Genomic DNA, 72089 nt, shown 5'->3' with positions numbered 1-72089 from the left:
CGTACGTATTTATTAACTTGAAGACACGGCGTCAAAATATTGGTAACAATTTCGATGAATCTTCAAAAAGGTGTTTCATACAATCTTCTGTACTTTAAGCCATTCTGGTGGTGGTTAAGGGTGGTTTTTTTTTCAACGAAACGGCGCATTTTTTGAAAAAAATATACTTTCCTTACGCCAGAGAGAGAGAGAGAAATAACATTTATTAGCACCCGTCAAAAGGATGATGGGTATCCGAGGCGCCGCTCGGTCCCAGCCATGTCCTCCCCCTCAGCCGTCGACCGGGATCTCTTGGATCTCAGCAGCGGCAAGGGCGAGACGGATGACTTCACGTTGTTTAGTTTCGTCCTCGTTGTGAAGCAGTGCCTCCCAGGACTCATCTGTTCGGTCAAGTTGTCCAAAGCTCGGACATGTCCATACCATATGGATCATGTCCGCTATGCCGTCGCAACGTTTGCACCTGGGGCTGAAAATCTCAGGGTGCCACTTGCTATAAAGCTGGGGGTTAGGGAATACTCCGGTTTGGAGCTTGCGCCACGCAACCTCTTCGTTTTTGGTTAGCTGATTACTTGCTTTTGGAAGTACCGCTCGGCCTAATTTGTAATGGTTTAGGATTTCCTGATACGTGTTAAGGTCGTCTTCGAACTGTAGGAGCTCCTCATCGCGCGAGGGGGAAGGGGTTGTGCACAAGACGCCACTGGGATCCCGGAAAGTAGCTAATCCTCGGGCCAGTGCGTGCGCTTTCTCGTTTCCCCTCAACCCTTGGTGCGCGGGTGTCCAGATTAAGTCTGAGGCGATACGAGTGGATCGTTTTCCGGATGCAACGGGTCACACTTTTTAGATTCCTCCTTTCTTTGTGCCTTTCCTTCCTCACAGTGTTCCTTTTTCTTCTTTCCTTCTTTCTCTCCGCTCTTTCTTGCATTCTCTCCTGCTCTGTCCTTCCTTTTCAAAACACAGGTGAAATATTGAAGCACGCGGTATACTCGTACGCTTGATGGCGGTACAAGCAAAGCGCTGAATCTTTGTCATCAGGGCCGCTCTTGCTTGCAGACTCCCCACGCACCTCTGTGCCTGCCGGCACGGCGCCCAGAAACGCGCTGGAGTTTGTGGGAGACGCCCGCGTAATCTGCCGGCGCATAACAGCGTCACCGCCAACGCTTCTTTCTCGGGCCCTCTTCCCGACGCCGCCCGACCACGTCAATGAGCGCGCGGGGATCCCAGGCAGAAGCGCACCAAGAAATCGACTCCCTCCCCCTTGAAAAGACCGCTGCCCCTAGCCGCGCCGACTGACGCAGTGGCGAGAGCAGCCGCAGCCCGAATGTCCCGGCGGGCAGCGTCGTTTGGGTGTCGTTGACGCCTTCATCACCCGCTCCTAGCCGGCGCCGCTTTCACTACTGTCATCACCATCGTCTGCCGTCGTGTGAGGAAAACGTGCAGCTGGCTTTCTGAAGACCGGTTTAGTTCAGCTTGGTCGCCTCTGGCGCGGCGCTCATCACTCACGGTAGTCAGTTATTTCCTTTTCTCAGCTATTCGTCTTTTAAGTTTATACCGCACTCGTCGCTTCGTGGCGCACCCGTTGTAAAAGTTAACTTACGACCAACTTCAATTCGGCGCTTCTTTAGGCTCCCCGCCGCGGTGGCTCAGTGGTTAGGGCGCTCGACTACTGATCCGGAGTTCCCGGGTTCGAACCCGACCACGGCGGCTGCGTTTTTATGGAGGAAAAACGCTAAGGCGCACATTGTGCTGTGCGATGTCAGTGCACGTTAAAGATCCCCAGGTGGTCGAAATTATTCCGGAGCCCTCCACTACGGCACCTCTTCTTCTTCCTTTCTTCTGTGATGACCCCCCATAATGCGCAGGTCCACACGGGACGGAGAGGCAAAGAGACACCGTATGGCTCAGGTTAAACAAACAGATATATTCAATAATTATACATGATTAAGATTCAGAGGCTGGGGCGTCCGAGCTTACGTGCCGACGACTTCATGGGGACGATGGAGGGGCTCCGGAGTTGAGCTCGAGCGGTTGCTGGCAGAAGCTGCACGCCGTCGGGCTTCGGCGCTGAAGGCCCTCTTGGCGAACGATGTCGTCCTGAGCGTCCTTCTTCCGTACTGCTTGTCGATTTTTATATCCTCTTCTCCCCACACTCCCTAGGGTGAGGACGCCCACGCCGGAGGGGAAGGAGGGGGGCTAGGGCTTTCACTTGGACGCACAAACATACCACCGCACTTATGGTCTCGCCCCCCTCACGTGTTGAGTCCGAGGGAAAGAAGGTTGTCTTCGAGGTAGCGCATAGCGTCGGCTGTGGTAAGGCGCGCTCTGGCCCGCTGACAGTTCCCGCGGGTCACCGGCCTCCGTTCTCCATCAAATGACACTCGCCCCTCAAGGTAAGGCGCGCTCTGGCCCGCTGACAGTTCCCGCGGGTCACCGGCCTCCGTTCTCCATCAAATGACACTCGCTCCTCAAGGTAAGGCGCGCTCTGGCCCGCTGACAGTTCCCGCGGGTCACCGGCCTCCGTTCTCCATCAAATGACACTCGCCCCTCAAGGCCGGAACGCGAGGTCACTAAAAGGCCGGGAAAGTGGTCCCTTGTCCTGGGATGTGCTCGGGAGGGTTGATTGATGAGGCCCGCCGTCTTGCCACGGGGCCAGGCCCGCCGAAACAAGGCCGCCCTGGAACGGCCACGCCAATTGGGGAAGATAAAGCCCGTTTCCCCGCGGCGGCGGCGGCGTTCGACTCGTGCCGACACTATGGAAAGGGGGTCCGGTTGGGCTTAAACCCCTTCGTTCTGGTCGTCACTCTCAAAGAGCATGGCTGGGTAATTGATGATGCCGCTGTCATCTGGGTCTCCGTCTACGCCGCGCCGTCGAACGCGGAACCTCGTAACACACACAAGGAACGTCACACTTCTTTCACTCCCACCTTTATCCCTTCCCTTACGGCGCGGTTCAGGTGTCCAACGATATATGAGACAGATACTGCGCCATTTCCTTTCCCCAAAACCAATTATTATTATTATTATTCTTTAGGCAGGAGTAGAAGCGCAGCTTGTCAAGCGTTCGTCTAATGTCGTTTTCTGAATAAACTCTACTGCCTCTGACGCTCCTAATCCCCCCGCGGTGGATGTCTAAGGATGTCTAAGCAATTAATCCAGTGAACAATCAAACGGGGATGAAAGGCTATGTAAAAAATAAATAAAAACACAAAAATTGCGTATCAATTAATATTATGGTTCAGTTCTAAAGTAACTCGGGGTTAAGTCATTACATACTGCGTACCTTTCTGTTGATAAAAAAGGGCCAAGCAACAAATGCTTTGCGGTTTTGTTCTACATAAGGATTCGGCTTTATATTCTGTATATTTATATTTATTTCTTTATATTCTAATCCGATTGATTCTCATATCATACCGCCTATAAGGTCGCCCGCCAAGCGATTGCAATTGATGGCAGCTCGAATGCGAGCCTTCGAAGGTTGGAGGCTTCAAGCCAGTATCGGCTCTTAGCAACAAAGCCGTCCCGCAGATTTACAGTATCGTCTGTGTCAGCGCCTCATCCAGCAGCTTCTGTCAATGTGGTGCGATTTGCTAAACAGATTTTTCTAAAAGGTACACTCATGGACTGGTCTATCCGCTTCGTTTTTTTTTTTCCTTGGCGCAGCAAGCTTTCGACACCATGCTCCATGATCTCATTACCTCCCCAGGTTGGCTTCTGGAGAGACTGTAACCAAACGAGATTTTTAACCCACGTCGTGTAGGATTTGAGGAGATGACTATCCGGAGGCTACTTCTAGCACATTTCAGTGTTGCTCCCCACGAAACTTCTTTGCCACTACGTCGCTATGAGTGCTGACAGAAATACCCACCATAGATACCACAGCCATCAAGTGGCAGTCTTCAGGAAGCACTATGTGAACAAGAATAAAAGAAAAAGTATTTCGGTGTCAAAGTTCGGCCGTGTGTGCTTCTAAATCATCTGAATAAAATTGTTTCGAGTATCTTTCCAATGCTTTCAATATTTCCGGGAAAAAATCTTGTTTTTCTCCTCGTTTTTTTTTTCCTAGGGATTCAATAATAATAATTGGTTTTGGGGGAAAGGAAATGGCGCAGTATCTGTCTCATATACCGTTGGTCACCTGAACCGCGCCGTAAGGTAAGGGACAAGGGAGGGAGTGAAAGAACAAGGGAAGAAGGAGGTGCCGTAGTGCAGGGCTCCGAAATAATTTCGACCACCTGGGGATCTTTAACGTGCACCGACATCGCACAGCATACGGGCGCCTTAGCGTTTTTCTTCCATAAAAACGTAGCCGCCGCGGTCGGATTCGAACCCGGGAACTCCGGATCAGTAGTCGAGCGCCCTAACCACTGAGCCACCGCGGCGGGTCTTCAAAATTTCCGGGATTCAAAATTTCCGGAAATTTTACATATCTACCCTTGTACCGCTGTCGATTCTTCATCGAGCCTGTTCTTTTTTTTTTTTTGGCTTTCCAGTCCGCCAATGTAGGAGTTCCTGGCCACGTGCCAGCAACCGCGCTCGTGATCCCATGTTGGGCGGAGCAGTCAGGCTCCAGTCATGCGGCCTTCGCGATGGATTCTTATGGCGAGCACATTTAGAGCATACACAAATGACGAGTCGCCTTATGCTCGCAGCATACTAAGAAGGCCCGAAATAGCTGCTCGGAAGCGCGAAGACTCCGATGTGCTCGACGGCAAGGCGCCCGCGGGCGGCTCATCAACCCTAGCTCTCATCAGGTTTTTATCCACCCCCTTGCATGCCTACACTATGTAAAGAAACATGCTACGGCGGTGGTACCCCAAGCAGCACAGATCATCGGTCCGATATTGGAAATGTGTTGGCAAGTACCGGTTCTAGAAATGACCAGCCTTTGCCAGCACATTTTCAATATTGGGCCCGGGCCCTGTGCTGCGGGAGAGGGGCTCAGGGGCTAGAATAAGCTGGGTAACTTGGTCCCAGTGTGAAAAAAAAAACAACGTAGATCTATGCTTACCGACTGAGCGCATTAATCAGCGAAATCTCTTGGTCTATAGCCATAGAATCTACTTTGTCAGGCCTAGGAGAAAGCCTAGCCGTGCTGATGCGAATGAACGGAACCTGTTCTGGCCACCCCAGGTCAGGTGGCCCAGGCAGGTGGCCGCCACCTTACACGGTTGGCAGGTTCAAATTGAATTTAACCGGGGTAATTTAAATTAAATAATCTCCATTCCCTTGGTTAAATTAAATTAGTTCGATACGTTATTGAGGTCCCATGGTTGACGCTATGTATTCGACGATGGAACGCAGCGCTATATGCCTAAACCAAAGCTATTACAGCTTTCGACGTAAAATAACGATGTTCACGTTTTCAATAAACTTGTTGGGGGGCAGTGCATGTGCCGTGTGTTGTATGCGCCTCTTGGTTGAAAGGCTGCTCTGAAAAACATAGCAAGGATGATACAGAAGTGTAGTTAGTGCATCACACTGCAGGCATTCTCCTCTTTATGCACCCACTTCGCTATAGCAGACAAAAGTTGACAAAATAAACGTAAATTCAAACACTGGAGTCCGCAATGAGGAAAGTCAAGCCCCAGTGAAAAGAAGCGCATGTCGAACAAAATAAAGTTTTTGCTGATTTATGACTGTCGTAGTGGAAGTTGTAAGGCCGTTATAACGACGCGTTTACTGATGTCAACAGAAGAATTACCAGGCATTGAGAAAACGCCAATGGCTAGAGATAATTGAAGGGCAAAAGAGAGCAGCCCTTTACTCCACTGATGGCTTTTGATGCAGAAATGAACTGTGGCGATATTTTGCGCGAGATTATATGTTTATCAACTCCCTTCTGTCTGCGCGCGGCATTCACAGTGGCCCGCTTAGAACCAGCCCATTCGAAAACCCAACAGAAAAACTTCTGTTGTCGCACCGATTGTCTGTCATGTTTTTGATCAAAAGCTTCTAGTGACAACAGAAATACTTGTAGGAACATATCTTTATGTACTTACTGCAGAAAACTGCTTAATAAAAGCAACTGTACTGCAAAAAACAAGACAAAACAACAAAAATTTTTGTTACGACAAAAGTACAAGGATTTTGTCGAATTCCTGACACAGTTCAGCAGTTTTCTTAGACTGGGAGTTGACAGGCCTGAGCACTTTCAAAATCCTCCCTTCGATAACAGCAGCACAGACTCAGCTCGCGTCCGCGCAAAAGGCCTCAGCGCACCGAACTTCCACCATCCATACCTGCACCTAAAAGACGTGTGTTCGAATTCCACTCAAAGCCGGTTGAAAACCGGGTGTAAGGGGGGTGGGTAAGGAGGGAGTGAAAGAAGAAAGGAAGAAGAGGTGCCGTAGTGGAGGGCTCCGGAATAATCTCGACCACCTGGGGATCTTTAACCTGCACTGACATCGGCCCCGCCGCGGTGGCTCAGTGGTTAGGGCGCTCGACTACTGATCCGGAGTTCCCGGGTTCGATCCCGACCGCGGCGGCTGCGTTTTTATGGAGGAAAAACGCTAAGGCGCCCGTGTGCTGTGCGATGTCAGTGCACGTTAAAGATCCCCAGGTGGTCGAAATTATTCCGGAGCCCTCCACTACGGCATCTCTCTCTTCCTTTCTTATTTCCCTCCCGCCTTTATCCCTTCCCTTACGGCGCGGTTCAGGTGTCCAACGATATATGAGACAGATACTGCGCCATTTCCTTTCCCCCCAAAACCAATTATAATTATATACACTGACATCGCACAGCACACGGGCGCCTTAGCGTTTTTCCTCCGCGCCGTAAGGGAATGGATAAAGGAGGGAGTGAAAGAAGAAAGAAATAAAGAGGTGCTGTAGTGGAGGTCTCCGGAATAATTTCGACCACCTGGGGATCTTTAACGTGCATAAAAACGCTAAGGCGCCCGTGTGCTGTGCGATGTCAGTGCACGTTAAAGATCCCCAGGTGGTCGAAGTATGAATTTCAGCATTTAGCAAAGGAAGCACTCTCGCTTTTTTCCTTTAATTTTTTGTTTAAAAAAGGGAGCTCTCTCGAACCCGCCGCGGTGGTTCAATGGTTAAGGCGCGCGTCTACTGAGCCAGATTACCCGGGTTCGAGCCCGACTGCGGCGGCAGCATTTCGACGGGGGCGAAACGCTAAGCCGCCCGTGTGCTGTGCGATGTCAGTGCACGTTTAATATTCCCAGGTGGTTAAATTTATTCCGGAGCCCTGCACTACGGCACCTCTTTATTTCTTACTTCCTTTGTATCTTTCTTTTCTTTGTTTCTTTCTTATTTTCTTCTCTCTATTATTTATTTGTTTCTTTCTTTCTTTCTCACTTTCTCTTTCTTTCTTTATTTAATTATTTCACTCCCTCCTTTATCCCTTCTCTTACGGCGTGGTTTTGGTGTCCACCGTGATATGTGATAGAAATAAAGCGTCATTTCCTATCCTCAAAAAGCAATTTTAATTTTTTTCAGCTTTTTCGAGGCGGAGGATGAAATGTTTAAGGCCGTGGGGTGGCAAAGCAAGTACCTGAGGCATTATGCGGACTGCTTGTCGCTTGTTCGACACCCTTGGTTTATAGTTCACAGCCTGGCGACAGTGCTTCTGCGGGAACCATTAATCATTTAAACCACTGGTTGGAAATTTATATAAACAGTAGTGAAGAGCACTTGATATCTACGCCCGTCGTTAGATCTTACTCTTTGCATTAAAGAGCACATCCAGTCTTGTCTCCGTCATTTTGAAAAAAGAAACATATAACGACTTCGAACCTAGCTTAATTCATTTCACTTACGGGAGTTATTGTGATTTTATTTCAAAGCCTTTTTTTGTTGTTGTTGGCCAGACGAAAATCCGTCGAATTCTCGCCGACACAGGCCAAGGGGGACGCAAAATTCCGCCATACTACGCGTACCATATACCCCCCGCGCCGAGCCAGCTAGGAAAATGCGGTTCAGCCTTTCCGTGGCTCTGACGCAGTTGTGTTTGTTTTTGCACCGGAGCGTCTCCAGAGCGGGCTTCCACTCCTCGTTTCCTGTCTTAGAGCGCATCTGGGGTTCCTGACAGGAACTCGAACAGCACCGAACCCCTGTTCGAGCGCCGCGCTCCCTCCCCTTTTAGCCCGGTCACTAAACCTGTTCGACATAGTGGGAACCGAACGCAGGCAGCGGAAGGCGATCTCCTAATTTGTGGTTAAAGGCACGTTTTTGTAAAAGAAATCTGGTGACAACTGCGTCAACACGCCTTCACTGTCATTGCTGGAGAATGAAATGGCTTTTTGTATGAATGTGATTAGGCTTTACCTCATGATAAGTGAATGTGTTTTAACGTCGTGGACCGAAAAGGACACCGTGATCGCCGCGTGGAAATGAATGACAGTGCCGACTAGACTCGGAGATCGGCGATTGGACGGCATTTGCTCCATCCCAGTTTCCTTGTGAAAACAGCCGGTGGCCTCTACGCTCGCACTTCATTTTTTTTTCATTATCAAGCTCTTAAAAGCTCCATTTTCAATGGCAGCAACCTCTTTGTCATTCGAATGCGATACGTGCCGACTTAAACTTGAGCACTGTGTCACTTTAATAGTGAATAGACTTACGCAGAGTACGCATACGCAGAGTATAATAGAAGTAGGCTTGTATACATGCAGAGTGTTCGTTTATAAAAACTATATGCTCTTCACTTGTATCAACGTAAGCCTAGACCTAGGTTGTGATCAAAGTGAACCAAAATGTGGGGGCTATTTTCTATTCTATTGGTTTTTGGGGAAAGACAATGGCGCAGTATCTGTCTCATATATCGTTGGACACCTGAACCGCGCCGTAAGGGAAGGGAGAAAGGAGGGAGTGAAAGAAGAAAGGAAGAAGGAGGTGCCGTAGTGGAGGGCTCCGGAATCATTTCGACCACCTGGGGATGTTTAACATGCACTGACATCGCACAGCACACGGGCGCCTTAGCGTTTTTCCTCCATAAAAACGCAGAAGGAATAGGTGCCGTAGTGGAGGGCTCCGGAATAATTTCGACCACCTGGGGACTTTAACGTGCACTGACATCGCTCAGCACACGGGCGCCTTTGCGCTTCGCCTCCATCGATACGGGGCCACCGCGGCCGGGTTCGAACCCGGGAACTCCGGATCAGTAGCTGGCCGCTGTAACCACTGAGCCACCGCAGAGGGTGTGCAGGCTTAAATTTGCATGGCAAAGCTTTATTGAAAAACAAATGTAAAAGTTAACTAATGGTCTGCAATTGTGGGAGTTTGTCTTTTTAATGATGGACTCATCTTGTTAGACAAAACCCGTTACATGCATTCTCCGTACACTGAACATAACTGTGAATCCGCGGCGTGTCCAGAACGTAGCATTAAGAAGAAGGCCGCTTAAACCCGGAGGCTAACTACAACCCAATATTAAGAATAAAGAGCCTCTGTAGCAAGCGACTAATCTTCCTTACATTAAGGCACGTCTAGTGGTGTCAGACTTCCCCTCATTTATCACGTCAGTCGCATACATGAGCAGCAGTGCATCCACATTTGATGCAGACCAGCGTGCCATGTCTAAGACGCTATACTACACCGCTTGTGACACGCCCTAACGCAGCTTGCAGTCTATGAGGGAATGAATGCGCTACTGCAAGTGCCCGCGGAAACACTCCTGTTCCGTGCGGTCATTGCGGGATTATTGCTGCGAGGCATGTTTATTCTGGCTCCGCTAAGGAGGCCACGACTGGCGCGTTCCAAATGCAATTTCCTCCAAGATCAGCCCGGAGGACATACACACCGATGCTACGCAGCGCTAAAACCGTTCAGCACTGTGCAAGCTATATGGCAGCTAGCTTAGCTGTCCAGGGCCCTGAGAATACAGCGATTATGAGTGAAACCTCGTTATAACGAAACGGTTTATAACCATATAATGGATATAACGAAGGAATTACGATTTCTCTGGTAAGCTTGGTCAACAGGGGCTATAACTAAACTACGGCTATAACGAAGTAATCGCCGGGCTGCTCCTTCAGCCTCGTTATAATGAGGTTCAACTTTATTCCCCTTCGAATATAGCTTTAATCTATTCCATTAATAATTACAAGATCCATTTAGCTACTTCTTATCTACCATTTATCAATCTATTTATCTATAACGAAGCTATGGATATAACGAAGTGATTGGCGGGCTCCACAAAATTCGTTATAACGAGATTCAACCGTATTCCAATTCGAATTAAGTTTAAATTTATTCTATTTATAATTATACGATCCACTTCTCTATCATTTATAAATCTATTTATCTATAACGAAACTACGGTTGTAACAAATTAATCGGCAAGCTCCTTCAACTTCGTTATAACGAGATTCAACTCTTTTTCAATTCCAATTAAGTTTTAATCCACACCATTAATAATTATAAAATCCATTTATCTACAGTTTATCTACCATTTATCAATCCATTTATCTATAACGAAGCTACGGCTGTAACGAAGTAATCGCCGTTCTCCTTCAACTTCGTTATAATGAGAATGAACTGTATTCCAATTACAATTAATTTAAATGTAATCCATCAATAATTGTACAATCCATTTATCTACAGTACTTGCATACGGGGCTTAAACTCGGAGGCTCCCTCAAAGCTGTGACAATGAAATGTGAACAGCGCAGTGGACATTGTAAAGGAAAACAGTGCATCTGTAGAGAGGGACAGACGTGGATTGGGAATCGAAGGCGGCCTAAAGGTATTCCAGCGGAAGTCAAGGGGAGGAAATGGACGTTGAGTAGATATATGTATAGTGTGGGAAACAGATAATCGATACGTACTTAAGTTAAGGGAATGGATTTCAAAACAGGGCAAAGTTTTTTGGCACCTTAGAGCCCAGTGGCGAGATGAGAAGCTAGGGCATCAGCGCGGATAAGGTGGCTTCGGCTTACATAGGACAGGGTTAATTGGGAGTTCAAGGAAAAGGGGCCCTTGGCCTGTTCTGACCACAACCTGGCCGATGGTCATGACAATGGCAGTTTGTTTATCGTAATTTTAATGATGTGTTTTCATGGTCCCGGCATGGATGGGTAATTGTTATAACCACTCGCACATGTATATGACCGATTTATGTTTATTCCTTGTCCTGGCTGCCGGCAACACCATTCAATTGCGTGGACTATAGATGCGTTGCTGCCGCCACTCATAACAGACTGTCAAAGACGAGTAGTGTTTCGACGACAGTAACCACTTGACGTCCGCACTGACAGGGACAGAGTCAAGGAAATCAGGTAAAGAGAGAGAGGAGGGGGCTCCGAGAGATTTTCCACGCGCGAACCACACTCACCTGTAGTTCTTTTTTCGACGAATGAAGCTCAAATAAAGTAATGCGTAAAAAGAAAGCCTAAATCCCCGCTTAAACCGTTTCCCCAAGTGTTGCCCCGTAACTTCATCCCTCGCCACAATCAACCATTCTGGACAAAAACATTTTCGAAGGGGAAACCGTTTATGAACGCATTTTTTTTTTCGTATAATGTAAGATTTCACAACACTCAATATACACGCGCAGTCACGCGACGGCAGTCTTGTATTTTTGTTTTCGTTCTAACGTTTTTGCTATCCTCAAATCATTCCCTATTGTTTTTTTTATGGCAGTCTTATCTGTTTGATGCGATTGATGGAAACACTTTAAAAGAAAGATTTTGCTACATACGGGAAGAATGGGCTATTACCTACAATACTTCTGTAACAGTATCTTAGAATTTTCTGATATTCGAAATTTTTGCCCGCGAATATTGGACATGGCTCCGCACTGCTGCACAGTTTTTCGTGATACGCGGCAACAGGTGCAGGTAGACTAATAACCGCTTGCACAGGCGCGTTATACACGCGCGCGGTTAATTTGCGTTCCGCATCGTGCGAGGAATCGTTCAATCAACGACGCACCCGTGGCAGGCTGCCACCGGTCGCCGCTTAACGCGCTGGCCGGCGTACGGCGCTGGGGAGTCATTACTATTCAATTGCTAGCACGTGCCAGCGGCTGGTTCCCAGAGCGGGATCGGGCCAACAACGAGGCCATCCGAGCGATGAGCCCGGGGTCAGTGCGCAGACCTTGAGCTGGCGTTGCCTTCGTGAGCTTCAGCTACGGCGTTATTATTTAAACGTGCTCACGTTGGACAACACAGGTATGCGTTGCGGGCCAAGAAGGCTGCGGTCCGAAGCGTGCTTCCAGGAGGAAAATGCAGCCATGTTTCTCCCTAGCCTCAGCTCGTTCATTACGAAATCAGAAGCAAGACCAGCGTGAAAAAAAAAATGCAAATACACCCGCAAAACACCTGGTACAGATCAAATCAGTACCAGTGGCCAATGCAGGTGTCCCACCATGCATTGGCCCATGAATAAAGTGCACATGGTGTATTGTTGAAAAAAAAAACAATTGTTTTGAAACATGGCGGCTTTTCATTGTTACTGAGGTGAGTTTTGCTTGGAATTCATTTTCTAACGGTCCATTTCATCGGGTGCTCCGCCACTGGTCGCCGCTTCCAGTGACGTAGGGTGTGGGAGGTGACGTCACACGGGTCGTGGCAGAAAGACCCCAATGCTGTTAATTACTCGCATGAACGTGCCCCTGTCGCACTGGCGAACCACCGTCGACGCCTACGAATGACGGAGCGAGAAGACTGCTTTTGTGGTGGTCGACGTCACCGCCCAATGAAAGGGAAAATTTAAAGGGTCACTACAAGATGCGGTCCCAGGTAAGTTGGGCCTAACGGTAACACTTAATGGTTAGTTGGGGTGGTTCGGCCTTCCAAGTGAGAAATTTTTGCGTGTGAAAAGTCATACTGAGCCAATTTTTCCACACTTTTTTTTCAGGAAAGCAATCGAAGCATGACATAAAAGGGGACATGTAAAAGCCTCCTACAGGCGAGCATGATAAAGAAGGGATGGCAAGCGTGGTAGATAAATGAATAAAAGACGGCCATGGCTTCTTTTCATAATTGTTTCTTTTTTGTTGTTTTTTTTCACCTTGTCAGTTTGATTACTTTTACTATAATTCTGTACAAGACTGTCCTATCAGTCACCGGCTGCTTGACCACCTTTCGTACACATCACATTCAGTAGTCATCCTGGAAGCCACCAATAAAATTGTGATTCTGAGGACTAGCGGCGACATGAATATAGAAGCAGCAACGCAACTTGGCCTGCCGCGCCCCTTCCCAACAGCGCCGCAATGACACGGCGACAAGACCACCTCGCCTGGCGCCCGCTTCGAAAAACCACAACCGCGCGGCGACTTCCAGGAAACCCGGCACGCAACGCGACAGGCGCACGACAAGCGCAGTTGACGACGCAGGTGTTGGCGACCGCTCGCTGCTCCGTCGCACGTCACGCCGCGAGAGCAGCGGCCAAGGTTGCTCGCCCTTCAAGCTCTCTACGCCGGCGCGTACGACAGACTGCGTGGCTCCCCGGCGCGCGCACGCGGTTGTCGCAGACCGCTCTCCTGTTTCGCGGCCCCGACAGTCGCGGAGTGCGTGGATGACGAAAGTGAGGGAGGAGGCGGTCTCCCGCTAGAGAGATGCCCGCGAAGCGAAGCGCGATAACGCCTTGAGGGAGAGGGGAAGTCCCGGCGATGGCCCCTCTGCGATCCAAACATAGCCCCCTCCTTCGTGCTTGGCTGCGGGCGTACGGATGCTGCTAATCTTGTAACGGCTGCCGTCCTCACGCGGAGACTGGAACGTCGGTGCAGATTTGCGCCTACTGTGCCGAGGCTGGGGCGACGTTGAATACCATATTTCGAAGGTCCTTGAAGGGCCCCTGAAACAACCTTCAATAATGTTGCGGTATTCCTGGGAGGTTAAATGGCACCGTTTCCCGAGTATCCTTTGACAAGAACTTTTTCAATCCCCTTTGTCGAACCATGTCTGGTACCACTATTCAAGATCGGCTACTTGTTATCGACGTTACTCACATTCGAAAAATTATTTTCGCCTCTTGTATCTCGGCTGGGATGCCACCAAAGTTGCTTTGGCTATTCACTTTGTTGTGCCTTAGAGTAGCACCTAGCAGTTTAGAATTTCCTTTGCATCCTTCGCTGCGTCGCGACCCTGGTGCTACACCCTGCCCTAAGTGCTTAAATATGTTCGCATGGTGAGAACGAAGCCTCGAGGCTAGCGTGGTCAATGTGCACTGAATCGATACTGAAGCCCCTGGGAATCTTCTGTGGCTACGAACTGCAGCATCAACGTGTCCAGGGTAGGAAAACAGCGTTGGTCAAATCTTCACGGGAAGCCCCCAAGGTGGCGTAAATTTGTAATGAGTAAATTTGTAATAGCGCAGCGCTTTAGACGGTGCACACTCGGCCTCAGCCGCAAAGAGGCAATGCACGCCAGTCAGGGACAGAGAATCAAGAGCGATCTTGAGAGCTTGCGCACCCACCTGCGCGCTCTGCGGGTGGTCTCGTCTCCGCTTCGTCGGAATGGGACCCCCAAAGGGGCCGTCGCAACCTTCACCGTGCTAGCTCATAGATACAGCCCCAAGACAGCACTCGCACTCATTCTCCGTATTTCGCACGGGGACAGCTGGCCTTCTGCGATTTCTGAGAAAGTGTTCCTGGGTGGCCTCGATATCTCGTCTATAAAGAGGCTTTAAACATAACTGTGTTTTCTGCCAGGCTGCAGCCAAAATTAACATTTTTTAAGCTTATTTTTTTAAACTGTTTTGAGCCTTTGCAGATCCGTAGTATGTATCGCGGGCTAACATCTGTTACGAACAGCTTCAATGGACCAGTAATCCCTCATATGTCAAGAAGCGACGCCGCGTACACCCGCCGTTCAAAAGCTTGTAAACGGGACGTTGGCAAAGGAATATTATTTCTCTGCAAGCATAGCACATCGTTGAAATTTAATAGTGGAGTGTGTGATTCGGAAACTGAAATTTAGGTTGTATACATTCGTAGCCGGCAGCGGTGGCCAGATAAATTTTTTTTTTTGCCAGTGTTGCGTTATCTTTCAATACGCTGGCAGACAAATACGGCAAAAAATATTTAGCATAAAATAGCATCATCATCATCGTCGTTGTCGTTGTCAGCATCATCATCATTTATTTACCTTTAAAGGCCCCAATGGGGCATTACACAGAAAGTAACATACACAAATACAACACGAAGCCTTCCAACACAAAGCTAAAATTAGTACACAGCGTTGCATGTTGTAAAAAAAAAACATATTTCACGACATATCACATAAAAAGATAACATGTGAAGAACAGAAAAAAAGGAAAATATCGCAGGTTCGTGCGCTAGGTAAACAGGAATTTCATCACTTCCCTTTCATGTTGCCGCACGCTCTGTTCACAGCGCGTGATGATGTCATTAACGCGAGGACAAGCAAAATCACTTCCCAGCTTTATACAAGAGTTTGGTGTCACTTGATGTTACCTTGCTTCCCCTAAACCTGGTAAAGTGTGTGTGTGTGTGTTGGGTTTTATGGCACATAGGCAGCTAAGGCCATCATGCGCCAAACTCAAGGTGTAGAATTGGCTTTCTGTAGAATGTTTACGAATATCAAAAAATGCCGATGGCGTAGATGACCTAAAAACATTGTGCTGCCTAGTAAAAGAAGAGAAGAAATTTGGAAATCGCTAATGGTAAAAGCCTTAAAGTAGGTCAGGCAGCCTTAGCGGCTATCCTTGGCTAGGCAAGGATCCTGAGGCTCCCAACCAATCAAATAAAAAGCCTCAGCCTACTTCTCAGGAATGAGATAAACCTGGTAAAGTCGCAACCTTGCATACCTTGACGCACCTTTGCGCAAGCATGCGCAGCTGTATTCTTAGTTGACATACTTGCGTCACCGCGGTCACCGCAGTCCATGGTCGCTCCTACGAGCAGTGGGCAGAGGGAAGCTTACAGCTGTTCAGAGGCGAGCGGATACAGTGTCACAATATCTGAGTAATTTAATCCCACAGAGTGCCCCTTGGGCCACACATTTTTGCAGCGGCAAAATAAACGACTAATCACTCAGAGCCCAACTGTCGCAACTTGCGGCAGCAGCCACTATAGGGGCTGGGGCTGTACTGCTATCGCTGGCACTAGTCCTTTTTGCGCACAAGAAATGGCGACCGCTAGAGACCGGATGCCTGCAAAAAAAAAAAAAAATCAGCCAGCTAAACGATAACCTCGTTTTGAAACCCATTAGAGAACACTATACTGAGTTTTCGCCTCAATGATAACTTCTCGAATTGCAATTTTTCTTTACTTGAGCTGCAATACCCGCCCTCTGGTAACCCAGCTTTGGTGTGAAATGCAAAGAAAGACCTATTAACATTTTTTTAATGGTATGGTTCTTATACGCGTCACGTGAAATTCCTCTGTGGGGTATATAGTTTTGTGAGCATGTGATGCGCTATGTCCTCGTCTCGGAAAGATCATCAGATGTATTAGCAGACCAACACCTCCAGTGGTCATTAAAAAGAGCCCCCCCCCCCCCCCCCTCCCGCCTTCTTCAAAGCCATGGTTTCGTCTGGGCGTATGTTTTGTGCGCTTTCGAGCTGCTTCAGGTGAGGCTATGCTAAAGTTTAGACCGAGTGAGCACGCTTGAACGGTAACAATACAGCAACAAGGTTCTTCGGCGGCTGCGATCATGACTTGCCGTCGTGTCAATGCATGCTGGAATAACGTAATTCCAAACAACGTTAACTCAGCAGCTCTGCATAAAGCCGCCCGCTAAAGTAGTAGCCAAGCAATTTGGCTGCACAAGCCTTTGGCAGCCCGTCCTCCAAACCGAACCAGTAGATTATTATTAACATTAATGATCATCTTTCTCAAAATCCATATTATCCCTTGGCGCATAAATTTCGGACTGATCAGTTGATTCACAAAATACAATGAGCTACTGATACTCTGTGGGTCCATGGCACACAGTTGTAAAAGTGCTGATTCCGACGACTTGGGGTTCTTTAAACTGAATTTAAATCAGAGTGCCGGGCCTTTTTGAATTTTGCCCCGATCAAAATGCAGTTCTTTCTTTTCGAATGCATAAAAATTAATTTAGGATCGTCGTATTCAGCTTGAGTGAAGATGAAGATGATTTTGTTGTTTTTTAATTACAGCTTATGTAATTATACACTTCCTTTTTCCTTTTCTTTTGATCCGTCATTTATGTAGTTAATTGTTTCAAAGCTACGCTGTGGCCTGCACACGGGAGACAGTGGAGTAGAGACCTGCGGATTGATTTCGACAACCGTGTTCGATTAATTGCCATTCTAGGAATTCTACGCGCACTGTGTTTCTTTCGTGAAAATGCTCCCGCACCAGCTAAAAGTACCGACGGCATGACAAGGTGTTACAGCAGCAACACACGACTGACGTCAGTCGTCATGGCGGCTTCGTGGGTTTCTTTTTTTTTTGCTTCTTTGTTTCTGCTGCTAAATGCTTCAGTTATTGGTTCTGCCCTTCAAAGCAACTTAATTTCTATGATTTCATTTTCCTCCACCGACTGCGCTGAGCAGGTTGACCTCGCACTGCCGAGTGCTGTCGCCAACATAAGAGTGCTTTTTGGGCCAATGCGACGTGCCGTTGTACCCTGCCTTCCGTTCCGCACAGCTGCAGCTCGCCACCGTTGACGCTGCAGCGTGTTGCTGCCTTTGTGTTTTTATGCCAGCAGTGTGGAATTTGCTGACGTGCTGAATCCGGCCAATGCAGTACGCGGGGCCTAAATTGCCTTGGATACAGACTATATTTGGGGCCTTCAATGCTCTAGTGTTACATCCCGCATGAAATGCTTAGAGGTGCAGTTGGCACCAAACTTGTGCAGCACGCTCGAGCGGAGCACCGGGTTGAAAACAAAGGGATGCCTTGGTGCAGCTGCGCATACCCAGCAATTCTGGACGAAAGCATTTTTGAGCCGCAAACCTTTTATGAACGCAATTTTCTTCATATAATGCAATACTTCACTATAACAATCAATAGATCCTAAGATAACCCGACGGCAGTCTTGAATGTTATGTGTATTAACGTTTTTGCTTTCGTCAAAAGCATTCCCCAATGGTTATTTATGGGAGCATTAACTGTTCGGTGCGATCGAAAGAAGCACTTAAAAGAAATATTTTGGTACGTACCTGAACAATGGGCCAGTATCTTCAACGTTTCCGTAAATATATCTTATGATTTTCCAATTTTGAAAATTTTGCCCTAAATTGTCGGACGTGTTATAAAGACAATGCATGCGCTATGCCTGTCGACCGGCATTTCTACACAACAGCTTGTAAGAGAAGAATAAATTACATATTCTAAAATGCATCAAGCCTCCTGATATGAGAGGTACTCGTAACATGAAGTCGAATGCTGGACGAAAACTCGTCGGTCGGAGACAATCATATTAAAATTTTAAAATGTGTATGACGACCATAACATAATGAAGAACAAAAACAAGACGCTGGGAGCCGAAAAATGGGGGCGATTCACTGGTGTGGCCAGGCCAGACATGGCAAGGCTAGACTGACGAACTGTGAAGCCTTCGGGAAATTCAGGGCACAGTCCGCAGACGCTGAAATCACGGACATTGAAAGCTGGGTCGCAAGGATAACGACAGGCTGGTAAAAATTAACCCGAGAGGTCGCCCTTACTACCAGCATGCCCGATGTGGATAAACATCTCTTACACCTTTGGGACACCAGACGAAGGCTGCTAAGAAGATGGAAAAGACAAAAACATAACAGGCAGCTCAAGCTTAAGATCGCCGAGGTCACCAGACAAGCCGAGTAATATGCGACGGAGCTCTCGAAGCGCGACTGGGACCAAAAATGCAACTAGCTGCAGGGGACACTAGGTTGGGCCAAGACATGGGCCAAGGCAAAATCCGAAGCTTGTAGGACGACCCAAAGGATCGCGCACCAATTCCAAGGAACTGACCAGGAAATGCGAGAGAACATCAAGCAGCGCTGTATAGGCAATGCGACACACGCCGACAGCAGTTTGGCATACACGGGCGAAGCAAATCCCGCTCTGTACGAACGCTTTACCATAGAAGAAGTTTGGTTTATGGTTTATGGGGGTTTAACGTCCCAAAGCGACTCAGGCTATGAGAGACGCCGTAGTGAAGGGCTCCGGAAATTTCGACCACATGGGGTTCTTTAACGTGCACTGACATCGCACAGTACACGGGCCTCTAGAATTTCGCCTTCATCGAAATTCGACCGCCGCGGCCGGGATCGAACCCGCGTCGTTCGGGCCAGCAGCCGAGCGCCATAACCACTCAGCCACCGCGGCAGCTCTCATAGAAGTCAGTCACGCTGTGATGTCCGCCAAAAAGAATACAACACCAGGGAAGGATGGCATCACCGATGCCATGATAAGGAACCTAGATGACAATTCAATCAAAAGATTCACGGAATTTGTCAACAAAAACTGGGAACAGGGGCCATCCCGAATGACTGGAGACATGCGGAAATAGTAATGATTCCGAAATCCGGGAAGACTGCAAACCTGGAAAATCTTAGACCCACTTCGTTAACTTCATGCTTGGGAAAAGTATATGAGAGAGTTGTGCATCAGAGGCTGCAGACCCACCTAGAAGACAACGAACTCATCCGCACACCATGTTTGGATTCCGAAAATACCTATCAGCACAACACGTTCTCCTGCAGATCAAGAAGGAGGTGCTCAATACTGTCTCAAAATATAGAGAAAACTTCTTGATCGCTCTCGATATTAAAGCGGCCTTCGACAATGTCCGTCACAGGGCTGTGCTGGAGGGGCTCAGCAACCTGGTTTACGGGCAGAGAATGCACAACTATGTAAGAGCCTTCCTCAGCAAGAGGACCGCTACCATTGGAATAGGTGGCATCAGGATTGACACCTTCATCAACCCCAAAAGAAGAACACCGCAAGGTTCTGTAATATCCCCTATGCTTTTTAGCATTGTTATGATTGGCTTAATAGGGAAGCTCGAAGAAATTGCAGGAATCAGGCATGCCATCTACGCAGACGACATCACAGCCTGTGTGACAAGGGGATACTTAGAAGAAAAACAAGACCTTCTTTTGCGAGCAGCAGACACGGTCAACGCATACGCCCAACACTGCGGACTTGTATGCTCTCCTGGAGAATCCGAGGTGCTCAGAGTCTACAGAAAACGGTATCATCTGCGAAACTACATTGACATCTACATAGGGGAAACGAAGATTCCAGAAGTATCGAAAGTTAAGATTCTTGGCATCTAGATACAGAATAACCGTCCTATACATCACACAATCAGACTGCTAGCAAATACCACAGCACAGATCACATGGATAATTGCACGAATTTCCAACAGAAAAAGAGGTATGGAGGAGGAGGACACATGTAGGCTAGTACAGGCCCTCGTGGTCAGTAGGATATTATTACAGCGCCCGTACCGAACACCGCTCGATCAAGAAAAAGAACAATCAGAGACAATTCTTAGGAGAGCATACAAATGCGCTCTCGCAATCCCGGTCAACGCTTGGTCGGAGAAATTTCTTAAACTGGGCATAAACAAAACAGTAGAAGAACATATCGGGGCCCACTTTCTCGCGCAGAAAACTAGGTTTATGCTGTCCCGAAAAGGTATAAACACGCTGAGTTTACTGGGCATAAGGGATGCTTTGAAAGAAATCAGTGCAATCAGGGGGATCATTGAGGTCAGCCCGATTCCGAGAATCATCACAAGGCGAGAAGAAAGGCAAGATCGGAATCCCACGAAAAAAGCGTCGCCGAAAAAAAGTCGTCGTATGCGTTGACGCAACCACATACAGAGAACGATACGGCTCGATACCCAGCGTGGTGGATCACCAGTTCAGGGAAATGAATTGCGCTTCAATCAAAACCAACAACATCCTCGAGGCTTAGGAAGCAGCATCGCACTCGTCATCACTCGGCCACTAGGGCGAGGAGAATTACAGACTCGCAAGAAGAGTTCAGAAGGTACAACATGCAGTGGACGCATATCCACTGCGGCCATCCACATACTGAAGGCAAGAATAATCACCTTTACGAGATGTTTCGTCACGTGGACACCAGTCCATGAGGCTGTCAAAGTGGACGAACGTGCGAACGCCACTGTCCAGCATACGCCCACCGGGAGGCGCTCACCGAAGGGGAACTGGACGCAGTCACTAGGCGGTATGCGGAGCCATCTTGGCACTCCAACGAGTCCTGAGGAGGATCTACCCCCCTCCCCCCAAAAACCTTAGTAGAGAGCAGTCGGTTGCCTGGAGACAACTGAAGACTAACTGCAGACTAAACTGAGATACCCATACCTTACTAAGCAAAGTCTATCCTTCAAGATATGACAGCAAATGCCGGCTCTGCGGTGAACACTCTATGCTTTATCACGTTACATGGACCTGTCAGAAACCGCAGGTAGTGCCAATAAACTACACACCAACAGTGGAGCAGTGGGAAGCTGCGCTGTCCTGCTCGAAGCCTGAAGAACAGCTCAAGCAGATCGAAAGGGCACGCAAGACTGCAGAGGCCACTGGGGCCCTGGACTGAGGGACGCACCTACGCCGCGAGAATCATGCTTAAAAATAAAGTTTTTCATTCATTCATTCACTGGTGTGCGCGAGCTTCTGCGAGAAAAAGACACGGTAAGATGGAGCGAAAGCTGTTAGGTTGAGCAAACTGCTAGGTTAAGTAACTGTTGGGTTGAGCAGAACTGTTTGGTTGAGTATAGAAATGATTACAGTAATGACTAAGGTAGAGAGACAGTGCACGTGGAAAAAATGAAAATTTTCATTCTTGGCAATAAGAAAAACTGTGATGATAATCAGTACTTTAACTGCTAACAGCAGTCTAACTGTAGTCTAACGTAATTTGAAAGTTTTCGCTTTCGTTCTGAGAGAATAAGAACAATATTTTTCTTTGCTACTTTCATGGTATCTTGCTATCCAATCTAAATAACCGGGTAGGGTAGGGAAACCTATCTGCTAGGTAAGGTCATGTATATTTTATCTTCCGTGCAAGCATAAACCGCTTTATGCGCAGCTTAATATAGGCAGGTTAAGCCTTAAGTGACCAGCTTGAAATTGGGTCGGAATGTACTGGGAATGAGCGCGATCGAGTGCCATTCTGGTTGTACTTTCCTGCCGCATAATACTTTATTATATATAGTCGGATACAACTTAAGTCTGCAATAAAGCTTCGCCCACATTCAGGACCACAGCACAGAATTCCTACCCCGGAAAAATGTAGTCCGTTGTTAAAACTTTCCTTGTTATCTATGCATGAAGCTAATCACAAGAAACAAATTATAAGCTTTAGAATTTTGATACCTGGATTGGGTAATAGTCGAACATTAAAAAGTCAATTTCATTTTCTGTTGTGATTGGCGAGTGGAGTAAAACATGATGCCGCGGACCGTGGCCCAGTGTTAACTGCGGTTTTTTTAAAGTTGTATCTTGCTATAATTTCTGTACTGCCAACAGTTGGGTCCCCTTACGTGGCTTTGAAAATTACAGTCAGTCCAGATTCTTCACATCACCGTTTTACAAATATGGAAGCTATAGGAGGGAGGAAAACTGCACCACGCGATTGTCGCACCTACTAAGGAGGGTAACTGGCGGCCTTTCGTGCAGCTGAAGTGCGAAGCATTCTTTCCATGTCGTGTCATTGTGCTAGACCGTGAGCTTCATGCCAGCGAGCGCGATAGCAAGCCTCCGCGCAGCCGATGCTTGTTGTCAGGACCAGCGCAGATGCACCGTCGCGTTGTAGGCCCATGTTTGGATGGAAACGCGAACTCTCCGCGTCAGTGCGAGGCGTAGCGTTTCACGGACGCCCGGGAAACGTGTTTGTGCCCTGAGACTCACGTGACGCTGGTCACGTGACGCGGAGTTGGCCGTCTGAACAATGAGGCGTGCTTGCCTATTTTGCCACTCTGGACTTACTGCGTGCCTGAGCCGTTGAACGGGGGGCCGTTTGGACTCCGGCTCTCTCTCTCTCTGGGCATGCCACTGTTTCAACGTTACGCTGTAGTGTACTGACAGTGCCCCCTCTATGCTTTCTGGTACCGAACAGTTTGTTTTTTTACTTGCGCATGTTTTGGGAGTCAGCTCTCGCAGAAGAATGGTGAGTTGGACGAGTTGGATGTAGTTCATTTTGGCGGTAAAATTCCGCGCGAAAGGACGAACGACACAGAAAGGGGACAAAAAACAGCGCTTGTTTTGTCCCCTTTCCGTGTCCTTCGTCCGTTCGCGCTGAATTTTACCGCCAAAATGAGCCAGCTCTCGATGAGATTGCGTCGACGGGTTATGCGGGGCGCTGGAATTTGCAGATTGCTTATGCCTGGAAAGACGCATAATGGATGAAGAATGAAATCCGCAGGTTAAAATGGAAGGGCGGAAATACTAAACACCGGTGATAAAGGCAAAGTGTTTTAAAGGGCCCAGCTGATGGCGATTATCTTGGTTGGTATTGTGCGTAAACGCGACCGTTAAGAAAATAAGCGCGGTCAGAAACAAACCCCTTGCTTGATCGGCCCAGTCACGAGCTCAGATGCTGGCGCAGGGGAAGTACGACAAATCAGTAGAAGTAAGAACAGAAGGAATCAATGCGCTTCGTCTTATACGCCTATCACACAGTCATCTCGAAGGCCCTCCAACCCGATAACTCTTGACAGCGATCGAGTTTGCTGTACAGCAGCTGCACAATTCCTTCGAGTTTTTACAGCGACTGAGAATCTCCAAGGCTCGTTACTCGACATCATTTGAAAGTGCCCGTGTGAGAGAGGTATTACTCCTCTCACAAAGAAGCAGTGTTCCAGAATGAATTTTGTCTAGCGGTGTTTTTAACACCCATGACCATCACCTTTAATTATATTACTTCAATGGTTGGCTAAAGTTCATGAGAGGTTGAAAACTTGCATCCAGAAAGTGGGATGTTTTGAAACATGTTTCGTGCAGCAGTTTAACTGTAAAGGTATTTTTCCGATATCAGATTACACTTCAGAAGGCATTACAGATTTCGGGAGCTGTGACAAGCCACAGTTACTCGACAGCAGGAGGAATCATGTCATAAATTCGCGCTCGCTACAAGTTTTTAGACAGTTGGTATCATCGTGCCTTTATATATCTTCCTTTCTTGCTATTTTGTACCCTATCACCTTTTGCACCACTTCTACGTTCACAGCCGAAGGGCCAGCATACATTCAAAAATAAATAAACGAAAAGTTCAAACCCTTGACCCTTTTGAGAACCAATAAAACATGGCGCATAATATGCTACTGTGTTGAACATTGTGTTCTAATTGTGTATTCCAGTCGTCGATCAGGAGCACAGCCCTGAGCCCACAAACAATCCGTCTCAGCACATAAAAACTTAAGACCTGAATCTAAATAGCCCATTGAAGCACGATTTTCTGTTCACCGAGCAAGAAAACGTGCTGCGGACTGTCGATTGAAATACGCCGTTGATTGTGGTCGCGCTACAGTGTAGGCTCCACGTTCGGGAACCCGCACTGATATCTCCTCGCCATGTTATCTTTATGTTTCAGCTCAGGATGTCCTCGCGATGTCTGCTTACTTGCTCATCGAGGTACGGCTAGCGAGTTCTCGAGCCCGGAACCCCCCTCCCTCACTTTGCTTTCCGATCATACCGCAATGCATAACACCACGTCCACAAAAATAGGACGAAAGTTGTTTTTTTTCTTCCAGCGTCCTCCGGTTGGCCTTGTCTATAGATGTTCTTAGCATACCCGAGACATATTAGCGACGACGTGTAGCGGTTTACCGAACGCCGGCTGCGCACCCGGCTGCGCACGGGTGAGGCCAGGCCCCGCCTAGCTGCACCCGTGCCACAGTGCGGGCACAGGAGGCGCCCATTAAACAGGTACACGCCTACGCTCATATGTCTCCGGTATACTGAAAGTCTGTAATAGACGTTTTTAGCATACCGGGGACGTATTAGCGAAGACATATACCGACTTACCGAACGCTGGCTGCGCACGTCTATTTGGAGGCATCCGGTAAGCTGGTATGGGTCTCCGCTAGTACGGCCCCGCTACACGTTACGCCTCTAATGTGTGGCCATCAAAATTACGCGCCATCGACTTTCGAAGGTTTGTCCAATTAAGCAGTTAATTTCCAAGTTCCACATGATTCGACTGTCCGCGTGTTGTCGCCTGAACAGTATCGTTCTTCTCTTGGGTTTTTGCCGAATGACGTGACCAGCAATGATGTGAGGAGTCAGTCTAACTCTTGGGAACATTTTACTGCCATAGCTGTGTGTTTATTTGATTGTACATAATATTGCTCACTATTATTCGAACATTGAGAGCTCTAGCACATTAAGTATTCGCGTGGAGTAGCTAACAAAAAATCACGGTATGCGTTTACGCAGAAAAAAAGTAATTCAGCGCTCCCGAGCTGAGAAGACGCTTTGAACTGATGCCAACGGAGAAACCATACATGTCCTTGTGTACTTCCAGGTGTCTCAGGCGACTGGCTTTGATGAAAACGGCGAAAGAATTTTTCTTCAGCACCTCCTCATCCCGTAAGCTTTTGATTAAATCTGTATATAATAACTTATACGGTATATAAGAAAGGTAGTTAAAAGAATACAAATATGAACAGAAATTAAGTGGACCGATGAAAACAGCAGGTCACTTCTCAATACAACTCGAAACTGGCGACAGTAGCTGAGTGGAGTGATTGAAAAATAGAGTAAAAAGGAGTACAAACTCGGGGGAAGAAAATAGGAAAGAAGAAGAGAACACAAAAGTAGGAAAAATAAATTCCAAATAAAAGAATATGCAACCTCTGTAATAAATTTACAGCCAAGGTGGTTTGCTCCTAAGCCGTGGAGCGGTGTGATACGACAGCCCCCGTGAGAGTCCTATCTTTCATAGGGGTTGCTCTCGGAAGGTTTAATAAATTCGGAATGCTGGCGATGCATTATGAGCCGCAAGACGTGGCCCGAAATCGAAATGTTTCGGGATCTTCAGTGTTCACAGAGTGTACATCTTTTGTCAAAAGTTGAGAGCCCAGGAGAGTTTGCATCTGGATCTTGTGCGGCTCGTACGCATCGCCAGCATCCAAATCTCCTGAGCCTTCAGAGAAAAACACTGGCCCTCTGGAACACTGGGGAGGAACGCTTCCACCACGGATACTAGAAAAGCACAGCTACGCAGCTTGGAAGCAAGGTCCTCGGGGTGTTTTATTGTTGGCAGAGGCTGGACATGCAAGTTGCCCTGAAGTCAACAGCGCTGCCATTGGCTTCGACGTTGGTGCCGTAGTAGTTTAAAATCGAAAATGCTTGCTTACTGGCCAGTCAAAATGCTGGGCAGCCAAAAATGCTTACTGGGCAGTCAAAATGCTTTCCAGGCGGACCGCACAGGGGAGAGGGAAGGGGGAGAGGGGCATGCTTCCGGTGGTGTGCTCTGCGGGGCCACGTGATGCTAGAGAGCATTGTTCATGAGGGGCGCAGAATAGCCGTCGTTTTTATCGTCATAGCGTTAAAGGCCCCGTGCGCCAGGAAACCTGACGTCGGCGTTGGCGTAGAGAGCAGCCTAGGAGGCAGGTGGGCCACCTAGGTCACATGACCTTGCGGCGTCATCACAACCTGTCCACCGGATAGTGAGCAAACTGCGCACCGTGGCAGGTGGGAGTGTAATTAATGACTGGTCGCTCGCGTAAAGGCTCACCGGTGGCAGCACCTGCCATTGCAGGGCGGTGGCGCATCGCATAACCGCTGCACCACTGCGCCAGGAGGGGTATGAAGGGGTATGAGGACTTCCAGGGATCTATGAATGTGAAGTATAGAGAATGTCTTTTTGCATATACGAGAATTAACCCATTACGCTATCGCGTCATACCGTTAAGGCAGAGCCTTAAGTGTCCTCTCCAATTTTTATTTCTTTGTCTCAGAAGCTCTGGAACGCGAACAGGCTAAAGTTAAGTCCTTTTTTTTCTACATAAGTCAGCAGGCTACTTATGGATGGCAGACAGCGGTATCTTTTCAGGTAAGTTGTGCTGTAACGTTGCTTAATGTCGCGCAGATTTTTGTAACGTTATGTAAGAAAAACCGTGCAGAGGCAATCAAAGGGACTAAATTGTTAAAAGCAGTAAAATTTTGCTGAATTATTGTGCACATAGCATGTGCTATGAGAAGTGCATAAACAACAACGAGAAACCATTTACACGTGCCTTCTCCTGTAGACGGGACAAAAAAATAAGGGTTGTAGCGCTAGCAGTGAGCGGAATCCATCACTTGCTCTATGCATGAAATGAGTGAAACGAGCAGGACAGTAAGCTTTGATCGCGAGATTAGTTGCCGTATCGATGAAACTTTTAGCTACTGTTAATTTCATTGGTTTCTTTCTCAATGACTTGCCTTGGGTTGGCCGCCACGAGAACAAAATACAAGGGAGCGAGTTCAGTACATTCGTGCAGCACGTAAACAGGAAAAAAAAAAGCGTTGTTATTTTTTGCAGTCACAGTGGGCGTGCGCTATTTGGCTGATCTGTTTCTTATACAAACATGACGCTTGCTACGCATTACTGTGTATAGAGATGAGAGAGTTATGCGCAACGGATAATTAGGGTGAGTGGCCTTCAGATGGCGCATACGTAGCGGCAAATACTGACAGGGACACTTAGTGTGACCCATAGAGCCACATTTGCTTTTAATTCCTTGTCAAGCTTCAGAATGCATTAATGGACTGTGGGGGCATAGGAAAACTACCTGAAAGGAAAAACAAAATAGTGTTCTCCTCACACATCACCGGAGAGCTCTCGCTGGCTGCGGGCTAGCAAAACCTTTTCTTTCACACTACGTTGATTCGTGTTTGTTTCGAGAGCTCTCAGAAACTTGAGGGCGAGACTGACATTTTATACATTTTCAGCGTAAACAATAATTGGATGAGGAGTTCTCTGAGATGCCTCTGCGCCGCGTGGAATATATTTTAGACCACATGCCCCCAGTATAAGCCATCAATCATTGAATACATTTGGTTCAGCCCATGCTTTCCCGACCTTACACCCGAAATAATGCATTTTCTGTATCTTTCAAGATTCGAGCGTTAGATACGGCGCCTTCAACTTTCGCCTGTCGCGGCCATCGGAATCAACCTGGCTGCTCCTAAAAATAAAATGTGTCAACTAATGAGCGGACATGTCTCCACAAATTTCGTCACAACACGAACCTCGTTGCCACGATTGATCAGCACGCACCTGACAACTTAACAAAATAAAGACTATTCTGGCCCGCAGAGCAACGCAAAAGTATTCGCAGGCGGGCTAGCCACCACGCAGGGGAAAAAGTAACTCGTTTCTTTCGCCACCAAAGAAGCGTTACTGCTTTTCGTCTACTCTGGGAGCAAGGTTCGACTCAATCTTGAGCAGTTTATCCAAGTCGCAAAAAATACAATCCCGCCACTACCAACTGTGTCATAAATGCAGTTGACCCGCTGTACAGGAAAAGGTGGCCCAGACACTGAACTTTGCAGTGGTCATCCATTACTGAGTAACTGGACAAAGACTTGTCTGTCTAGCCCTACTTCGATTGCTGACTCTCTCACAGCAGTAACTTTGAGCGTAACGTCCTAATAAACTTGATTGCATGACTGAAAGTAATACCTACAGCTAGATGGCATTTGCTCTCAAGCCTTAGATATACTGGCAGCAACGTGCCCATCCTGTCGCGTGCCCTTCAGCGTTCTCTACAGAGTAAAAAAAAAAAAATTCACAGCTTCATGGGTGCTAAAAGGATGCTACTGCAATTTACACCTAATAAAGTACCTTTCTAGCACCATAATTTTTTATATATACAGCCTTCATTACTGTCTACAAGGGTGCTATTGCTCGAAACACCCTTCATTTTGTGTCTCCAGGGTGTAGAAAGGGTGCAAAAGGGCCGCTTAGCTGCGACCAGACTTTGCCTTTCAAGGATAATCGTCACCTGGTCCAAAGCTAAAGGAGCCCGCAGCCACGGCTGAAGAACCGTCAGTAAACATCCGTTGGAACAGATGCCTATTTCATCAAATATAAATGAAAGATTTTTCTTGCACTGCAAAGCTAAATAGGATGTTTGCCGCATGCAGTTTTTAAGACCACTTGGCATGCATGCGTACTCTAAATATGTCAGCTTAACTACACTCAGCGAAGGATATGTGACAACTTGCACTTTATTAAATCTTTTCCTTTTAGTGCGATAATTATCAACATGTATCGAAGTGTCTTGAATTTACTCTCTCCCATCAATATAAAAATATTACATGCTTTCTGACTATGGACTTCGCGTTTAAAAGGGTTTTCGCATTTGGTGATCAAACTGAGATTTGGTTTATCCAGTAAGACACACAGCATTAAGGAAATATATTTCGATGAAAATTATTTTATTCGCTAGAAAACTATGGCATAAAAAGTCAAGACAAGAGCGATATGATGATACACACATCACACATACCCAAACGGCCTCCATTTAGAGACAATGATATGAAAAGCGGAAGCATCTCTCATGTGGCGCTTAAGAGGTCTCTGTATATAGCCTCCACGTAATGCGTTACTGTCCATATAGCTTTTCGTCTAAATTAATGGGGCATTTGCACGCATATCCGTAAACTGTTTCTAGCCCTCAACTATTTTTTTTCACCCCAAAAGATGTGAATATTTGGATTTCCTTTCTTGAAAACAGAATTGGCAGATTTTCTAAACGATAAAGGACATCAGCGTGCTGAGGCCCGCATTATAGCGCCGTCCGAATCATGCTTTCTCAGAAACGGAGGAAAATGTGGCAAAAAATCCCGCCCTTCTTCCATGCCTATAAGAGGAGGCGCAATGTGCGAAAACCATTAAAATGGCGCTAATCTTGCATGTATTTTCAGATTTGGAAGGTAATATGTATACTTAGTGTGCATTGCGACGTTTATGACTGCGCTAACAACAATAGAACCTTACAGTGTTACTCGTCCCGACCTTACAACACCTAACGCCTGCAGTTGTGTTTATAACAGAATGTGCTCAAGCTAGAATGCTTCTGTCCCTTCTTTTATTTCCTACGTCTCAAAATCACGTCAAGCACCCTTGGCAAGCCATGAAAACAAATTTTCACGTACACTGAAAGACACCGTATAGAACGAGGACGAATCGAAGAAAGCTGGTAATGAATTTCTATAGCGCCGAGGCGTCATGAAAATATGGCTTCCGATTAAGCAATGTGGAGAGAGATGGACAATGTGCGGCGAGGAAGAGCGCTTGAGGGGCGCCAAGGATGTCGCACGGATCTTGTCGCTTCAAAGCCTGTACACATGAATGGCGGTTTGTACACGAGGAAAGCTTGCGGGTTTCGCCATAAGTGCCTATCAGTTGGCTTATGTACATCATTGTAACCGACTCTGGAGTGGGAGCTGGAGGGTTGGCAGGGAAGAATGGGGAAAAAAATGCCGAGACTGGGGCATGAAGGTTGCAAAAAAAATTAGGTTTGTTCGTTTGAAGAGCAGATATAATGTACATAGTTCAGTGTACATGTATTCATGGACTATCGCAGCATCGGATGCTGAGTGGAAATGAGGATTATCGGGCTAGAAAGAACGGCAGAACGGAGAAGGACCTCCCGATAACATGGTAATGGTAGCAAATTAGAGCGAAAATTAAATGAGTTAGAATGTGTTGAAAAAGCCGCCTCTGGAAAAAAAGAAGGTGTTGGAAGAATTACTGCTGTCCACGCGAGGTACCCTGCGCTAGTGCCTAGAGCGGAATTTGTACCCGCAGTACAATGAGTAATTGTGAATATTTGAGATCTTAAAAATTGCTGTGTTCGTTGCGACATCGCAACATATATCAGCTCGAAGAACCAATTGCGACGATCTATATCGGCCGTTACTAAGTAACGGCCGATATAAATTAAGAGCACAGACAATGTTAATGAACTGCATATAAGCTCTCTGGTTAAAAAGACATAATGAAAATTGAGTTTATTTCAGTGATGCCTTTTTTTAGCAATGTCTGGCCCCTGCTTTTTTGCGCTATGAAACCTCATGTGAATTACCCACTGGCCTGAACAATCACCCTTTGAAGTCTTTAAGAAAGTACTCGGTGTTTCAGATTTAAAAAAAATTGTCCAGCTAGTTTGCGACAAAGCACCACGTACTTGTATGATCTCTTAGTTCTCATTCGCTGCTCAACAGTACGTCTACCTTCATGTAATCGCACGATTCTTTTTACATCTCGCGTTGCGGTCGTGGCACGAACCCTCAAAGTCACGTGCTGCGCCTGCTGAAAGCAACATCAACTGATGGCTTGTCCACGATGGCTGCACGTGTAGCAGACAATGTAGCCGTGCCTGTCACTCAAGCCGCCAAAGTGTCGATTGCGTTCCAGATGCGACCGCTGCCATCATTGTCTTCCATTGCGATCGTGTCACGTATGCGGCAGGATTAGAACACGAGGCCCTTTATAGCGACCACCACCTGCTACTGATATTTTTCCCCCGGCATTCGTGCTACATTTGTACTGTGCGAAATAAAGCTGTGCCTTGTTAGGTACGCAACACATGCAGCAGATGGCCTCAGTGTATCAGGACGCAGGCAACGAAGGTGATCACGTTGTTGTAGAAGAGATAGAACATCGGGTTGCCACTTTTAAGTGAGGACGATAACAGAAAAGAACACATGAAGTCCAGAGGAGCGCTGGCTAACATACTTTGGACTTTGTTAACAAGTGGAACAACGTGAGGACAATGGAACGACGCAATTCAACCAATTAGTGCAATCCTTGTCAATTCGGGTCGATATAAGACGGGCAGTCCCTGCTCCCTTTTTGTTCACTTTGACTTCACGATAATTTGAAGTCGGAGGCATTTCTTCGCACAGGAGTGCAAGGGCCGGGTAGGACACGTGAAAGACCCGGCACACTCGAGACATCCTGTGTGTGTCCTATACTGGCCATTTACATCGTTCCACTAAGCTTCAGAGGAGCCAATTCGCCGACAGTAGCCCTTCGACCTGAAGTCGGATCTAGAACTCCACAGCCACTGCACGGTTATAGATGAGGCAGTACATAGTAAAGACAATTGGAGTGACAAGAGCGTGCCTCTTCCCGCTGGGAGAGAAGATTGAAGAGTCGTTTTTCCCGCTCACGGAACAGGAGACTGCCGCGGCTGCAGCCCGCCGGAGAGCGTATGGTAAGAGCTGAGGGATCCGCGTACCGGCAGACGACAGCGTGAAGGAATTGGAAACGAAACGGAGGAGAAGGAAAGGCTTGTGTGTGTGTGCCTGGCGAGGTGGAGGGGACGGGTGTCAACGTACGCTCCGCGTGCCTGCCAGTCAGCAAACTCGGTCGGGTACACGGCGACCGGTGCTGACTGGATTTAGGCGGTTCTGCCCCGCGCTGCTCTGCAGAGTGGGGAGCCTGGACAGCGGAGTAAGATGGCGAGCGAATACGCTGCCACCGGCCCTTCGGCAGCGGTGAAGAGTTGACGCACCTGGTATATTTTTTGATTGGAAGGCGCGCAAAGCGATACCCTATACCCCGTCTGACTATGCAATGTGGCAGGGTCATGTATGCTTCAACGCAACTGATGTTTTCGAGAGTAGGAATAAAAAGCAGGAAAGAAAAGCAGGGACATTAACCAGGCATAACATCCGGTTGGCTACCATACCTTTAGTTAGGGGGAGAGAGCTAAAAACGTGCGAGTAGCAAAATGAAGCCAATCGTGTCTCTAAACGGGCGTCGGGTAAACTAGAAATAATAAACACCAATCCTGCGTAGTGGCAGTGACCAGAGGTGGGAAACCTCATGAGGTCAACTTCAACCTCAAAATGACCTCAACCTCACGTTGTGAGGTGAGGTCGGCGACGGCTGGAAATTTTGTGAGTGAGGTCCGAAAATCAGACCTCAACCTGAACCTCACTCGTGAGTTGGAGGTTGAGTGAGGTCATCAGACAGTGAGGTCGAAATTTTGAGGTCGAGACTTTCTGCAGTTCCGACGAGCGCCGCTTCCGAAGCGGATTTGGAGCGCACCGCCGCAGTATTCATGTAATGACGCTTGGTGTTCGGTTTGCCGTTTCGACACCCGCATGACGCAATCCGCTGCTCTTAGCTTTTTGTGCTGAGCCGTAATGTCCGTTCAGCCCGAGCCGACAGGAAGGCGCACCCGTCTGGTCTTCCTGGAAGGTGTGCTGCTGTCAGGGCACGCCACCGTCCCTCCCCCTTCCGCCGCTGGCGTAACCGCCGAGCTGCCTGCCGGCCGGCTCAAACTCCCGGGTGCGCGCAAAGCACATAACTCACTTTGACCCGCGGTAGCTTTGTCTGATGCCGCAAAGGAATAAGTTCAGTCCAACAAGAACGCAATAAATTCGTCGCAGTGCAGATGGCCCAAAGCAAGACTGCTTCGTGTTCATGCTCGTTGCCGGCGCTGATGTCACGGCCCTTGCCTTGCAGTCGTGTAAAGGGGATCCTGCTGTACAATACACGGTGACTTAACAGAAGCTGGAGCACTTGGCAAAGGCAAGAGAATGTGATTAAAGCGGTTCCTAACAAGGACACCTGCTGATTTGATGAAAAAAGCCCGAAACCAGAAAAACCTGCATAATACCGTCGAAGCTTATGTTTGGTGTCTTCCCCATTTGAATCTCGCACTACTCCTGTATACTCCCGTTCTTTAGTGAAAGCAGATGATGATATAATTTAACTTTAATATTCTTCAGAATAACCTCTTTTGTGTCCTGTTCCTTGGTCCTTCTCGAAAATCCACATATTATGCCGAAACACTGCATCACGGGGCGAACGTACCAACATAGCAGTATTATGGCGGTAAAAAATGGAAAAGTATAATTAATGTATGATTATGTGGCAGCTAATTCCTTTTTCCTATTTTTAATGCAGATGTGTGAAAAAAATATGATTACGTGCTCGCGCTGTGCTGCTGAGTCGCTGTTTCAAACCTTCTAATATGACGTTTAATGGCGCACATTGTTGTTCGCCTCTGTTTTTAGAGTGCGATTTCAGTTTGTAACTATGTAATCATTCTCTTTGCTTTTTTCTTTTCTCACATATGGTATCCGTTAGGTTGGCGGCCTGCTTTGCAGGCGACCAGGCTTTACCCACATCGTTATTTTTCCTTTAACTATTTTGCAGAATCGCATTGTTCATATTAAGCGGCTTCGCGGAATGCTCGCACTGTGCTCGCGGGTAAAAAAAACATCGAGGATGGCAGCGTGCCATCGATTAGTTCAGATTGAAGGAAAGCAAATGATTGACTCAAAGCAGGTTGTCTCTGGAACCCAGAATTCTGTTCAGGCGTATGGAAATTTAGGTGGCGTTTTTCTTTCTGTCCCCGGGGGGGGGGGGGGGGGGGGGGGGGGGGGGCTTGTAAAAGATTTCGCTGCGGTGAAATGTGAGCGGAGCCGTGGTGCTCTTGACAGAGAGAATGGTTCACGCTGCCCACTGTAGACCAGTTGTTTTGACCCGTGTGATTCCAATAGTCGGCAAAGTGTTCGAAGACGTAATCTAGCCCGTTCTTGCCGAGTCATCGGAGAATTCCCAGGATTTCGAAACCATTACCATTGGCACCTGGAGGGAAGTGGCAGAAACGAGGAATGGTCTTGACCTCCCAAGAACATCATCATTCTTAATTATTAGCTGCACGTATTGCTATTTTCCCGCAGAAGTATTGCCTGCGGTTGCTGGGCAATGTACAATATTTACAAGACTGTAGGAACTTTTAACTTGGTAGTGGTATATCAGACTTCCCCGGGCTCGATAAGATACACTATAATCATCACCAGTATCATCATCATCATCATCGGCAATATCTCGAGGGTCAAAGGGTCAAAGGCATGTGTCGTTGCATGATCGTTGCAGTATGTCATACATGAGAACTGGCGCGTTTATCTGCTGGACAATCCGAATGTCATTAATGTGGACCTGGTTGTGGGAACTCTGTTATGCGTCATGCGCATGTGTAGTAATGTGAGATCCCTACGGACCTTGAAATGGGGGTCGGTGGCGACCTAGTATGACGTGAGATTACTTCGTTGTCACGTGATTTGGTATGACGTCACACTCGTATGATACCATCATTATAACAATTAGTCCTAGTGTCATCTAATTACATTCATTTGTTTTAATTGCGTATGTAATTTGTGGTTATTAGCATTTATTAATGATGTGATGTCATCATGTTCGTCGCGTGACTCGTCGGCTCGTGACTTTACATAGCGCCGTTGCTTGCGGGCACTTTTTTGCGCATAAAAAAGAATCCGCTCGCTTCTACATAGAGCTAGAAAATCGAAACATATTGATATGCGTCTGCGTGGCCGTAACATTGGAAAGTACATCGGAGACCAGTTTGTTTACATTCGGTAACTATTCTGAGATCTAAGAAGAGTATCGTGAACACCCCCCTCCCTCTCCCGCCTTTATAATTTCTGGTAGATGGTGTAGAACGTATGTGTTTGTAAAATTGCCTGTTCGTGAGTGAACGAGCGAGAGGCTTCCAATACGAAGTATACGCGAAGCAGGTTACCGAATATTGACACTGATAAGCTTACAAATAGTTAATGAAGCAAACTTATGAAAAGAGTACTCTCCGGCATACTGGTGGTAACCACGTAAGGGACACCCCTGTCCGCAGTCCATAAACTCTCCAAGGGCTCATCCCAAGTTACAAGCTTTTCCTATTGCGTGCACACCAGTAATGGCTGTACACACCTTATTGAACAATTACAGACCGCTTAGTGCCGCTATTGTTATAACAAGCCATCGCAATGGTACCATCATCATTTTGGCTTTCCTGTCTCACAGGGTTCTCAGAACTGTTTTTAAACTATGAACTTCCTAATCACTTTTTGTTCCTTTTTGTTTGTTTTCTGAGGTCGAGAAGCCGACCTCAAACTCAAAATTTGAGGTTGAGGTGAGGTTGAGGAGGTCGCCAGTGGCCTCAGGGAAAGTGAGAGGAGGGCGTCTCAGGAGACTTCAACCTAAACTGATGTTGAGTGAGGCTGAGTGGGGACGGCAAACTTTATTTGAGGTTCAGGTGACGTCGAGATTTTTGAGGTCAAATGCCCACCTCTGGCAGTGACCGCAGTCCGCACATTTCTCATAGTAAAGTAAACCTTTGTTGGCTTCTGAATCCATAAAGAGTCAGATGAAGATCCCGTAATGCTGGTGTTCATGTAACACCGATAACTCAGCTAGAACAGGTTAGATTGAGGGCTAGCTCGGTGAGCCTCAGATTGAGAATGACGGCATATAATGTGCTTGTTTATTAGAACACCTGCAAATAATGTTTCTTTATTGCCATATCGGCCCATAAAGAATCGAGCACAGGTTCGAACTTATTCGCCTTCGGGTTACCGCGTATGTGCAGGGACATCAGATTACCCTCCAGGACGCTCAGTGTGCATTGAAGACTGGACAATGGCTGATTAGATACTTGGGTTTTGCATCACCCACCCGGCCTCCACCTCGCTGGCCTTCCGGGACTAAAAGGGTCAAGAGTAAATTCCAGTATCTCTGCCTCTGCGTAAGCACGAGAGTCAAAGAGAACAGGTTATTCGCGACGGACACTCGGCAAACCTTGAAGCTGGGATAATGACAAGGTAGGCGCTTGTTGCATCACCTGCAGTGACTGCGAGTTGGAAGGTCGGCCATTTTGGGGCCAAAAGAGCACGCACTAACAAAGACTTGTAACGCAGGAGAGGATGACTGGTAACCAATGAAAGAGGCTTTCGGGCTGCAGTGGCCTTAAGCGGACTGGCTGCTACTGCTTGTGGTTGTGGGGAATGCAGTTCGCAGAAATATGTTACGTAGCAATGCTGCGTTGCAGGGGTAGAGCCCTAAAGTTAGCTGGATTAGCTAAGAAGGATCAAGGCTGCGTAGAAGACGATTCGAGTTCTCAGCGGCGTCTCTGCCGCGTAGTGTTATGTTGCATAAAAGTACACGAAGTTCGTTTACAGCGTGTAAACATTGTTCGCGGCAATTACTTTGAAAGACAGGTCTCTGGTCTGCTGACGCCAACATTGTAGTTTCTGCAGCACTGCCACACTTCAGCGAAACGGATTTACACTTGAGCTTAAGGAAGAAACTTCGGCCCGATATTTGTGATAGGCAACCAAAAATTGCAATGTAAGGAAGTGATAAGAAATACGTGTGCCAAAATGAAACACAGTAAAAGGCCCGTGGGACTTAGGAGGTTGAGTAGGGATGTTAGGAAGGCCGCAAAGTGTGCAAGCAGTTGGCGCCAAAGATAACACTTGGAGATCGTTTAAAAGCAGTCCGTTTTCGGCTGATAATGAACGCACCGCAAAAGAAAGGCGGTAGCACTCCGGGGATATCCTTCAGTCTTGTGTGTCCAGAGTGGTATTGCTGAATTGGCGCACAGAGTAGGGAAAGCTGGTACAACTGTATCATTAAGATAACATGGTCACAGACGCGGACGGGCAGAACTAGCGCGGGGACACGAAAGCACAGCCCACGACAAAACAGCGTGCGTCAAAAGAACAGACAAAAACAGCACAGCTTAAAAATAGCACGGCGAGAGAAGAGTGCAGCGCAATACGGTGCAGAGCTGCTGGAGGGGTGAATAATAATAGTCATAACCACAAACCGTAAAGCACAGCACATGCGCCGCGACCTTTGGAGTTAGCATGTGCTCGTCTCGCGGATTGATTAAGGAATAGATAGGATAATAGTGAGAAGGAAAGAAAATTCTTTTTTTCTGTTTTTTTCGCGATGTCAAATTTCCGCCTTTTCCTGGCAGTTAATGGAATGACTAACGCTGAAGAAGTTGTTCTGGAAGCTTCGATTTAGCGCGTTGACCATCATGGTGCTGAATTCTAGCAAATACGACTGATATCATTTTTTAAAATAAAAATTCAGGGGGCACTTAGTTGACGTAAACTGCGGTGGGGCGAAAGCCTTAAGCGCGGTGTTGCTGCTTGTGTCCCTGATTAATGGTTAAGATGTTAATTAAGTATACAATTGTTTGTGAATCTTAAATACTGGAGACACTGGAGGGTATTCCGGAGGCATCCATCTGATTCGACGCCTTTCTGCAAACACTCTCCAGCGTCCTGGACAAGGAGAACTACATAGGCGTTGGCCGGAAGTAGCGTAGTCGTTAGCACACTCGGCTGCGGAACGGAAGGATGGTGGTTCGAATCCCATCGTGCACAAGAATGTTTTTGCTTATCGAGTTTAAGAGTGTCACGGACGGACGGACACCACGACTATGAGCCATTAAAGGCTTAAATTTACGTTAATAATATTATTTTATTCAAAGCAAAGACACAATGCAGGGAGCAGACACGCCAAAGCCACAATTGAGCTTGTAAGGCGCCGTCTGGCAGCAGGGACAGCCTATGTTTCTGTCGCACGTAGCGGCGTGGCTCCAACAAGAGCCCGTCTTGTGATTGAGTGTTGCTCGCCTTAGGCGTTGTTAAGCGCGGAGATTTTGTTTGGAAGCAAGACAGCCGCGTTATGAAGATAATCAGTGCCGAAAAACTCCTTAAGGTTTTGATTACCCAGAAGGTGATCGCTCTCATCCTGCGATTCGGCTTTGCCCCTTTATATAGCGATCATATCTTATTTATGCGGCGTAAATACACTCCTGTTTATGTTTATGTTTAAGGGGGTTTAACGTCCCGAAGCAACTCAGGCAATGAGGGACGCCGTAGTGAAGGGCTCCGGAAATTTCGACCAACTGAGGTTCTTTAACGTGCACTGACATCGCACAGTACACGGGCCCCTAGTACTTCACCTCCATCGAAATTCGACCGCCGCGGCCGGGATCGAACCCGCGTTTTTCGGGCCGGCAGCCGAGCGCTATAACCACTCAGCCACCGCGGCGGCCGTAAATAGACTCCATGGCGGCAAAAATATAGTCTCCAGGCGGCGGCTTACTATGGCTACAGTGGTCTTGGGGGTTAACAAAGGTTTTCTAAGTAAAATGTCAGCTGCAATTTACACTAAATAGGCACGTGATAGGTGTAGGAACTTGCAGTGATAGGTGCCTACGTATTTAGACATCAACGCAGAAAGAAACAAGACAATAATTTAGCGTGTGAGCTATGCTGGCGTCGATTGCTCTTTGACACTTAGCCCATCGCAGATAGTTAACCTCCCGAAAGAACAGTATTCGCTAGGATTTTATCATCGCAGGGGCTACGCGTCGGTCTATGGCGTCGGAATTTGGCCCAGGAAGAGTAAAGGCCGACTGTGGAAAAACGGGTTGACTATTAAGATGGCGTCATCACTGAAAAATCTAGGCAGATCTTGAGAGGCGGCAACTGTGCAAGACAAGGCAACACAAAGACTCAAACACTCGTGGATTGAAACGGTCATAAAACTTGTTAAAAAATCTTTTTTTTTTTTGGAAAAGCGCATATGTGCCAACATCCGCTTTGTGCAAAAAAAAAAAAAAGAGTTGCTTCTGCTGCAAAATTTTCGCCGAAATCTGAATATTTGAACTTCCTTGTCTCCTTGGAAAAGCTGACCGTATCGCTCTGCTTTCCAAGCTCTTGAGAGCGGCAACATTTTCCTCGCCGAGTTACTTTGCGTCTAACCGTCTGCTTAAGGAACACGATATAACTTAACCAAGCGCAGATGAAGCGTTCACGGTAGCTGGTGGCAGTTCGCCTTGCTTAATCAAACTCCTGGTATTCGAGGACTGCTCGTGCTTTGCGCAGAATAGCTTCGTTAGAGCACTTCTCTGCGATGTCGGCGTCCACCCCAAAAGTCATTCCCTGAAACATCCCATTAGTTCTGCATCGAATAAGCGTTGAAAGAAATACATGTGCGTCGTATCCCCTGGGGTTTCGACAGCGCCATTTGTCATACCTGGGCCCATGCAGCCACGAAGGTAGCGTAATGCGCGTTGGAATAGAACGTATCAGCAGCGCTGTTTGCTCACTGCACGCTGTGCGCACCCGCTAACAGCAGGAAAGGCGAACAGTCGACTGGGCAGGAGTCGTATACCACTTGACCAGCGGTGCCAGCAAGGCATTAAACTTTTCAATTCGCAAACATTGGTTGATCCCTAACCATGCACAGTGTAGCTTCGCTTTCGTCACTGCCTATGTCTGACGCCCACCACGCTTCTCCTCATACTTTCGATTCTTTGTCCAACCAGCACAGGTGAAACTATTGGTGATTATGGATTTTTATGGCACAAGGGCATTTGCGATCAAAGAGCGCCATGGCACAAGGTATTTTTCTTCTACTCAAGGTGGGGTCAAAGACCCATTCCCCAAGCATTTCACCCTAATTAGGCCGAGCGCCAGACCAGGGGAAATCCTGTACCCATTTATCGCAGGTGGGTACCCGGCGGAACTGGGGATCGAACCCCGAACCTTCCGCATGCGTGGCGGTGTCCTAATGATCTGAGGTGGAACTCTTGACTGTCGGCGCGCGCTTAGGCGGCGGTCATCTACTGTTTCAACGCTGCCTTTTTTAGTGCTTTTTTGAGTCGCCGTGTCCTTCCCCGATGGTGTTACAGCTCACAGGGGAAGAGAGACGTTCTTCGATCTCCGCGCTTGCAGGAAGCGCTTGCTGGAAGCGCGAGTTTTTCTACTGCAAGGGCAAGTTTACGTTGAGTTCTCGTTCACTACAACTATGTAGTGCGGCCACAGTTGTTTTCTCTATCTGAGATTCGTTGAGATTGCCCTAATACAAATTTTGACGGCAACACCACCCTCGTTCGTAATACAGATCGTTCGTTATACCTGCGGCCGCTATAACGGGGCTCGACAGTCTACCAATGCTCAACGCATGCTCGAAACATGCGGCACGACTCTATAGGACACATCCGTTTAGTGCATTTAAAACAATTTTTTGGGGCTTCCTGCAGAGATCATCGTTAGTTGATTCCCGCGTTTGTAAGACGTGTTACAAAGGGACTGTCATTTGACGTTTCCAGTCTGGTAAAAAAGGCGGCAGTGTTCATTGCATAAGCTCCAGCCTGCACGTATGACGATTGCTGGATTCTCCCTCGAATGCTGACAAAGGTCTCGATACTTACGCGTCGCTCCTATCTCCTGCAGATACGCCGGTCAAGAGCGCCATTGCTCGCAAACGTGTCGAGTCTTATCTCTCGCTAAGAGTCTTGCGGCTTCTCGGCATGTTAAGAGAATACTCAAGTCTCCGCACTTGCGACCATTCCACCCTTGCCCCAATTTTCGCTCGCGCGCATTTCTCCCTTGCATTCGTGTTGGGAAAGCGTGTCGTTGTGAACGAGTGGTTCAAGAAGGGCTGCTGGGAGGCTTTGAGAGGCGTTATCAGGAGCCGCACCTACCATAGGCGAGCTTTTGCGGCGTGACGGAGGGATGAGGAGAAAGCACTAAGAACAAAAGCCCCCCCCCCCCCCTCTCTCGATCCTGCACTCTCCACCCCCATCGGGTTTCTGAAGCGGAAGTAGAGTTGCGTGACACACATCGAGCGATGTCTATGTCACAAGAAATCCGGTGTGGTGTTCACGTGCCGGACGTTTGCTCCAAGATAGCCGGCTCGTTTTACACCGGGGGTTCGCTCAAATGCGCAGGCAAGCGCGCCGCGAGTGCTCCTCGCCAATTGGAGCCGTGTACTTAAATACACTGAGAACTGCGTTTAAGCTTCGCTCCAAATAAAATTGAAATAAGCGGCTTTTTGTGCCTCTTTCTACGCCCATTTCGACACAAAGGACACAAAACCAAAAGCGTGCCTTGCATGGCAAACTAGGTAGCGCGTCTGGACCGCATCAGATGGGTTGTTGGTTCGAATGCCGCCTAAAAGACGTATTTTTTCCCCAAAAATATGTTTCATTATAATCGTGTTTACCACAAGCCTGTCGCCAATAATCACCGCACACCCACCCACATGTCCCACATTGGGATCCTTGAGGTATGAATATAATAAAAAAAATAAATTTAGTGCTGACAAACTTGGAGCGAGAATAGAATATTTGCCCCCCACCCTCGGTGAGAACTCGAGACGTTGGGGGTAAAGTCCAGGCTAGTATGGACTCTATGATCACTGACTAGAAGTGAATGGTGGTAGGGCACAGCCTCTGAGACCCGCCAAAGTACAGTACTGGCGTAAATCGCCGCTGTGGTTAAGTGGTTAGGGCGCTCGGCTACTGATCCGGAGTTCCCGGGTTCGAACCCGACCGCGGCGGCCGCGTTTCGATGACGTCGAAACGCAAAAGGTGCCCTTGGGCTATGCGATGTCAGTGCACGTTAAAGATCCTCAGGTGGGCGTATTCCGGAGCCCTCCACTACGGCACCTCTTCCTTTCTTCTCTCAGTCCCTTTATCCCTTCCCTTACAGCGTGGTTCAGATGTCCGCCGAGATGTGAGACAGATACTGTGCCGTTTGCTTTCCCTAACAACCAATTTGATATTATTATTATCTTTAATCGTGGTCCACTTATGGAAACAGACAGCTGCGGCTGTACGTATATTTCAATTTTTTGACGTTTTCCAGGCGATAAAAAGCGCCGTTATCCATCTGAGTATGGCCTCTTCGTTATTAGACCAAGGTGACCAATTGATATAGGCCCCAACAAAAAGAATGAGCAGGCTGGCATAAGCGTATTATCTGTAGCTATTACTGATAAAGAGTCGAGAGAGAGAGAGAGAGAGAGCAGAAAGATGGGATTGTTGATAACAGAAAAAAAGTGCACAAAGGTTGACGGGAGCGTCAGTCAACTCGCCAACGCCTCGACAAGAGGACTTTCGACAAGCGTTTTCTTTTCGGGACGTTGGCTGTCGGACTGATGCTGCTCTTCAACCCTTTTTCACTGTGATTGTGTTACCATCAATGAGAGGCATTTTTTTTCATCTGCACGCTAATGAAAACTCGAAGCATCAGTATCTTGCCCTGTTTCTTATTGGTGGCAACTATGAATCTCATGTGAATGTGGGTAATTAGGCGATTTTATATCCGCTGAACGCGGGGAATATTTTTAGCTTGAAAGTCCAACTGTAGTGTTCGCGTGTGCTCCTTGTATGACTTGTTTGTATTCTTTCCCCTGGTTCCTCGAATGCGGCGAATCAACCGATAGAGCCACAGATTCACGTTGCTGATATACGGCAATTTCTAAGTTGTCCACAGTGTTTCTTAGACGTGTTAACAACCGCGAGTTCAGCTCAGCTCCAACTCTGGTTTTTCGTTTTTCAGATACGTAATGAAAGGAGATGTGGAACACCTAGCCAACCGCTGCACATGTATCGACACATCTCGCTGCGCTTACAAGAAGACAGTTTGAGACCCTATCGCTATTTGAATAGGACTAGGCGAGGGCTGAACATAACATATCCTGAACTACTTCCTTGAGCCCGAAAGCCCACAGGGCGTCTGAGATACGTTGTAATAAGGGGCTATAAATTGATTTCTAGCATGGGGTCGTCTTCAAGGAGCACCTAAAACACTTTGTTTTGAATTTAGCCCTTATGGAAATTCAGCCTTTGAACCCGCAGCCTTGTGCCTATTAGTGAGCACCGGCCACGAGCAGCCGGGGAAGGCGCTGTAGTTTTTTTCAGAAAGTGTCGAATTTTCATATATTAATGAATTTTTCTCGACACTAATTCTTCTTGCGAAAGCAGGCACCACGTTCTTTGAATTGGACATGTTAGAACACTTAAGTCGACAGGATGTGAAGTGAAAAGTGAAGGCGTGGCAAATGTCTCACAGAGGACGGACACCTGCATTGTGCTGCTAGGGAAAGTATAAAGGGAACAGAAGTGATGCTTTAAATTACACTGCTTGCGGTACTGCTATGCATAGGTTAGGAACATTTTACGAAACTTTTGTAGATTTAACAGAGGTGGATTATGTAATCAAATCTAAACTGTCAAACGTTTTTCGTTTTTTAATACTGTAACAACATGGCTTGGATTCTAACCTGTCATGTCAGCTTGTATTCCAGCACTGCAAGGTACGTATAAGAAATGACTACTGTGAAAACAGTTCTTGACATTGTGCATATTCTCTGTGGTACACACTCGACTTTCTCTATGAATTCTGTTAATGCTATGCGAGGTAATGTGAGGCTTAACGTCCTGAAATGGCCCACAGGCTGTGAGAGACGCCGTAGGGCAGAGCCCCGGATTAATTTATCCCAGATGGGGATCTTTAACGTGCACTGACATCGTGCAACAGAAGGGTATTCTTGCAGTTTTTCTTCATCGAAACGCGGCCGCCACAGCTTGGACTGTATACCTTGACTTGGGGCTCGGTACCCGAACGCCAGAACCACGAAGTGGGTCTGTGTAACGTAGTGGTTCCTTTCTTCAAAGAAAATATAGGAGCGATTTTTGGCAGCTATTGAAAAAGAAATACATACCGTATATCTAATACAACTCCGAACTTACAACGCTTAAGTCAAGGAATCAACAGTATTTCAACTACAATCAATTTGCTTGGCACGTATAGTTAAAAGAAACCTCCATAGATGACTCCAGCTGAACCAAAAACATAGGTTTACTGTTAAGTACCTAGAGTTGCGTGATTATTTTCCTTGAACCGCTCGCGTCTCTGTCGTATAAAAAAATGACATGGTTGAAAAGCATTTATGAACTGCAGAGAAGCCAACTCCCTTGCATCGTCTTACACCGTCGTCTTGCATCGTGTGACAGTAAATTCGTACGCCTACTGTTCTCGTACTTTGCGCAATTTTTTGGTCTCAGAGCGCATGTTCCCAGAAAACAATTTTTCTTCTCAATAACACGCATTTAAATCACGCGTGTTCGCTAATTGTTAAACAGAAAGCGTCTATGATTTGTTGCGTTTACAAGAGATGGCGCCACCCTTCTACATTGCGAGTATTTTGTTCGTAACTGATTGAGGTCGACCTCGGTGCAGCCGACGCATAACTAGCAAGCTGTGACATTCAATGCAACACTAACTAGCCTATAATAAACCAAGCTCGGCAGCCATAAATAAGTGGGTAGAGCGTGGACTGACTCTAACCACTACACCAAGTACGCCTCCTGCATGAGAGTGTTGCGGCTTTCCCTCATAATTTGGATGCTTTATGCGGCAACTAATTTGTGGAATGACACAGTTGCAGACGCTCTGCCTCTGTAGCCTCCACTTCATTGCCAAAAACAGGTGTTGCAGAGTAAAAGATAGGCGGTTAATCCGTGTAAATGGCAACTGGAGCGCGTTATTATGGGTGTGGTGTAGCTACCAGCTTTGCGTTACAAGATTACGCAAGAGGACATGACAGCCAGTCACTTCGTTAAGTGACTTAATGCATTGATTAATGCATTAAGTTAGAGTTAATGCATTGATTTTTAAGCGAAGTCCGTTTTGGTAACGCCTTATGATGATCTGCATTTATTCTGGGGAGGAAATATAGGGCTTTGTATTTTTAAAACAATGATGATTTCTGATTGCGTGATTGTGCACCACTACCATGACGACCACTACAGGCACCATTTCTGGAGCGTTACCTGCACGGATTCATGGCAGAATCGAGAACGTTAGCAGCTGCCACCACTTCGTTTCAAAGGGGACAATCCACCATCCGTCCGTCCTGCCTTCCAGGAGCCTGCCTTCCGCGCTTCACTGCTGTGTTGGAACCATTGTGAGCACGCACCTGAGGCTACCAGAACCATTGAACCACCAAATGACCCTCCTTTCCTCTTAAGCTCGATTATCTTAGTTATTTTATTCCACACTCTCTACAATGACCGAAAGAATGGTTTAGTCCTCTACCCTCTTAGAACTTTGCTTGTGAGCGACACCGCATTCATAGTAAAATAAGCGACAGCTGTAAAGCGCTTGATTCTGCGTTTCGCGCCAGTGTAGTAATAGTAGTAGCAGAAATATTGGTCAGCGTAACCATTAGGTGCTTGTCATGGGAACCATGGTGAGGTTGGCTACCGTGGAAGGAAAAGGGCATGGCGAGAGCCGAGCGCGGGAGAGTACGTAAGTGGAGAGTGATCACTACCGGAACTCTATGAACGATGGTTACTAAGGAAGGAGGAGGGCATGACGAGAGCGCAAGAATGAGTAACGTGAGGGTGGCTACCAGCACAACTATCCGGAGGATGGTTAAGGTGAAGGGCTACCATGGAAGCATCAGCGCATTGCGCGTGTGAGGAATGAGAAATTGTAGTTTAACTGCTAAGGGAACCATCCTTCGGGTGGTAACCACTGAAGGAAGAGGGAAAAAAGAGCGTGAAAATGCGCAACTGAGGAGTGGTTGCCGCGGGAGTGGTTGCCGCGGGAACCATCCGCAGACTGGTTTCCGTGGAAGCAGGGGGGTTACCGTTTAATGTGCGTACGGCAAGAGCTGAGTGTGTAACCGGAAGACAGCTGCAGCGGGAACAACCCAGACGATGGTTACAGTAGAAAGAGGAGGGTATGGCCAGAACGAAAGAATGCACAAGCAGAGGGCGGTTGCAAAGGGTACAACTCGGAGAGTGGCTGCCGTAGAAGAAGAGTAACAGCTGTCGCTGAATCTCGCGTTGCACTGTGGCAAATTTCCTGTGAGCATTGTTTGAAGTCGCAACCGTTAAATATTTAACATTAGCTGGCGTACTGTACGGTTTCTCTCAACTGCCACCTCGATATGGTAGTTTGGTTGTCTTGAGAAGGTGACAGAGATTGTCACGGAAAGCTGCGCGTTGTTCACGTGCACGAGCTATCAGTCCCAAGTCCTAAAATGGAATGCTTGAGGTACACGTAAAAACTGAGTCGTAAAAGGTACAAAAAAAGAAATCAATAAAAAGAAGAGAACTGCGCACTGTGGCCTCAGTTCCGCAGCATTTTTTGTTCGGTCAGTCCAGCCGTAAATCTTTGTTTTCGTGTGAGCAGCGGATGCCAAAGCTGTAAAAACTTCACGAGTTGCTCTGTAACTGTGCATGCAAGCAAAGGCGATAATCGCAGAGTGCACAGTCCGGGGGGGGGGGGGGGGGTGGTACCTAAACGCTTTGAACGCGTGATAATCTCGGCTATGTTGCTTCCCAGTGAACGTTCTAACGGTCGGCAGTTGTTCGCCTCTAACTCTCGGTTGGAAGACTATTGTGCATTTAACGTGAAAAGCACTATAATATTTCACATAATTTAGGGCGTTTATCACCCTTGTCAAAACAATTTTCACCGGGAGTCTGCGCAGCATTGGTTGGTCTTTGGACCTTGGTTTGTGTAGCTCCGAGTAGATGACAAAGTTGGCATCCTTACATGCAATACTAAAACGTTCCCACAGTCATTCACCATATGTACGTCAAATGACTGGAACCGCCTTAGTCTTCCGTTGAAAAGCATATCTAATACTACGTTTTTTCTTGGTGATGTTTTCGTTTCAGTAACCTGATTACGTTAGCATTGTGTAATGCTGCATTTCCTTTCATTAGTTTATTTTGTGAATGAAGTATTTCTGGCTCCTGCTGTTCAGTGTATAATGTTTATTTTATTTTATGCCCTCCCCTATCATGCTTTGCCGTGTCGATGAAATGAATAAAATTCAATCCCAGACCATTAATTTAAATTTACTTTGCTGTTTAGGAAAGTTATTTCGAATAACAAACCAACGTGGCAGGTAGAATGGACCATTGGTTATAGCGTTCAGCTCATTGGCGTGAGACGACGGGTACAAATCACGGCGCCGGCGGCCACATTTCGATGCAGGTGAAACGCCAAAAACTTGTTGGCTGGCAAGGAAATCCATGTGCTCGAATTAATTCAGAGCTCTCCAATGCAGCGTGTCAACAGCGCAGGCTCGCCGCAACTGGGAAACTTCAAAGCCCAAATTCCGTACCATGTTATATTGTTACGGGAATGTGTCTGTACAAAGTTTCGCTGAACGTAACTAACGACCTGAGGCTTGAAAGGCGCCCGCACCCCTATTCATTCAGCGTAGTCGTCCTCAAGAGCACTGGTACGGAAATTCGTCGTCCAGGAGGCTCTTCAACAGAGGTGATGTGCGTCATTTTGTTTTCGTCTATAACCATTATTCATTCTCTCACTAGGTACACTGCCTCCCTCGGTAAGTGCCAAATCCTCGGTGTGAACCAGGCTGGCGACATTTAATGCGAATGATAGGGCTTTACCACAGGTCGCATACATACGATATAAGAAGCTGGGACGGGATGTAATGGGGCGATCTCGTACGTGACAGGTGGTAGTGGTAAATATTTTATTCATTAAAGAGCTTTGTGCTCCTCAAAACTGTAAGGGGTCCTTGGTCCAGGGCTCCTAGGCCTTAGCTGTTCGCGGCCCCCGCTGAACTTATAGCTTTCCTTGGTCCTTTATAGGCTTGGTCTGGACAGCACGGCCTCCCGCTTCTCAGGCAGGCTGTGGATTTGGGATTTTCTGGGCCGCCTGCATGCTTTGGCAAGCCAATGTAGAGTGATTTAGTGTGAGGTGTTTCCGCAGAGTGGGTATATGTTTGGGTATAATGTGGGGTGCATGTGGAGTTAAAGAGATTAGTTTGGGCAAAAATAAATAACAATAAAGTGGGCTGAAATGGGACAAGTTTTTCATGTTAGCCAAGACGAGGGGTCCGGGTGTGCCATAAGCGAGTGCCATAAGCTCGGGCGACTGTATTACGAGCATATGTACTGATGGAATCATGTGCTGGCAGTGTAGGTGCGGGATGGCAGTATAATGTGTTTCTTCCAAATTGAGATCACTGTGCACAGGTGTCATGCGGACAAGGGGGTGTAGGCGAGGATGACAAATGGCAGGCTAACATCCCAATTCGGAGATCGTTGGAGATATGCCGGGAGAGCGTGTCTCCGAACATGCGGTTGGGAGCTTTCGTGAGACCGTTCGACTGAGGGTGAAAGACTGTCCATAGTTTATGATGGCCTTAACCCGAATGAAGAATTCCGCGCGCCACTCTGAGCAGGGAGCAACGACCACGGCTGGCAAGTAATTGACAGAGAGCGCCATGGCGGATCGTCACATCGTGCAGAAATGACTATCCCTCTTCGTAATGATAGCAATGCTGCGTGAGTGGAAGCGTGAGCTCTATAGCGCGGCACCTCCAGCAGAAAGATGTTACGTGGTTCCGTGCAGCACTTTGACAAGGGAGCAACCACCATGGCAAGTAAGTAATTGACAGAGAGCGCCATGGCGGATCATCACATCGTGCAGAAATGACTATCCCTCTTCGTGATGATAGCAATGCTGCGTGAGTGGAAGCGTGAGCTCTATAGCGCGGCACCTCCAGCAGAAAGATGTTGCGTGGAAGTCTCTGCCGAGAACTAAATTTAGTCGGTCAGGACTTGAGGGCCTTGAGGCTTAACTGCACCTCGCTCATCTACAGACACCATGTCATCGTCAAGAAAAGTGGTAGTAACCTCGTTGTACAGTAGCTCAGTGCCTGCACATATAGCACAAGTCAGTAATGCGATACCAGGTCATAATACGTCGTATCATACCTGGTCATTTCATACCATACAGTCTTAAGGTATATAACGTTAATTTCGGCCCTGTTAAGCCCTCACAAAGATTCTGATGCGGCTCTTCGTATAACAAAATAGAGGCATGAAGGGGCAACACCGCAGCATCTTGTCCAGCTTCACCGTTATGCGAAAGCTATGGATTTTGCCGCCTGAACGGCACACAGTTGGTTCAGTGATGGTGCCGCAGAAAACTCGCATTATATCGCCTTTCTCTGTACTCTCGACATGCTTGCTTAATCCGTCCTGCCGCTGCGGCCGTATTTAGATGTCGGAGAAATACGAAAGCACCCCGTGTGCTGTGCGATGTCAGCGCACGTTAAAATACCCCAGCTGTTTCAAACGTATCCGGAGCCCTTTGTTCTGAGCCCCGCCATGTGTCGCTTCGGGACATTGAGCCGAATAGTATTTACTAAATGCGATTGAAAGCAGGAGGTGAGTGCCTCTTTCTTGTTTATTTGCGGAGCAGGCACTATGCATTCTAGTAGCAAAAATTCTCCTCGACATCTTCCGAGAGGTCTAGCTAAGAGACAGCGTTGTCAATCGTAACAGTAACCACGTTCACCGCCATTCCGAAAGAAAATCCTCGCAATCTTGTATTGGTGTGCCATCTGCCAACGGAAGAAAAAGAGTGAACGACGGTTTCTTGATTAGTGGCGCCACCTGGTGACAGTTAAGTGATGCCCTCACTCAAAAGGGAGGGGAGCGGGGTGGCTTTCGAACGTGCTCGCGCGTGGTGCGGGAGGATTCGAGCACTGAGCTACCAACTCAGCAAAAGGGAGTGCTTTATGAGAACCTCGAGAGTTCATTCGACTTAGCAGGGCATAAACAATAAAACAGCATCAAACTACAGTCGAGAGATTCGAGCGCTCAAAAATCCTGCGCTTTCAAACGCTTCTTTGAGCCGTATTTTCGCCGCAACAGGCGAACAGTGGGTGCATTAGTACTATTAGTTTCCTGCTTGGCAGGAAAAAGCACACTGCCACAAGGCTATGCAGTAGTAGTCAAAGAATATATTCGCTTTTTACCGACTGTGGCACGGGCCATGGTCGGTAAAAACACTGTATGCAACCAAGAGCATTAAACAAGTTTTAATATCAGACCTTATAAAAAATAATGGTATTAAAATTCTAAAGCTCATAATGATCTTTTCTTGTGATTAGTTTCTTGCTTAAATAAGAATTAAGAGCTTTTACCAGAACACTTTTTTGTCATGCAGGATTTCTGCTCAGTGCTCCTGAATGTGGGCTAGTACACCATAATCTGCATGGAGCATCACTGCAGACTTCAACCCTCAGTAAATAATTTGTAACTGAATTTTTCCCCTGTAATTTGCTTGTTTTAGTTGCCAGACAATGGTTGTGACATAACTAAGGCATCACATAAGATCACATAAGGCATACATGAACTGCAATATAGCCACTGCACATTCGTTTTGATTCATTGGAGCTCTCACCCCAAGCTGCTCAAGAAGATGGAATGGCAGAAACTAATCGAATCATTACGTCAGTTTTTTTGTATGTCTCACATTATATGTTCACTTCTGACATTGTAGCTCTTCAGACGTCACAACCTGGGGGAGGAAAGCGTGAGCAACTTCCGTCCCGGCTAATTATGCCCGTTTCAAACATCATGCGCAATGCTGTCAAAGCTAGCGCTACCTGCATCCGCGACCAAAAAGTTGTGCGTTATTTGTGGTGAGCGAAACATAGTAAACGCTTTGCCTGTAGGCTTACCACACGACACATTTGTCATGATCTTGATTAAATGCACTGTTGTTGCTGACAACATACTGTCGCTTTATCGTGCCATAGACCACTCCGGCACAGAACAAGCGTGGAGCAACATGCCTCCCTTTATTTTCCCATCCGGACTACTACTGTACCTTTAACAACGTTGCACCTGATGTATGAAATGGAGAGAAACCTCCACTGAAGCCATAACTCCGTACACCATCTGCTATGAACGTAACTGAAGGAGGAATTGGCGCGCCTGTAATAGAGAGATTAGGCGCAAGAAGTTTCTGAAAGGAGAAAAGATTCTCTCTATTCCTTTTGAATTTCAGATCCGCACGGCCATTGTACCCGCCACGCATCGTTTGGATGTTTCGCGAACTCAGTCAATCGCGTTATCTCGGGCGCTGTCGCCTGCTTTATGGTGCCGGTCACAGACACTTTGGCATCGTGTTCCTTCAAGTGCTAGCTGTGACCTTCGAAATTGCGAAGAGATTAGCGAGACCTGCACGGACATGACGGGAACCTCTGCCTGCGCTCGCCTCATTGGGAGCCAACGCTCATTTCAACACCGTGGATCATGAAAATGAGATTGTCACTGCTGTTGACGAAGCAGTCACCATGTTTGGTCCGCACAAGAGTTAGCGCATCGTGGAAACTGATTATGCAACTGTATGTTAACTGAATTCAATTTATGTCGCATATATTAGCATGCAGTGAAAGCCATTCACGTGTTCACATAAACATGCACTAAACAATTTTTGCAATTATTTATGACAGTAAGGTACAGCCGGCCAAATCTTTAGCTGGCGTGCGCGATGGCTGCTTTTTCCGTGCTCCTGCAGCTCATGGCGGAACAAACTTTCGAAAATATCAAATCTAAGCACAGGCTCACTAAGCCCGTGCCTGACATCGAGTCTTCCGCAAGCTTGCTTCGTCGCAAAGCGCAGAAAAAGCGGCCATCGCGCACGCCAGCTAAAGATTTGGCCGGCTGTACATCATACATGCATAATTGCAAGCACTCACTATGTACAGAATAATCCTTATGTATTACATGAACAGTATACACAGATCAACAGCATGTATTGCGTGAATGATGCACGAAATGATGTACTGAACATGTCGGCTGTGTCTGGTGCGCCGACACACATTATCTGCATTGTACGAAATGCTGTAACATAGACATATAGTGTATTTTTAGGAATATTTCTCTTAGACTGAAAATAACGGGAAGGATATGTGTCAATAAAACCATGGAAAATAGCACCGTGGTTACCACCGTTGACCAGTAGCCTAACCAGTTTTAATATCCACAACAGCAAAGAAACAGTAATGTGGAAAGTTGGCAGAGTTGAAGTGCTCAAGTGTCTTTCTCCTACCTTGTCCTCATTTTGGGCACTAACTACATAATGAGCAAAGAAATGGTGTAAGAAAACCCAAGTAAGGCTTGGCATGCAGCCGCACGCAGAGCAAAGGGCAATGATACATCCGCCCACCTACCCTACTGGGCGCAGTTTTGGACCACTCCGCATGTGAAGCAAATGCCATGCAAACACCCCTACATGCACGTTTCGGTCGCCCATTATCATGGGAATTAATGAGCTTTTATTCGTCCCCCAACCACTATGAACATAACTTGAGGAATTGGTGCTAGCGTAATTCATGGCTGCTGGGAGGTATAGGAAGTTTCCTCCCTCTGTCACACCTGTCTTTTTGACACCGAAACTCCCTGAAAGAATAGATTCAATTTCAAGTTTGGTACTGAGTGCACATGGTGATTCTGCTTACTAATGTATCACACATCATTCGTAAGCAAAAGTACATTACGAGAATTTGGAGCCTCTGTCCCTTTAATGCATGTCTTTCATGTCATTTTGCCATGTGCTAGCTATCAGCCGTATGAGAAAGTTCATTTTTTGTGACAAGCACGAGATTGTGCAAGCTAGCAAGCACTGTTTGCAAAAACCAAAATTTTTGAAGTTCAGGGAAGCAGGAAAAGCCGTGATTTTCGGATATTTGTTCTGTGCTTCGAACGGGCAATGCGCAGTGCGTGTCAAACAGATTATGCTCACAAGCTATTCAAAACTTTGAATAGTTTTATACCCTTGCTTTCTGTGAGTGTTGCATGGAAAGTGTGTGTAGCCATGTCGAAGCACCAGCTTTGGTTTTGTTTCAGTTTTGTTCTCGTCAAAGCCTTTCAGCTACATTTGGCACTGATGTGGTGCAAAATCTGGTTAGCAAAAATCAATTCTGTAGCAATTAGCACAATTTGTCATCTGGCGCAGCAGTTCCACCACTGATAATGTAGATATTGACTACCTGATTTATTTCTGAATAAGTTACGTGCCAAAAAGCTAATCTTTTGTTCCTCTGACAGCAGCAAGACAGATGTGTTCATGTACATGGACAAGCAATGTGAAATGGGAATGCCAGTTAGCGCATGACTCAATTCTCTAACTCCTGCATTAAATTTCAAAATGAAGTTTCAATCCTTGCGATGACAATAATGTGGAAATATGTCAGTAATGTCTGCAGCTAAATCAATAACCAGGAAAGAGAAAGTAAAGAGCACTAACCCAGTAACCGACACTTAAGCACATTTCTTTCTGTTGTAGGGCAGGAACCAGAGCAGACAATAGTTTTAGCACCATCATATGATAAAATATTCTAATTACAGTAATTACGACCATAAGCAAAATAAGGCCAACGAAGCGCAGCAGCAGGGCATTACTATATTGTCACTACTGTGCTAAAGTTTTCTAAAGCCACTGCAGCGTCTCAGTGGTTATGGCACTCGGCTGCTGACCCAAAAGACATGGGTTCGATCCCGGCTGCGGTGGCTGAATTTTGATGGAGGCGAAATTCTAGAAGCCCATGTACTGTATGATGTCGGTGCACATAAAGAACCCCAGGTGGTCGAAATTTACGAAGCCCTTCACTACAACAATACAATGCATATTTAAATGCATACATACTGAGGATTACTTTTGTCATTTACACAACACCAACACCTGAGAAATATACCGTAAAATTGCGAGCAAGCGCCCCCACCCCGCAAGTCGAAATTATTGCAAAGTAGGAGGGCGCGCTATCCCGGAGTGTGCCGAAATTCAAGATGGTGGCAACATTTTCCCACCAGAAAAAAAAAAAGAGCAGTCCACATGGATTTAAAACGTCCTGCCATTCTTTCCTGCTCGAAGTACTCGAAGAATGAATCATCCACGCATTCACTAAATACTGGCGCGCCATTACTCAACTTTCTTCGAAGTTTTGCTCTAGCAACTTCTCGTTCTTGTCCCATTCCCATAACCGTTTCCGATCGAACTTGAAGTCTCGAGACATTTGGCAAACACTCCGTTTTCCCAATGCCATTGTATGACCTCAAGTTTCCACGCCATTGTGTACAAATGCATTGCTGACTTGACAACGCCAAAACAAGACAAATGGAGCGTTACAAACAGGCATGCAAATGGCTTGAAAAGCAGGATTTGATTGGATTGTGTTCTTGGACTGGATGGGGCAGGCCAGTGTTGCCTGGGATTATTCTAGTTCCCTGTAGCCTGGGCACGGTGCGTGATAAGGGCGTGGAGGGAGGGAGGGGGGGGAGGGGCGCTTTTTCAGAATAGCGCGGAAATATGAAATTAACAGTGAAGTTTGGGGGAGCCCTTGCATGGGTGGGAGCGCTTGTTCGGAATTTTATGGTAAGCGAAAACCACACTTTCTCAAGAATCCGTGTGACCTCTCACTGAGGAAAGATAAGCATCCTGCATTAGAAACAAGCATTCAAAGGAGATATATAACGCACTGCCCACCTGAACTTTCACAGCAGGCTTCATATTTGCATTTTACAGCACTGAAGAGTGGGACAATATGCAGTTAAAGATAAAACCAAAATGAAATTGTGATGCCAAGCAAACACATCTGTCTTTGGCCACTGCATTTCCTTGACACCGTTGCTCACTGTTCACTTGAAAAAAACAAGGACTGGCCACAAACATTTATGTTACAACAATATAGCATCTCACGGCAATTTAAAGATATCGCACCACATGACACACACTGTCAACGTGGTACATGCTGAAATATCCTCCTGGATTTTCACAATAAAGACCGCACAGGCAAGTTTAAAGGCATAGAAGGTGTACTATGACGACAGCCCACAACTGTGCAACTCGATGCTGGTGGAATACCGCACAGCTTCACAGAACAGCAGATGCTGTCAGATAATATAATTTCTGCACATGGTACTCCAAGCGTAGATTGTACATATATCAGGCCTAAAGTAGAGTTCAATTCTTGTGGCTCCGCAAGTGATGATATAGGCCCGAATTCTGAGCAAAGGCCATGGGACAAAGGTGGCAATGGTACGGCTTCTCGCCTGTGTGGATGCGAGTGTGGTCGTTCAGGGTGACCTTCTGGGTGAAACTCTTGTTGCAATGATTACACTGGTATGGCTTTATGCCAGCATGGATGAGGAGGTGCCTGTTAAGGTGTTTTCTCATCTTGAAGCTCTTGGTGCAGTCACTGCAACGAAAGGGGCGCTCTCCGGCATGCACTGTCTGGCATCTCCTGAAGCTGGATTGAACATCTGTGGCATAATCACAGTCAGGAGGCAGGAGCTGCAGGCTTCCTCCTTGCACATTCTGTTCAGGCATTGAGCAGTGCGTGGTATGCGCTGTTGCCGAGCCTGTGTAAAAAAAGAAAGGGCATTTTTCTTGAAAGCTGCAGCTCAGGCCTCAATGCTCTCTGAAGACCTTTTCCCCTTTTCAAAAAGCGATAACGACTGATGAGGATGCTATTACTCAAGTTGGCATATGAGATGTCAAGTTTATTGGACAAAGATTAAGACAACTTGCGTTTCAACCAGTGATGCTCTTTTTTCAGGTTGGCGTGCATTACTTATCAGCACCACAGCTACCAGTCCATCACCAAAAAGCCCAACCACATTGCAAAAACGAACATGGCAACAAAAGACAGCAAGTGTTAGAAAGAAGCAAAAAAATATATTTTACAACTTAGAATAGAGATGTGCATCAAACGAAGCCTTGACACCAAATTCTTCCCATCATACAAAAATTGAGAGAGGGAAGTAAAAGTGAACACCATGCATGATTAAGACTGGACGTTGCTTAAATTTTCAGAACAGCATCACTTTTAATAAGTCAGTGTGAATATTCCATAACCTCGAACATGAATTCAGTCAAATGGTAAAGAATTTGAATCGATCTAATTATTTCGTATATTCAAAACCTTGAAGTATTCGTCTCAAGCAAATAATTTTTCTGGAATGCCTGCTTCGTGTGGTTTTGGTTCAGCGTACCGCACAAGGATGGCATCACAGCACACGCGCAGCCAAAGCACCGACTCTGCAGACGCCTGCTAGACATACACACCTCGTGCCTGCGTTCCTGCGCGTATGTTGAAGCCGGCCTGTGCATGCATGAGGCAGCAAATGAGAGCAGGTGCAAGCATGGCACCCCCCTTCTAGGTGTCTGCACGCGTGTCGGTTAATCTGCACGGATGCGCAACGGTTCCTTTGACTTTCGCAGGACGAGCCTGAACTGACTGTAGCTGCCGCAGGCGCTCTTCTCCACGCGAAATACGTTATTCAAGCATGACAGGGTGCTAGCACAAAGCACATGGTGGTGGATTCCTCTTTCAGGAACTTGACGCGGGGTGGTTCCATGCATGCAGGCACACGCCTAGCAGATGCCTGTGGAGACACTGCTTAGGAGCAACACCTGTGCAACGACTTAATAGTAATTATGACCAGCAGTTGGAGGTCTAACAAATAGGTCCCACATCCCACAAATACAAAGGATCTGCATGCAGGTAGACTCCCACAATTTCCGACAGCCATTTTGGCTGGAAGTCGACACGGCTTCAGTGCACTTTCTCTTTTACACGCAATGGCCTTGTGTGCAAGAAGAAAATATGAATCTGAAAATGCCTATTGTGCGGTTCAACCTTTTCTCTGTGCCAGAAGTAACCAAAATATTGGCCCTGAAATTACTAGAAGAAAATGACTACTCGCTTCTAACCAAAAAAAAAACAATCACACAGGCCAACTTTTAACTATTCCCTGCCTGTACAAGGTGGACTCTATATACACTCAAACATCAGAAAAAAACTAAACACTAGTGTCTCCTCAAAGCCCACATCACCTGTAGAATAAGCTTTTCAAATAAGCCAACACATTTGTTTTGAACTTAATATCCGACTAAACAGGGTTCGGTCATTTTCAGCCACTGCACGACTTATCAGAAAGGCAGCACACTTTAAAGCTGACCCGTAACAGGCACTGAGCTGCCATAATGAATGCAAGCTTTGCTGTAGTTACAATAGTCATTGGTAGGATGTTTTATCCTCCCGTCTGTTACATGACATTACACAACTGTGGAATTTGTTCAAACTACTTCAGAATGCAACAAAGAGCATGAAATATGGCAAGGATGTAAAGAGAGAGATTGGGCACCAAAAGTGCCAGCTTTTAACCAGCTTATGAGGATGGAAGCTAACATGAGTAAATGGAAAACACAAAAAGAAAGGCAGGAATCGGGTAAAGACTGCCATAAAGTCATCAAAAAAATAATTACTCCTTCACTGTATCTACAACACTGCAACAGCCATGCAGAATCGCTGTTATCGTATTAAGACATGTTTGCACATAAAAAATGACTAACACTACATTTCCTCAGAACGCCTAAAAACAGATGCAACGCATCAGTTCCAGACAAGTTTTACTTTCCCCAATGTCAGCAAACACGCAAAAAAATGTATGACAACTACATTTCCTCAATCAACTGTTGTACACAACAAAAAACAAGAGATATCGTTTGGACTTCTCACAAACCTAGCAGTGTTCTGTGTACCTCACAAGCAGATGAGATAAACCATAGCAGTTTCAAATAAATAGGTAACACCCTACAAGACATGTTCATAAAAACACACACAGGCATGCCAAACACAACATAGAAATGAAGCGCTGACAATGACGCAACTGATTAATCCTAATGCCCTAAATCAAATCCCTGCAAACTTTCTCACGCAAGGGACAGTTGAGGTGTCAACACAGTGCACTGCATCGTTTAAGTAGCTTGTATTGTAAATCAAACAAATCCCAGCAAAGTTTCTCACGCAAGGAACAGTTGAGGTGTCAACACAGTGCATTGCACTGTTTAGGCACCTTGTGCCGTTGACAAGGGTGCCAGCCAGTGGTGGCTGCAGATCCATGTCACTTTAGTGGAAACACGACACTACTAGCTTGCAACCCTCATTTCAGTGATGAAGGTCGAAGAGTGGCAGGTCATCACGTCCACATTCCAGAGGCATTGCTCCTTCGATAAGGGAGTGCTGTGGACAACGGGACAGGAGGAGCAGCTAATCGAGTCCATATCAAGTCATTAGATCTTGCGAGGAAAGAACGACAAAGCCTACTTGGCACCTTGCAGCACTGCCAACTGGAACTATTTGCATGATTCAATCTCAGCTTCTCTTTTATGTCTCTTAATTTTGTCGTTGTCTTCTACCCAATTTTTCTTCATCTTCCTCTATCTGGCTTCAAATTTGTTTTGGATCTTTCTTCCTCCCCTGAGAGTTCTCATTTTTGTTCTCCTAATTCTTAGTCTTTTTTAGTTCACTCACTTCTGTCCTCTAAAGCAGATTTCTTGAGCTTTTTGCTGCTTCCAGCACAGGACTCTAACAGCATCCCGCTTAAGAATTCACTACAACACAGCAAGCAAGGCTCGCCAGTGCACTTCCTTGGTGCTGTTGCTCACCAATCACTTGTTGAAACTGATAATCATTCAACCAAAAGTTTATGACCTTTCATAACTTTTCAGAATTATCGTACCAGATAACACACACTGTCAACATAGTCCTTGTCAAAATATCCTCATGGATATCTTCAACAAAAGCCCCAATGCCAAATGGGCAGACTGCTGAAACGCAGAACGGTTGCCACCAACTGCACTACACAATGCAGGCACAACACTCCATAGCATTATAGTCAACGGGATAAAAATGCCTTCATATGAACATAATCTGGCCACGATACTTCAGATGCAGCCTGATTGCAAATCTACTGGAGCAAAAGACACTTGGATCGTGTTCTACTCCTGTGCGATTGCATGTGATGACCTAGGCTTGACTTTGTTACAAAAGTCATGGGACACAAATGGCATCGGTACTCTTTCCCATCCCTGTGACGGTGAAGATGCTGTCTAAGGCCAGAAATCTGTATGAAGCTCTTGTCGCAATGATTGCAGTGGTATGGCCTCTCCCCTGTGTGGATGCGTAGGTGATCCGTTAGGTGGCCCTTCAGCGTGAAGCTCTTGCCGCAATGACTGCACTGGAAGGGGCGCTCCCCACTGTGTTTTCGCTGATGGTTCTTGAAGCTTGTGTTAAAATCTGTGGCATAGTCACACTCAGGACACAGGAATCGGCGCCATCTTGTTTGCAATTTTTGCTCACGCAATGAGCCACACCTTCTGCCAGCTCCAGATAAACCTGCACAACAAAAACGAAGCATATATCTCTTCAAATGTGATTTATATGAATCAATGTATTAATAAGAGCTGGCCCCTCTTTCAAAAAAGTTAATGAATGCAGAAAATGATCTTACTCAGGCTGGTATACGAGTTCGAAACCACTGAGCCCAAGGTCAGACAACTCTCTTCAAACAAAATATGCTCTGTTGGAATGCACATCACAACCAGTAAACAGTTGTCATTGTGTATCAAGAAACACAGCTGACACTTTAGCTAAGGAAAAAGCAATACAAGACCAGCTCAGCCTGTACTCGTGGCTCAAGAGGGATTGTGGCAATAAAATGGCCAATTCGGTGAAAATTTTCAATTTCTCAATTTATTTTGTATAACCTTCAGGCCTATATCTTCTGAAGAAAGGTTTGGTTTGGTTTACAGGGGTTTAACGTCGCAAAGCAACTCAGGCTATGAGGGATGCTCTAGTGAAGGTATCCAGAAATTTCGGCATAGCACAGTACACAGGCCTCTAAAATTTCGCCTCCATCGAAATTCGACCACCACGGCCGGGATCAAACCTGCATCTTTCGGGTCATCAATCGAGCGCTATAACCACTGAGCCGCTGCGGCGGCATCTTGTGAAATACTGATATATGCAGATTAGTGGAATATGCAGAAGAAATATAGAAAACAATGTTTTTTATGTGTGAGCATCGAAAACTGTGAGCTATACATGCTTAGCTCTTATGGTCCCGGCTCATCGTTAATTCCACAGGTTTGCAACAATGGATCAGCATCATCTTAGTATCGCCATGCAGAGAATAAATTGGAAGATCACAGCTCTCATTAGCTATGCCTCATTTCTCCGACAAACAGAAAAACCTTCTGAGGCAATAAGCGAGACCAAACTAGGAGAATAAACATTAAGGTTGATTTTCTCAGCTTCCACTTCTTCAGCATGTGACATCACTCATCGCTTTAGAATTTCGGTAAAGAATGATAGTAGAATGATTGTTATCTACGAGTGGATCCTGAGGTGTTGAGGACTTCAATAAAACTTGATTTTTCTACGTACATGTGCAATAGTTTTTATAGCGAAAGCTCCACTTCACGACCAAAGCTACAAAAGTCAGGACATCATTGAAGCCTTGAACTTGAATAAATAAATAAAATAAATATTGCTATGGCTGGGATTCGAACCTGCGGTGCAATGAACAGATTAGCTTCACTGGCCACTGCACAACAGCATTACACTACCACTGCAGCCGATACCGCCTTTTTAAAATGCAACACACTCTCGCGCTGTGCATTACACACTGTCTTTAACTTCAGTCTGTGGCATGAACATATCAGGTCAGCTCAAACCTCAATCAGAGCTTATCCTGAGGCCAATATCATTACCAGATGTGCCGAAGACCCAGCAAAGCAAAACCATGAGCTAATCAGGCTAAACACTTGCTTTCGCACATCTACACGGTTTAACTATGTTGAAACCCTGCCATTTTTTAAAAGTTACTTTTGTAAAAAACGTTTTATGCAAATATGCTGGAGTTCATTTTTCTCAAGAACTGGGCAACAAAAAAAAAATTAGTGCACAGAGCAGAGCATTGTGAACATGCCGACAGAAAAAAGAAATTGTGCACTTTCTCTTAAAATATTTAATGCCTCGGGGATAACTTTACGGGCATGTTACTTTAAATTACTCAACTATATATGTCCTGAAATCAGTACAAAAAGTTAGATACGTGTGCCAAATATGGTTTCATTTGATGCGTAAATAATGAAAATAGTTTTAATTGGAACGTACCCTCTTAAACTGCAGGCACAATATTTTTGCCATAACTTCCCCTCAAACACCCATGATAATAAGCATGAATCTGAAATGCAACAGGCTTGAATCGTAGTGGTCACTGTCATTGACTCAGCATTCTGAACCATGTAAAAAGGATCAAATTGCATGAGACAAAAATTCAACCATAAACTATCACAAAGTTAAAATTTGGCACCTTCGCAGATATGGCATCGTTTCCACAAACACGTTAACTGAAAACTGGTTGTCGGAGCTTAATTAGTAAAACATACATGGACAATAAGTAAGCAACAAGCTTATTTCCTAGTCATTCTAAAATCAAGGTTTTTTAAAAACATTTTGCTGTAACTACACTGGTGAAGCCACTACTGGCAGGGTGTTTCATCTTATTCACTGCCTGGTTCACCACAACGGTGTGGAATCCACCAACTATTGAACAGTTCAAGAAAAAATATAAACCGAGTGTTTCAAATTGGGCTAGTTGGTTATTAGCATGGTATTGCATTGTTGCACTTTTGAAAACATTTAACACAAAATGAGAAAACACCACACAACACAGATGTGCAAACTGTTACCAATGCTTTTTTCAATGGTACAACAATGCAATTTCAAACCAATAAGAAACTGACAAGGCCTAGGCAGCAGGATTACAGCAAAAGGCGCCAATTTTTAAGCAGTGTGGCAAATTTCGGTGGGGGGGGGGGGGCTGGGGTAACCACCCTGTGTCAGTGAGAAATATTCTTTGAAAGAACCATGAAGACCATTTTTTGTCAAAGAAAGTTAGAACAATGAACTGCGCAGATGGAACTCCCCCTCAACTGTCCACTCCAAGAGTCACACACAGATTCGCCCGTTCTCTGAGGGCAGAAATCAAGCACAGTGAATAGATTAAGAAACACACAGGAAAATCAGGAACTCGACAAAGGTCAGGAAGCTGTGAAATCAAACATTAGTGTCTCACTTTTGCAAAAACACTGAAACAACAATGCAACAATGTTGCTACCGCATTAAAATACATTTTTGCATGAAAGATGTTTGCCCTCTCCCTCTCTCCAGAGCACATGCAGCAAATGTCACCGCATAGCAAGAGTACAGCCATTTAGCGATAGTACAGAGCATCCAAGTTGTGCACGGTTGACAACGGCGTGGGCAGCGCAGAGCAAGACACTGAGTTTTTGCACTAAATGTGCAAAAGTGCATTAAGTAGGGCACTGTCAACTGCCCAACATCCAGACAAGACAATAATGAGCAGCCCCTTATATGCAAGAGAAGACTTGCACATCAGTATAGTGTAGTGGCCATGATTTTTGGCAAAAGCAAACGGGACTCCTACACCACAAAGACAGTATCCATATTGAAACTTTGATGAGAGACAATGATAATGTAATCTGGTGCTGCACTTCTGGCTTCCAAAGGCAAGTAAAGGAGTCATGTTTCTTATGGTTCCAAACCCTACTAGTTCTTACATGACCTAAGCAACAGTGTTGTTACTGTTTTCTTTGGGAATTTTGTGCACCACAACAAACATGAAGCATGAGCAAAAGCATCATCAGCGACTCATTCAAAACAATCTCATGTCTAGATACAGGCCATCAGATGCGCTCGGAAGTGATACTTCGATCATGCAATGGGCAGGCCAAATGCGCTCTCTCTGCAGTGGTGTGGTGGGCTAACACATGGTGCAACGATGTATTCCAGCCTACTGTCACAAGTAACAAGCCTCAATGCCCCCACAGTGCCTGCGAGCACTGTCCGACTCATTTGCTAAACCCACAAGCCGTCTTCAACAAGTCCAGCTACTTTTAGGCTCATGTCTGCAGTTTCACCTCTGGTATACTTCATGCTGCGGTACGAATGAAGCAACAACAAACAATTGTGAAATAATGTCGAAAAAATTTCTGCTGGGAATGCAAGAAATAAAAAATGTATGGGCTAAATTGGCACAAATGTTCACAAGCTGGTAAAGTGCGATTATAAATGTGTAACGATGAAGACAATGGTTTGCAGCAATGTTGTGTTGACTTGCAGGGCACATCACAGTGTAAGCTTGCACACCCTTCAACGCAAAGCACTACAGCAAGGACAGCAGGCAAGGCATAGATGCATGGCCAAGAGTAATGCAGAGAATGCAGCAGTGCAGACATGCACTCCATCAGAGATGTCACAAGGCAGGCTCACTACCTGAAATACAAGAAGGGAAAATATGTCATAACTAGGCATAACTCCCTCCAGTTCCTTTTTTTAATACTTTGCCGGTACAACTGCACAAGAGAGTGCAGGCTGCTTAATACAAAAGCAGAATAAAGGAGGTAAAAAAGCTACAAAAACCGAGAAGGGATGACTAAGGTTTTTCTGAAGAATTGCTCTCAGTGTTACCACAACTCAAACTAGTTTCTCCGGTATTGACATATCATGTACCAGGGCCAGCTTTTATTTTGAAGGCTGCCTCTCTCGCTGATGAGCGCCAAGGTGGCTCAGTGGTTATAGTGCTTGGCTGCTGACTTGGAAAGCACAGGTTCAATCCCAGCTGCAGCAGCTGCATTTCGGGCCTCTAAAGCATTCCAGGCCTATACAGGCCTCTAGGAGAAATGCTAGAGGACTGTATACTATGCAACGTCAGTGCACATTAAAGAACGACACGTGGTCGAATTTATCCAGGGCCCACAACTACACGGTCCTTAATAGACTTAAGTATGCGGTACTTAATAGGCACGGTGACAGGGGTCCTTAATAGTCCCCTGCCACACAGGCATCGCAAAGGCCTTAGAGAAGCACGTCCCTATATCCAAAGGTGTAAGGAGTGAAGCTACACTGCGAAAATATTGCACCTTTGCCGCTAACGTCCTTGGTGGCGAAGGCACCCGTCCGAGTCCTTTGGAGCCCAAAGGAACGGCCTAGGAGAACCTGCGATGGCACTGCCATCCAACGTCAAAAAGTAAAAGCAATGAAAAAGAACATATGCAGCCAACAATGTTTGAAAACATCTTTTAAAAATATGACAAGTGTGCTTGGCTTTGCTTTTTGTACGGGTGTTTATATTTTACGTCCAGATTTTAGGACAGTAAACTGTTGCACCAATACTAAGTGCCCCTGGTCGCCAATGCAATGCACAAAACCCGCTGCTGCCAATGAGAGCAGCTGTTGAAGCTGTTTCATGGAAGCAATTAGAATAAAAAAAATTGTCTATCAGAGCACAACAAATGAACAGGATTCCCCACTTTAATTTTAAAACACTCACCTCAGCCGGCTCGAGCGCAGCAGCGGGTGCTAAGCCTCAACGACCAATTCACCTTTGGGCTGCACCGTGTAGCAGCGTCGCTGCTCCTTTAAGCTTTCGCTCCTTTAGTGAAAAAAGGTGCCTTTGCTGGAAAGGCTTTCGAGGAATGCTGTGTGAGAGCGGTATAAGTTGCTTTGGGACATTAAACTCCGTAAACCATAACCACTTTCCGCTGATGACCAAGATGCCTGCAATATAGAAAAAACCTTTTCTGGTATAAAAAGAGATGCAGAAAAAAAGTGTTTCGTTATCCCTGCATCAGCAAAAAGCATTTGGTTGTTTACCTTACTTGAACTTTTAACTCAGTAGAGATACTCGAAATAATGGCCACAGGTGTCAGCCACAAGGATGGTTCCATACAGTAACAGTCTTTAGCCCATGACAGAATCTCTCAATAGGAGCTTTTTTGAGAGGAGACATCTTAGCAATGGGAATGGCTGACTGCCAGGAAAACCAAAAGGCACAGTCTTAATTGATTTTGTGGCACCGTAATAGCTTCTGTGAGGGCAAGTAGTAATATATAATGGAAATTTATAAACACACAAAACTAAAGTGAGAAACCTACAGGCACAATATGCAGCAACAGTGCATGAATGTGAGAAATGCCAAGACCCTAGTCAACGAGCTGCAATACAAAGAGCAAAACTGACAAATAACAACTGCTTGGCCACGACTAATTTAGAGATGGGTGGATGGAGACATGCAGTTAATTGAAAATGAAACCAGATTCATGTTCCATAAGCTTCAGTCCCCAACAGAACCTCTTAATAGACGCAATATTGAAAACAGCAAACCAATGTTTTTAGCCAACGGGCATAACAGACTCTCAGGAAGCACCCTTACAAGCATGAAATGGACGTATTAGGCACAGTTTTCATGTGCATTATGTGATCTGTTACTCACTTGCGGCGTCGCAACTGCCTTTCAAGTTCTGAAATCGAAGCCGAAACTGCATGTAAGAATAAATTCAATTTTAAGTTAGCCCCTGAACATAGGTGAATTTCATGTGGCGATTTATTTTACTAATGTCTTATGCATTATTCGAAAGCAAAAATACACTATGAAATTTTGGTGTCTCCACCCCTTTAAACACTTCTGATGCACATTTTTTTCAACTTTCCAGCATGAACACAAAACTAGAATGCAAAAAGTCTATGACTGCTAAGTGCAATAGCAAATTGCAGAAGCAAAAAGTTAGGGGAAAGCTCTAACCTTCGCTAAAGTGGCCAGACACACGAGATAAATTCAGGCATTCTGAGAAGGCATGCTGTTTCACTCCTTATTGATGAATTCAGATATGTATCTGAACTCTGCCAAATACCCGCCATGGACTGTATTCATCTGACAACAGCATAAATTTGCGGAACAGTCATACTGCCCACTATCACACAAGACGCACTCAACAAAGGTCGAAAATGGCTGCCTTTTGAGGTGAAAAGTCACATGCATTCTTAAAAGCTGTAGAAAAGAAATAAATTCTAAAAAATTATCGATTTGACACCTAAAATGTTAGATTCAGTAACAGCAAAACACTAGCGTTATTTGTCATGCTTATGCATGCTTCCAAGATAAGTACATTGAAGTTTGGTAACAAACACAATCATGACATCAGAAGATAGCAACAATGAAGAGAGCAATTCTGTTGAGGCAGCTATTCATAAAAATGGCAATAGCAAATATGAAGTCATGACAGAATGCTTAGAGAGGAAGGTTCCTCAAATGTAAGCTAATATAGCCACAAAGAAATGCAAAGGGGATCACATCAAGCATTGCACAATGGCAACAAAGACTCTACACATAACACACGGGCCTACAAAAACATTAGCACAACTGGCTGTCAACGACAGTCCAATTCATAACAGTGCTATTACCCTTGGCAAAAAGAAATGAGATCTGTGTTACATCACTGTGCCCACACACAAGGGACTAAAATCACTCGAAATGTTATTTCATGGACTATGCCTTCTGAGCTATAAGTCAGCCCATTAAAATTGGCAGCAGCGGCTCTGAAGCACTGTTCACCTCACTTTATTTTCGCATCTCTGTGTGAACTCTAATGCCAGCAAAAACAAGCAGTGATGCATCATGTTTACTGTGCTGCTTGTTACATTCTGTATGCAATGGGCAAGCAAAAAGAAGCAAAAATTTTAACTGCTGACCGTGCACCACCATTTACGACCGTCACTGTACACAAAGACAGTGTGACAAGCAGATGTGCCTGACTGCACTAACCATTCCACATGCAGACCTTGGGTGCTGATCATATTTCTTGCCTCTAGCAAGTCCTATGCAGGTTTTTGTTCTGCTTGGTCATGCAATCTCCAGCCTAGACCTTGTGACCCTAAGGATAAACTCCATCCAAGTTCTCTTCATAAAAATAAATTGTGTGGCTCTTTCTGAGTGTGTTAATGTTTGCCTGGGAGCAAAAAATGCATTTATTGCTGAGAAAATTATAAATATAAATTTTTACATCATTGCGGTCAAATTCGTGACGTCTACACCGAAAGACACACTCCGCGACCATCATTTTGAGGTGAACTGTCACATAGCCTAGCCTCCGGTATCTGTGCCCAAAAATTTCTGTAGGAGCACGCAGTTTACTTCCAAAATCAGCCAATGATGACACATCTGTATATCATTCTTGACTATTTCTAGCTTACAAACCCCCCCCTTGCAGTGAACAAAGAGGTTTTAATATCAAAATGCGATAATCTATTGATACAGGCCAAGTTCAATTTGTCCTTAGCATCCCTTTGTGCTCACATGCCTTCTCTCAGTGTTTCATCCCTGCTTGTGCAGACTTCTGCCACTGAGCACTTCCCAACAAACCCAACTGGCACCTCACAGGGTAAATAATGTAGCAAGCAAGACCTAATAGGTGTGAACAGTGAAGAATATTCTGATAAGTAATAACAAAAACACATTCCCTAATTTTTAAATCACACTTTAAAAGGATGTTGCAAGGAAAAAAATGCTCTGAATTCATTACCATGTAAAACCCATACTTACCGCTAGTCATGGACTCTGGTGGACTCTCCATTGGTCAGTACTGAAATGCCTGTCAGTTAATCACACTTCAGCAGAGCCATTAACAAACACTTCGGTAGAAACATAACATTCAGCCACTGATCATACAAGAAAACTGAGACATGAACTTCAGTGATAATCATGCAGTGCATACATTATTCACAGAACCTGTCTATGTAACAGCTGATGCAGTGGTGAGAGCTACAAAAGAATGCACCCAACAAAAAAGAAATAAAATAAAGCATCTTGCTCCAACTGCCAATGACACAAAGCAGTCTGCTTATATCCTACAGTCTAGCATGATAACAAGTGGTCCTCACTGCCGGCTACCAAACTGCGGGTTGGGTGGCGTTCATGAGCATCAAATTTTGGTACACAGCCTATTCACAGCCAAACAGCAAAGCCCTCCCAGTCATGAAGCATGAAAAAATGTGATGGAATGGGCAAGTTTTAATTAAATACAAGCCTTCTACCTTGTACCAAGTCAAGGCCTTACTCTAGCGGTACCTCACAAAGAAGAAATGTAGTTAAGGGTGTGAACATAGCATATATCAATGCCAAAATGTTAGGCTCACGAACTTTGGCAGCACCGTCAGAGCCCCACCCCGAGGACCTCCGTCCCTTGCAATGATTATCCTGAAAAAGAGGGCTGGTAAGTGGAAGCAGCCAATGACAACTGTACTAAGCAAACTACCTGCTTAATGCACAGCATTCGTAGCTGACAGAGCAGTCAAATAGGCAGCACGAAAGTGGTACAAATAATGGGGTACAAATTTTTCTTCCAGCTAATGTACCTAATTAATTACGACTTAAGTTAGCTGGAAGAAGTGCTATGCCTAGCTAGTCTTTCGTGTTGCTGTTTTTGCATTGACTTATTCACTTTTATTAGCTACACACAATGCCAACTTGGCATGCGTGCTCCATACGGCTACTCTGACCCCGACACGGTATGTTGACACGTACGATATGTGTGCGGCACTCACAAGTTGTCGGCAGGAAACCAATACGCACACCTTTCATGTCTCACTGCACTTCGTCGACCGGCCAGCGTTTCGAGACGTGGTTTGAAAAAACGATCGCCGTCACGGCTATATGCAAATACCATATGCACAGACACAACATCACGTCCTGTTCGTTTCAATGCATACATTTAACCTACTAGGAAGAATGCCAAGTGGCTGTTCACCGCATAAGTGAAGTAACAGCCTACGACCTACTTGATGCGTTGTGATGCATGGACCCATCAAAGAAGCGTTGAATCCACAGAGCAGCTCTCCGAGAGACCCTCTGTGAAGCTTGGAAAGACACATTCGCTGGCGCCAACATAAAAACGAACACAACGACAGGTGGTAACCCGCCGGCCTCTCCTTTATGCAGCGCATGATGAAATTAATCGGTACTAATGAAAGCATCGCGGTGCCCCTTTAAAAATTGTAGAGGGCCCTTGATATCGGTGCATTAATTTAGAGTATAGCAAACGCTCACGAGATGCTACCCGCAGCAGACAGAACGCGATACAAACACGCTTGGAAGTCGTCCACAAAACGCGGGGGTTGCTTCGCGCAAAACAGAACAGCCACGCAGACGACGCTCGCAGCATGATGATCGGTGCACACACATCCATGGGTGCAAACACAGAGCTTACGGGTGCACATCATGGAGGAACGAAAACTCTATTCTCTCACACATTTTTGACCAAGATGTGCCGGCTGGCTTTCTTTTTTTCGCTGCCTTCTTCATGTGGCTTGACTAGCGCTTGCCCCCACGAAGGTTTGAAGTTTTCGTTCACCTTTACTGCTTCTTTCCAGTTTTTGTGGCAAGCAAAAAGCTTTCAGTACTCTGAGATATAATATTTTGGATCCATTTCTCCTGTATAAAGGAACAATTTTCAAACTGAACGCCCAATTACAGTGTACTAGAAGGGGGCAGTGGGCTAACTCCCACGCTCCTCTGACGCAGTCCGCGTCGCATCCGAGAGGTAGCGCCACAGGCAACTTCAATGTAAACTTTGCCTGGAGCTTTCATTTCCTGGCGGTTCTGTTTATTTCATTTCGACGCCGTCGACAGACTTATTGGCTTTAATTTTAAAACACTTGAGAGTCTTTACATTTCTTTAGCAATCGGCGTGTTTTTTTTTTTTAGGCCACACGATATTTCCCACCATAGTACATTGAGTAAAAGGCGAGGGCAACTCCAGCAACTTGCTACTTATCCTAACCGCGAGGCATTTTAACCAAATAAGTCGTTGACAACGGATTTTGCCGATGCAGAAAGGGCTTAAAATGTTCCAAATTATCAAGCAACCGTTAAAAGATATATATAGTAAAAAATCTTGAATTACAGTGTCGGGGACCAAATATACCGTTTCATATGGTGTTGCACTAACCCAAAATGATTTTTATGAACATTGTCTGGTAATCCCCGCGTGAATTAGAAAACAGTGCGCCCATACCTCCTAGCCAAGCTAAAAAAAAAAAAAGCAGGCATGCTATGAGGTTTCTGCAATTGCTTTGCCAAAATGAAATTGCATATATGGCTTAAATATTTTCTTTTTTCACCTAGGTTGGTTGTTTCACGTGTGACAGTAGAATGTTACCCACCATGCAGTAAGAATCGTGCCATGCTTGTCTACAGCAATATAAGAGTAAATAAAATAAAGATAAGGCTGTTTGTTGCTTACACAAAGCTTTTATTTCAAACTGCGTCCTCGGTAGGAGAAGACGGCACGGCCACAGCATTATCGAAAAGGCAGAAAGCGGGCTTTGGTTGTCCGTCGGACGTTTCTGACCTTTTCCTCTTTCGAGCGGTCCTCTCTTGTGTCGGCTTCTTAGTTAGGTAGGTCGGCAAATTGGGTAGTATGGTTGGCACGGCATCGGCGCGGAGAATCGGCTTCCCACGAGCTATCCTCACCTCTTTGCCTTGGATTACGTGCACATAATCCCTGAGCACATAACGCGGCTCGAAATGGAGCTCGCACACTGCGCTCGTGTCGTCCAAGGGCTTGTCAGCTCTGTGGAGGTTCTTTTCCCATTCTTTCCGCCTGTTTTCGTCCTTCGGGACGCCAAACAGAGACAACTTCTGTCCACCCTTCACATACACGTAGCCCGTTTGGCACCCGGGCGCGTAACAGTGGTTTTGCCGATGTCGCGGCATATCTCAGTCCCAGTAAAAGCACACTTATGTCTTCATGCTGTGCGTGACAAAAACACTGCACGAAAAAACACACGCGACGACGTCCACAGCAAACAAACGCAGCTCCGCTGAGAGGCAAATGCGCGCGCGGGCCGCTGCTGCTACATTGAAACCGACACTAGCGCCGCCGCTCGGCCTCTCGGAGAAGCACATATCGTCGACGTTCGCACAGCCACCGCTTCGCATAGCACCTGCCGGCGAGTAAGCCCACTGCCCTCTTCTAGTATACTGTAGCCCAATCAATGCCTCCTGAAGAACATGCCTGAAGCGTCCCGTCGATTTCAATGGGCATCCGAGATCACCTCGAAATTGCGCAGACTGGCCACTAGGCGGCGCTAAAAAATGGGCAACCAAAGAGGAAAACAGGAAAATGTTAGAATGTATTGCAAGCGACATTGATGAGCTAGGAGGACAGGGCGAGATAATTATATTAGGCGACATGAATGCACACATAGAAGACCTGGATGGGTACACGGATTCGACAGGAAGCATGCTGCAGGACATGTGTGACAGGCATGATTTAGTTGTATGCAACAGCACCGAGAAGTGTGAAGGGCTCATAACATGGGAGGCGGGGAGTCTGCACTCGACGATAGATTATGCACTAATGTCACAGAGGATGTATAACAGATTAGGGGTAATGAGCATAGATGAAGATGGTTCCAGAAGTCTAGGTAGTGACCACAAGCGTATCAAGTTGAGCTTCCGAAGAAAAAGCAATGTAGGACTGGATCAAGATAAACAATCAGGGGGAAATTTTTACTCAGAGAAGCAATTGGAAGTAGCAGCCAAACAAATCGAGAAAGTAATTTTTGAGGATAGTGAAACAGAATGGACTTATACCAAATTAACTCGATTACTGGAGCTAGAGCTAGCTAAGGTGGGAGTAAAGCTAAAAGGGAAAAGATGCAAACCCAAGAGTTGGTGGGATGAGGAGGTCAAGAGGGCAATAGAAAAGCGCAAGGAAGCATCCAGGGAACACAGATATTCCAAGAAGAGGGGGGAACGAAAACCCGAAGTAGACAGAAAATGGGATACCTTCATAAAGTGTAGAAGGGACGCATCCTATTTGATTAATGAGAAAATTAGAAGAAAGGGTGCCCAATGGATGTCAAAAGTAAATAAAAAGGATAGAAAAGCAGCCCAAAAATTCTGGAAACATCTAAATGCAATGAGTAATAAAACTAGGCTAGAACAAAGGTTTATTGTTACAGATGAGGGTATTCGACTAGAAGGGGATGAAGCAATAAAACACATAGGAACAAGGATGACGGAAAAATTTTCAGCAAAGCACGT

At 46.2% G+C, this 72089-nt stretch overlaps 1 protein-coding gene across 2 annotated transcripts; it reads right to left on the bottom strand.

Annotated features, from left to right (window-relative positions):
• Positions 1-55202: 55202 nt before the first annotated feature.
• On the bottom strand, positions 55203-69832 carry LOC144103991 (uncharacterized). Of its 2 annotated transcripts, none has more exons than XM_077636753.1 (4): positions 68819-69819; positions 68177-68237; positions 64126-64212; positions 55203-55691 (listed from the first exon to the last, which is right to left on the bottom strand). In XM_077636753.1, the coding sequence occupies exons 1-4, from the start codon at positions 69011-69013 to the stop codon at positions 55294-55296; spliced, it is 741 nt and encodes a 246-aa protein (XP_077492879.1). In that variant the 5' UTR covers positions 69014-69819; the 3' UTR covers positions 55203-55293. The 2 variants fall into 2 exon arrangements, with proteins under 2 accessions (XP_077492879.1, XP_077492878.1); XM_077636752.1 differs by lacking the exon at positions 55203-55691 and adding an exon at positions 56134-59512 and having other exon boundaries at positions 68819-69832.
• Positions 69833-72089: the final 2257 nt, after the last annotated feature.

This window comes from Amblyomma americanum, chromosome 9 (assembly GCF_052857255.1).
Source record: "Amblyomma americanum isolate KBUSLIRL-KWMA chromosome 9, ASM5285725v1, whole genome shotgun sequence".
Lineage (NCBI taxonomy): Eukaryota > Metazoa > Arthropoda > Arachnida > Ixodida > Ixodidae > Amblyomma > Amblyomma americanum.
Note: the sequence above shows the minus strand (reverse complement) of the source record. Positions and strands in the feature narration are given on the sequence as shown.

What these genes read in the sequence shown, in the direction of transcription:
- LOC144103991 (XM_077636752.1), bottom strand. Translation starts at nt 69,013, where the DNA reads ATGCTTTCATTAGTACCGATTAATTTCATCATGCGCTGCATAAAGGAG. An exon ending in CATGCATCACAACGCATCAA is followed by an intron (nt 68,238 to 68,818) that starts GTAGGTCGTAGG and finishes CCTCTTTTTCAG; the next exon opens with GATAATCATTGCAAGGGACG. An exon ending in TGACGGTGCTGCCAAAGTTC is followed by an intron (nt 64,213 to 68,176) that starts GTGAGCCTAACA and finishes GTTGGATGGCAG; the next exon opens with TGCCATCGCAGGTTCTCCTA.